Here is a 72,089-nt window from a genome sequence, read left to right on the forward strand (position 1 = left end):
CGGGGGGAAGGGACCCAGGATATCGAGCCCCCAGACCGAGAATGGATAAGATAGAGGGATCGTATGGAGGGCTTGTGCTGGCTGATAGATGTTCTTGGCATGGAACTGGCAGGCTTCACATTTGGTGACCAGCTGAGTCGCATCTTGGAGGGCCGTGGGCCAATAGAAACCCTCGCGGAAAACATTCCCGGCAAGGGCCCTTTATCCTATGTGCGACCCACACATGCCTCCATGAAAGTCTGCCAACAGCTTTAGTCCTTCTTCCCGGCAGAAGCACCTTAATTTCACACCATTGGGTCTTCTTCTGTACAAAATGTCGTCAACAAACTGGTACATACTAGATCGGTGGGCTACTCTTTCGGCCTCTTCTTGTTCTTCGGGAAGTTCTCCTGTATGAAGGAATTGGACGATGTGTTGCATCCAATCCGGAGCCTGTGGCTCGACGGCAAGGACTAAAGGCATTTCCGCGTTCGTGGGATCACCTGCCTCTACCCGGAGAACCTGGGGTTCCGTGGGAGGGAGCAGCTCACCAGGCGAAATGGAACTGCCTCCGGCAACTTCTTTACCCGGGGCTTCAAGAAGCTCTGCCCGGAAATGTTTGTCGGAGTTCAGTTTTCTTCTCTTATTAGTCATTATCGAGTTGTACACAAAGGGTTGAGTGAGGTGAAGGACAATAACCCCTGCTTCCACAGGGAGCTTCTACGCGGCACACTTTGACACGTGATTGGCAATGTTGTTTTATGTGGCACGTATTCTGCCTGCAGCCTGTCAAAGCGTTCTTCCAACTTCCTCACTTCCTCTATGTATGCCTCCATCAACGGACTCTCATAACCCTTATTGACCTGCTTCACCACAAGTTGGGAGTTCCCTTTGATGATCAGCTTCTTGATCCCCAACTCCATCGTGATTCTGAGTCCCGCAAGGAGCCCTTCATATTTAGCGATGTTGTTATTAGCTTCTTCTCGGGGAAATGCATTTGGACCACATACTTGAGGTGCTCTTCGGTGGGGGTGATGAGGAACACACCTGCCCCGGCATCCTGGAGTGAGAAGGCACCATCAAAGTACATGACCCATTCCTTGGGTGTTTCCCTGCCGGGGAGAATGGTTTCCTAGGCTTCTTCATCTGGTGTAAGCGTCCATTCGGTAATGAACTCTACTAGTGCTCTGCTCTGGATGGTGGAAGTGTTTTCGTACTTCAGCCCAAAACTTAGCGCCCACTCGACTATCCTGTCTGTGGCTTCGGGATTCCTCAAGATGCGCTGTAGTGGGAAATGGGTGAAAACCGTGATCTCAACAGCTTCCTCGAGGCCATAATGAGGCCGAAGACCATCTTTTCTACTCTAGAGTACCTTGATCTATCCCCCTGTAATAGGGAGCTGACAAAGTACACCGACCGCTGCACCACCTTCTTCTTCGCCAACTCCTTTGAGCCCTCATTGCTATCCTGTGGGGTCTCTTCTGAGCCCATGTTGGGCATTGCCATGGATATTTTGGCTTCATCCCTGATAGCATCTGTCATGGCGGCTGCATCCTCATTTACCTCCCATTGTGCCACCAAGGCCGCGCTAACCACTTGATTCGTTGCCGCCAGGTAGAGCAGCAATGGCTCTTGTGGCTTGGGAGCGACCAAGGTGGGAGCGGAAGAGAGGTACGTTTTCAGATCTTGTAACGTGGCATCTGCTTCTAGGGTCCACTTCATCAGGCCATCCTTCTTCAGGATTTTGAACAACGACAAGGCCCGTTCGGTGGATTTGGAAATGTATCTGCTCAACGTGGCAATGCATCCGGTCAGGCGTCTCACATGCTTTACTGTCTTGAGGGCTTGTATCTGCTCGATAGCTTCGATCTTGTTGGGGTTGTCTTCAATCCGTTGCTGAGACATAAAGAACCCAAGTAGCTTGCTGGACAGGACACCAAACACACACTTCTCAGGGTTGACCTTTAGGTTGATCTTGCGCAGGTTTGCAAAGGTCTCTTCTAGGTCTTGCACAAGGGTAGCTTCGTCTCTGGACTTGACCACTATGTCATCCATATAAGGTTCCACATTTTTGTGCAGCTGGGGTCTGAATTAAATTCGCAGGCTCTGGCAAAGGTAGAAACAGCGCTCTTTAACCCGAAGGGCATTCCTACAAAATAGTACGTGTTGCGTGGAGTTATGAACGAGGTCTTTTCCTCATCCTCTTTGGCCATGAAAATCTAATGGTATCCAGAATACGCGTCCAAGAAGGAAACCCGATCACATCCTTAAGTGACTTCAACTATCTTATCAATGCGCGGCAAGGGAAATGGGTCCTTCGGGCATGCCTTGTTTAAATCTGTGAAATCAATGCAAAGACCCCATTTCCCATTATCCTTGAGTACCACTACCGGGTTAGCTAACCATGTTGGATGCAATACTCCACGGACCAAACCAGCTGCTTCCAGCTTATTGATTTCTTCGACGATAAATTGTTGCATCTCCAAGGCCTGCTTTCTAACCTTCTGCTTGATGGGTCTGGCGTGATGGCAGACAGCAAGGTGGTGCTCAATTACCTCTTTGGGAACACTGTTGATGTCGGAAGTTTGCCACACAAACACATCGACATTCGCCCGTAGAAAGGCAACGGGCGCGCTTTCCTATTTGTGAGTAAGGGTGGCGTTGATGGTGAATGTACCATCAGAGCCGTCCTCCCTTGCCAATACCTTCTTTGTTGCAGGGTAGGAGACCTTGGACTTCCTCCTAGTAGAACTCTCGGAAGGTTGTCGACAGGTGCAGCGCACTCCGTGGAGGAGCGCTTCCTGGAGTTCTTGCCGATGTTTCTGCTAGCCTTCTTCTCCTTCTTCTGGCTTATGGCAGGAGCGGATTCTTCTGCGGCTTCAGCTGCCACCGCGTCTCGATACATCAGATCTACGCAAATGACGGCATCCTTCTTATCAGACGGGATGGAGATTACTCCCATGGGGCCTGGCATCTTCAGAACATTGCAAGCATAGTGAGATGCTGCCATGAATTTTGCCAAGGCTGGGCGACCAAGGATTCCATTATACGGCAAGGAGAGCTCGACCACATCGAATACGACCTTTTTGGTCCGGTAGTTCATCTCTCCACCGAATGTAACCAGTAAGGTTATCTTTCCCTTTGGCTGGCCTCTGTCGGGGTTGATCCCTTGGAATGAACCCATGGCTTGAGCTTGCCGTTAGGGATCTACAGCCTCTTGACCACCTCGGGGGAAATCAGATTCATCCCTGCCCCGCCATCAACTAACATCTTGCTTACCTTGAGGTTGTGAACTGTCGGGGAAACAAATAGTGGAAGACACCTGACCACGGTAATGCGGTCAGGGTGATCCCCTATGTCAAAGATGATAGGCGTGCGGACCATTCGAGTGGTCTTCAACACCCTGACACTGGCTCCATGGCGTTAACTTCGCGCACCCACTGCTTGAGCTGGCGGCGAGAGGAGTGCAAGGATGCACCCCCGTCAACACACATGGCATCAGTTGCCTTCTGGAACTCCATGTCGTTGGAATCGTCTCCATCTTCTTTGTCGCCACTTCCGTCGACATCTTATTTCCTCTTGTGGCCTCTCGCAGTCTTTTCCTTTTGTTGTGGGGCCTTGCAGCGGCAGCCTCCTCTGCCACCATGGCCCTTCCCGACAGCATTATCTTAGCCCTTCTCCTTGTCGCGCTTCTCGTATTCAGCCTTCTACTTCTCAGCAAGCTTCTTGACTTGGCGGCATTCATGGAGATCGTGGCCCTTGGTGTGATGGATCTTGCAGTATGGGCCGTCAGAATTTCCGGGTTTCTCTGTTGTAGCGGCCTCCCGGCAATCAGTGCACGAAGTAGCTCCCTTGACGGGGTCTTGGCTTTTGCCTTCTTGCCAGCGGTGAGACTGCCACAGCCTTCGACAGCTCACACTGCTTTGCCCTTGCGCTTCTAGTTCCTCCCCTTTGGTCCAAGGGCATTGTTGTTCTCATCGGAGTCGACTTCGATACCTACTTCCTCTCCGAGGAGTCGCCTTCCTTATTCAGCGCGTGCACACTTGTCCACCAATGTGTATAGATCGTTGACGGTCTTCGGGAGTTTGACGTTCATCTTGGCCTGCATTCTCCCGTTGCACACGTTTGAGTGGAACGCGACAATCACGACTGCGGGGTGTATCTCCGGAATGTTGTGGTGCATGTTGGGGAACGTCGCATGGGAAACAAAAATTTTCCTACGCACACGAAGACCTATCATGGTGATGTCCATCTACGAGAGGGGATGAGTGATCTACATACCCTTGTAGACCGTACAGCAGAAACGTTAGAGAACGCGGTTGATGTAGTGGAACGTCCTCACGTCCCTCGATCCGCCCCGCGAACAATCCCGCGATCAGTCCCACGATCTAGTACCGAACGGACGGCACCTCCGCGTTCAGCACACGTATAGCTCGACGATGATCTCGGCCTTCTTGATCCAGCAAGAGAGATGGAGAGGTAGAAGAGTTCTCCGGCAGCGTGACAACGCTCCGGAGGTTGGTGATGACCTTGTCTTAGCAGGGCTCCGCCCGAGCTCCGTAGAAACGCGATCTAGAGGAAAAACCGTGGAGGTATGTGGTCGGGCTGCCGTGGAAAAGTCGTCTCAAATCAGCCCTAAAACCTCCGTATATATAGGTGGGAGGGAGGGGGCCTTGCCTTGGGGTCCAAGGACCCTCAAGGGGGTCGGCCGAGCCAAGGGGGAGGACTCTCCCCCCCCAAACCGAGTTGGACTAGGTTTGGTGGGAGGGAGTCCTCCTCCCTTCCCACCTCCTCCCTTTTTTTTCATCTTGATTTTTCTTCTCTTGGCGCATAGACCACTTGTGGGCTGTCCCACCAGCCCACTAAGGGCTGGTGTGTCTCCCCAAAGGCCTATGGGCTTCCCCGGGGTGGGTTGCCCCCCCCCCCCCCGGTGAACTCCCGGAACCCATTCGTCATTCCCGGTACATTCCCGGTAACTCCGAAAACCTTCCGGTAATCAAATGAGGTCATCCTATATATCAATATTCGTTTCCGGACTATTCCGGAAACCCTCGTGACGTCCGTGATCTCATCCGGGACTCCGAACAACATTCGGTAACCAACCATATAACTCAAATACGCATAAAACAACGTCGAACCTTAAGTGTGCAGACCCTGCGGGTTCGAGAACTATGTAGACATGACCCGAGAGACTCCTCGGTCAACATCCAATAGCGGGACCTGGATGCCCATATTGGATCCTACATATTCTACGAAGATCTTATCGTTTGAACCTCAGTGCCAAGGATTCGTATAATCCCGTATGTCATTCCCTTTGTCCTTCGGTATGTTACTTGCCCGAGGTTCGATCGTCAGTATCCGCATACCTATTTCAATCTCGTTTTACCGGCAAGTCTCTTTACTCGTTCCGTAATACAAGATCCCGCAACTTACACTAAGTTACATTGCTTGCAAGGCTTGTGTGTGATGTTGTATTACCGAGTGGGCCCCGAGATACCTCTCCGTCACACGGAGTGACAAATCCCAGTCTTGATCCATACTAACTCAACTAACACCTTCGGAGATACCTGTAGAGCATCTTTATAGTCACCCAGTTACGTTGCGATGTTTGATACACACAAAGCATTCCTCCGGTGTCAGTGAGTTATATGATCTCATGGTCATAGGAATAAATACTTGACACGCAGAAAACAGTAGCAACAAAATGACACGATCAACATGCTACGTCTATTAGTTTGGGTCTAGTCCATCACGTGATTCTCCCAATGACGTGATCTAGTTATCAAACAACAACACCTTGTTCATAATCAGAAGACACTGACTATCATTGATCAACTGGCTAGCCAACTAGAGGCATGCTAGGGACGGTGTTTTGTCTATGTATCCACACATGTAAATGAGTCTTCATTCAATACAATTATAGCATGGACAATAAACTATTATCTTGATACAGGAATTATAATAATAACTATATATTTATTATTGCCTCTAGGGCATAATTCCAACAGTCTCCCACTTGCACTAGAGTCAATAATCTAGCCCTCACATCACCATGTGAATTACATTGTAATAAATCTAACACCCATACAGTTCTGGTGTCGATCATGTTTTGGCCGTGGAAGAGGTTTAGTCAGCGGGTCTGCTACATTCAGATCCATGTGCACTTTGCATATATTTACGTCCTCTTCCTCGACGTAGTCGCGGATGAGGTTGAAGCGTCGTTTGATGTGTCTGGTCTTCTTGTGAAACCGTGGTTCCTTTGCTAAGGCAATGGCACCCGTGTTGTCACAGAACAAGGTTATTGGATCCAGTGCACTTGGCACCACTCCAAGATCCGTCATGAACTGCTTCATCCAGACACCCTCCTTAGCCGCCTCCGAGGCAGCCATGTACTCCGCTTCACATGTAGAATCTGCTACGACGCTTTGCTTGGAACTGCACCAGCTTACTGCACCCCCATTAAGAATAAATACGTATCCTGTTTGCGACTTAGAGTCGTCCGGATCTGTGTCAAAGCTTGCATCGACGTAACCTTTTACGGCGAGCTCTTCGTCACCTCCATACACGAGAAACATCTCCTTAGTCCTTTTCAGGTACTTCAGGATATTCTTGACCGCTGTCCAGTGATCCACTCCTGGATTACTCTGGAACCTACCTGCCATACTTATGGCCAGGCTAACATCCGGTCTAGTGCACAGCATCGCATACATGATAGAACCTATGGCTGAAGCATAGGGGACGGAGCGCATATGCTCTATATCTTCATCAGTTGCTGGGCACTGAGTCTTACTCAATCTCGTACCTTGTAAAACTGGCAAGAACCCTTTCTTGGACTGTTCCATTTTGAACCTCTTCAAAACTTTATCAAGGTATGTGCTTTGTGAAAGTCCTATCAGGCGTTTTGATCTATCCCTATAGATCTTAATGCCTAGAATGTAAGCAGCTTCTCCTAGGTCCTTCATAGAGAAACTTTTATTCAAGTAACCTTTTATGCTCTCCAAAAGCTCTACGTTGTTTCCAGTCAGTAATATGTCATCCACATATAATATTAGAAACGCCACAGAGCTCCCACTCACTTTCTTGTAAATACAAGATTCTCCAACCACTTGTATAAACCCAAAAACTTTGATCACCTCATCAAAGCGTTTGTTCCAACTCCGAGATGCTTGCACCAGTCCATAAATGGATCGTTGGAGCTTGCACACCTTGTTAGCATTTTTAGGATCGACAAAACCTTCGGGTTGCATCATATACAACTCTTCCTAAGGAAACCGTTAAGGAACGCCGTTTTGACATCCATCTGCCAGATTTCATAATCGAAAAATGCAGCTATTGCTAACATGATTCTGACGGACTTAAGCATCGCTACGGGTGACAAAGTCTCATCGTAGTCAACTCCTGGAACTTGTGAAAAACCCTTTGCCACAAGTCGAGCTTTATAAACGGTCACATTACCGTCAGCGTCCGTCTTCTTCTTAAAGATCCATTTGTTCTGAATAGCCTTGCGGCCCTCGGGTAGTATCTCCAAAGTCCACACTTTGTTCTCATACATGGATCCTATCTCGGATTTCATGGCTTCTAGCCATTTGTTGGAATCTGGGCCCACCATTGCTTCTTCATAATTTGCAGGTTCATTGTTGTCTAACAACATGATTGATAAGACGGGATTACCGTACCACTCTGGAGCAGCGCGTGATCTCGTCGACCTGCGTGGTTCAACAGAAACTTGAACTGGAGTTTCATGATCATCATCATTAACTTCCTCCTCAACCGGCGTCGCAATGACAGAGGTTTCCCCTTGCCCTGCGCCACCATCCAGAGGGATGAGAGGTTCGACAACCTCGTCAAGTTCTATCTTCCTCCCACTCAATTCTCTCGAGAGAAACTCCTTCTCGAGAAAAGTTCCGTTCTTAGCAACAAACACTTTGCCCTCGGATTTGAGATAGAAGGTGTACCCAACTGTCTCTTTTGGGTAACCTATGAAGACGCATTTTTCCGCTTTGGGTTCCAACTTTTCAGGCTGAAGCTTTTTGACATAAGCATCACATCCCCAAACTTTAAGAAACGACAACTTTGGCCTTTTGCCATACCACAGTTCGTATGGTGTCGTCTCAACGGATTTTGATGGTGCCCTATTTAAAGTGAATGCAGTTGTTTCTAATGCATAACCCCAAAATGATAACGGCAAATCAGTAAGAGACATCATAGATCGCACCATCTCTAACAAAGTACGATTACGACGTTCGGACACACCATTACGCTGTGGTGTTCCAGGCGGTGTTAACTGTGAAACAATTCCACATTGTCTTAAGTGAGCACTAAACTCGAAACTCAGATATTCACCCCCACGATCAGACCGTAGGAACTTGATCTTCTTGTTACGATGATTTTCCACTTCACTCTGAAATTGTTGAACTTTTCAAATGTTTCAGACTTGTGCTTCATCAAGTAGACATAACCATATCTACTTAAATCGTCAGTGAAGGTGAGAAAATAACGATATCCGCCGCGTGCCTCTACGCTCATTGGACCACACACATCGGTATGTACGATTTCCAATAAGTCACTTGCACGCTCCATTGTTCCGGAGAACGGAGTCTTAGTCATCTTGCCCATGAGGCATGGTTCGCACGTGTCAAGTGAATCAAATTCAAGTGACTCCAAAAGTCCATCAGCATGGAGTTTCTTCATGCGCTTTACACCAATATGACCCAAGCGGCAGTGCCACAAAAATATGGCGCTATCATTGTTTACTCTAACTCTTTTGGTCTCAATGTTATGTATATGCGTATCGCTATCAAGATTCAATATGAACAATCCTCTCACATTCGGTGCATGACCATAAAAGATGTTACTCATAGAAATAGAACAACCATTATTCTCAGACTTAAAAGAGTAACCGTCTCGCAATAAACAAGATCCAGATATAATGTTCATGCTCAACGCAGGCACTAAATAACAATGATTTAAGTTCATCACTAATCCCGATGGTAGCTGAAGTGACACTGTGCCGACGGCGATTGCATCAACCTTGGAACCATTTCCTACGCGCATCGTCACTTCGTCTTTCGCCAGCCTTCGTCTATTCCGCAGTTCCTGTTTCGAGTTGCAAATGTGAGCAACAGAACTGGTATCGAATACCCAGGCACTACTACGAGAGCCGGTTAAGTACACATCAATAACATGTATATCAAATATACCTGATTTTTCTTTGCCCGCCTTCTTATCTGCCAGATACTTGGGGCAATTGCGCTTCCAGTGACCCATACCCTTGCAATAGAAACACTCTGTTTCAGGCTTAGGTCCAGCCTTGGGTTTCTTCGGTGGATTGGCAACAGGCTTGCCGCTCTTCTTCGAATTGCCCTTCTTGCCTTTGCCGTTTCTCTTGAAACTAGTGGTCTTGCTCACCATGAACACTTGATGCTCTTTACGGAGTTCAGACTCTGCGACTTTCAGCATCGCAAACAACTCGCCGGGAGACTTGTTCATCCCTTGCATGTTGTAGTTCAACACAAAGCCTTTATAGCTTGGCGGCAGTGATTGAAGGATTCTGTCAGTGATAGCTTCTTGCGGGAGTTCAATCCCCAGCCCAGCTAGACGGTTTGAGTACCCAGACATTTTGAGCACATGTTCACTGACAGACGAGTTTTCCTCCATCTTGCAAGCATAGAATTTATCGGAGGTCTCATACCTCTCGATCCGGGCGTTCTTCTGAAAGATAAACTCCAACTCCTGGAACATCTCAAATGCTCCATGACGCTCAAAGCGACGTTGAAGTCCCGGCTCTAAGCCATACAAGACTGCACATTGAACTATTGAGTAGTCCTCCTTACGTGCTAACCAAGCGTTCTTAACATCCTGATCAGCCGTAGCGGGTGGTTCATCTCCTAGCGCAGCATTAAGGACATAATCCTTCTTCCCAGCTTGTAAGATTAGCTTAAGATTACGAGCCCAGTCTACAAAGTTGCTTCCATCATCTTTCAACTTAGCTTTCTCTAGGAACGTATTAAAATTCAGGATGACTGTCGCGTGAGCCATGATCTACAACACAAATATTCAAAGCGGACTTAGACTATGTTCAAGATAATTAGAGTTCAACTTAATCAAATTATATGCTAAACTCCCACTCAAAAAGTACATCCCTCTAGTCATTTGAGTGGTTCATGATCCACTTACACTATCCCAAGTCCGATCATCACGTGAGTCGAGTATAGTTTCAGTGGTAAGCATCCCTATGCTAATCATATCAACTATATGATTCATGATCGACCTTTCGGTCTCATGTGTTCCGAGGCCATGTCTGCACATGCTAGGCTCGTCAAGCTTAACCCGAGTGTTCCGCGTGCGCAACTGTTTTGCACCCGTTGTATGTGAACATTGAGTCTATCACACCCGATCATCACGTGGTGTCTCGAAACGACGAACTGTAGCAACGGTGCACAGTCGGGGCGAACACAATTTCGTCTTGAAATTTTAGTGAGAGATCACCTCATAATGCTACCGTCGTTCTAAGCAAAATAAGGTGCATAAAAGGATTAACATCACATGCAATTCATAAGTGACATGATATGGCCATCATCACGTGCTTCTTGATCTCCATCACCAAAGCACCGGCACGATCTTCTTGTCACCGGCGCCACACCATGATCATCCATCAACGTGTTGCCATCGGGGTTGTCGTGCTACTTATGCTATTACTACTAAAACTACATCCTAGCAAAATAGTAAACGCATCTGCAAGCACAAACGTTAGTATAAAGACAACCCTATGGCTCCTGCCGGTTGTCGTACCATCGACGTGCAAGTCGATATTTCTATTACACCATGATCATCTCATACATCCAATATATCATATCACATCGTTGGCCATATCACATCACAATCATACCCTGCAAAAACAAGTTAGACGTCCTCTAATTTTGTTGTTGCATGTTTTACGTGGTGACCAGGGGTATCTAGTAGGATCGCATCTTACTTACGCAAACACCACAACAGAGATATATGAGTTGCTATTTAACCTCATCCAAGGACCTCCTCGGTCAAATCCGATTCAACTAAAGTTGGAGAAACCAACACTTGCCAGTCATCTTTGAGCAAAGGGGGTTACTCGTAACGATGAAACCAGTCTCTCGTAAGCGTACGAGTAATGTCGGTCCAAGCCGCTTCAATCCAACAATACCGCGGAATCGAGAAAAGACTAAGGAGGGCAGCAAAACGCACATCACCACCCACAAAAACTTTTGTGTTCTACTCGAGAAGACATCTACGCATGAACCTAGCTCATGATGCCACTGTTGGGGAACGTCGCATGGGAAACAAAAAATTTCCTACACACACGAAGACCTATCATGGTGATGTCCATCTACGAGAGTGATCTACATACCCTTGTAGACCGTACAGTAGAAGCGTTAGAGAACGCGGTTGATGTAGTGGAACATCCTCACGTCCCTCGATCCGCCCCGCGAACAATCCCGCGATCAGTCCCACGATCTAGTACCGAACGGACGGCACCTCCGCGTTCAGCACACGTACAGCTCGACGATGATCTCGGCCTTCTTGATCCAGCAAGAGAGACGGAGAGGTAGAAGAGTTCTCCGGCAGCGTGACGGCGCTCCGGAGGTTGGTGATGACCTTGTCTTAGCAGGGCTCCGCCCGAGCTCCGCAGAAACGCGATCTAGAGGAAAAACCGTGGAGGTATGTGGTCGGGCTGCCGTGGAAAAGTCGTCTCAAATCAGCCCTAAAACCTCCGTATATATAGGTGGGAGGGAGGGGGCCTTGCCTTGGGGTCCAAGGACCCTCAAGGGGGTCGGCCGAGCCAAGGGGGAGGACTCTCCCCCCCCAAACCGAGTTGGACTAGGTTTGGTGGGAGGGAGTCCTCCTCCCTTCCCACCTCCTCCCTTTTTTTTCTTTTCATCTTGATTTTTCTTCTCTTGGCGCATAGACCACTTGTGGGCTGTCCCACCAGCCCACTAAGGGCTGGTGTGTCTCCCCAAAGGCCTATGGGCTTCCCCGGGGTGGGTTGCCCCCCCCCCCCCCCGGTGAACTCCCGAAACCCATTCGTCATTCCCGGTACATTCCCGGTAACTCCGAAAACCTTCCGGTAATCAAATGAGGTCATCCTATATATCAATCTTCGTTTCCAGACTATTCCGGAAACCCTCGTGACGTCCGTGATTTCATCCGGGACTCCGAACAACATTCGGTAACCAACCATATAACTCAAATACGCATAAAACAACGTCGAACCTTAAGTGTGCAGACCCTGCGGGTTCGAGAACTATGTAGACATGACCCGAGAGACTCCTCGGTCAATATCCAATAGCGGGACCTGGATGCCCATATTGGATCCTACATATTCTACGAAGATCTTATCGTTTGAACCTCAGTGCCAAGGATTCGTATAATCCCGTATGTCATTCCCTTTGTCCTTCGGTATGTTACTTGCCCGAGATTCGATCGTCAGTATCCGCATACCTATTTCAATCTCGTTTTACCGGCAAGTCTCTTTACTCGTTCCGTAATACAAGATCCCGCAACTTACACTAAGTTACATTGCTTGCAAGGCTTGTGTGTGATGTTGTATTACCGAGTGGGCCTCGAGATACCGCTCCGTCACACGGAGTGACAAATCCCAGTCTTGATCCATACTAACTCAACTAACACCTTCGGAGATACCTGTAGAGCATCTTTATAGTCACCCAGTTACGTTGCGACGTTTGATACACACAAAGCATTCCTCCGGTGTCAGTGAGTTATATGATCTCATGGTCATAGGAATAAATACTTGACACGCAGAAAACAGTAGCAACAAAATGACACGATCAACATGCTACGTCTATTAGTTTGGGTCTAGTCCATCACGTGATTCTCCCAATGACGTGATCCAGTTATCAAACAACAACACCTTGTTCATAATCAGAAGACACTGACTATCATTGATCAACTGGCTAGCCAACTAGAGGCATGCTAGGGACGGTGTTTTGTCTATGTATCCACACATGTAAATGAGTCTTCATTCAATACAATTATAGCATGGACAATAAACTATTATCTTGATACAGGAATTATAATAATAACTATATATTTATTATTGCCTCTAGGGCATAATTCCAACAGTGCACTCTGCTGAACCTCTGGATGTATTTCCGTAGCGTCTTGTCCTCCTTCTGCGGAGGACCTACAAATCAATGGGCTGTCTCGGCTCCTGGTGGCAACCCGTGAAAGCGCCAACCAACTCGTTGCACGGGTCAGCCCATGACGCAATGGAATTCTGCAGAGGTGCATCCGCCACGGTCTCACATTTGGCTTGAGAGCCAAAGAGAAATAGTTGGTGACCACCTTCTCATCCCTTCCTCCGACGGCTTGGACGACAATTGTATAGATGCCCAAAAACTCTATCAGGTTGAGCTTTCCATCATATTTTTCTGTCAGTCCAGGTTTGAAAGCCGGGCTCGACGGCCAGCGGACCTGTCACAGCTTGCGAGTGAAGGAGGGACACCCGACTTCGTAAGGTAGGTTTCCGCCAACACTGGGCGCGTGTCCGCCAGCGTTTATGTCATCGCGTTTTTCGGATTGATGGTGTGCTTGTCGACATCGTTCGATGGTGGTACATGCGTCCTCTTTTCGCCGGTCTTCCAGGACATGTCGCTGGTCTTGCTGGTCGCGCGGGCCGGTCGAGGACATAGATGCCTCGTCGGGCCCATCAGTGCACGGAGCTTGTTGCGACTGTCCTTGAGCATGTTGTCGAGGAGGGGATTGAACCATCAGTGTGGCCCCCTCAACATGACCATCTGTTCGGGCCGCCGTTGCCGTCCGAGGACGACAGGACGGCCGTGCTTGCGGTGATTTGTTGGCTTCGGCAAAACCAATCAAACTTTGGATGGTGGCTCTCCACTCGCCCATCTCTTCATCCGCTGGTGGGAAGTTTAAGAGGAGCTCAGCCCGCACCATTGCCTACGCGGTCGTGTCCGGCATGGCAAAGAGGCAGACTGCGACGTTGCTCGACTCCTGGTGGAACCAGGAGGAGCCTCGTTGTCTCCTTGTGAAAGCACAGTTGCTCCCTAGGGTAGTTTTGATAATTGATTACAACATATGCATCATTGGACTAATATGTTTTCCAAGTATAATTCAGAAAAGTTCAAAAGATGCTATGACTAAACCCTTATGTGGAGATGCCCCTTGATGCAAGAAAGGAATAAGATTGGCTCAAGCTTCAAGCTGACTCTTCATTTTATATTTTTGAGAAATCACTTTTGAGTCCATAGGAAAGCTGAAAGGACGTGGATGTCGCCTAGAGGGGGTGAATAGGCGCTTTAAAATGATTACGGTTTAGGCTTGAACAAATGCGGAATAAAACTAACGTTTAATTTGTCAAGCACAAAACCTAAAACAACTAGGCTCACCTATGTGCACCAACAACTTATGCTAAGCAAGATAAACAACTAAGTGATAGCAAGATATATGACAAGAAACAATATGGCTATCACAAAGTAAAGTGCATAAGTAAAAGGGTTCGGGTAAGAGATAACCGAGGCACGCGGAGACGACGATGTATCTCGAAGTTCACACCCTTGCGGATGCTAATCTCCGTTTGGAGCGGTGTGGAGGTACAATGCTCCCCAAGATACCACTAAGGCCACCGTAATCTCCTCACGCCCTCGCACAATGCAAGATGTCGTGATTCCACTAAGGGACCCTTGAGGGCGGTCACCGAACCCGTACAAGCAAGATCTCTGCAACTTAATTGAAGGCTCCCAACAACACCATGAAGCTTCACCACAATGGCATATGGCTTCGAGGTGACGACAAATGCTCGGTGCAATCTCCACAACTTAATTGGAGACCCCGACGCTTGCCCGGAGCTTTACACCACAATGATTGAGCTTCGAGGCACCACCAAGCTTCTAGGGGTACCAAGTACCCAAGGGTAATAAGCTTCTCAACTTCTCACTTCCACGTATCACCATGGAAAACTCAAACCGATGCAACTAATGCAATGGCAAGAACACACGAAGTGGTCAAGTCCCTCATACTCAAATCCCTCCACAACAACAAAACCTATGAAGAAATATGAGGGGAAGAACAAGGAGCTCACAAGGAACTCCAAGATCAAGATCCAAGGGGTTCCCCTCACATAGAGGAGAAAGTGATTGGTGGAGATGTGGATCTAGATCTCCTCTCTCTTTTCCCTCAAGAACTAGCAAGAATCATTGGAGGGATTGAGAGTTAGCAATATCTAAGAAGGTCAACAATGGGGGAAGAACACAAGCTCAACAAATAGATAAGGTCCAATGGGGAATAAGACCTCCTTTATATAGTGGGGGAACGAATCCAACCGTTACCCCCACTCACAGCCCTACTGGAGCGGTACTACCGCTCCCAGAATGTCTGAGGGAGTGGTACTACCGCCCGGGAGCGGTAGTAAAAAACTACTATCGCTCCGGGGCGGTACTACCTCTCCAGAAGCGGTACTACTGCTCTAGGAGCAGTACTACCACTCGCACCAGGAGCGGTACTACCGCTGGATACTGAAACTGCTATAACTTTCGCATACGAACTCCGGATCGAGCAAACTCAAGCTTGTTGAATTCACAACGACAAGAGCTATCCAACAGCGACATAAAATCTTAAGAACATGCAGTTAGAAAATAACAATGATATAGATAAGTGAGACCTCTATGAATGAAGAACCAGCAAAAACTTCCAACATCGAAAACATCATAGAAGATGCATATGGACTCCGTTTTCGATGAACTCGAGCTTGTCATGAAGATGACCATAAGCTCCAAAACTCACAAAGAGAAACACCAAACAAGAACCAAGAAATATGATGCAAGGATGCAAATGGTTTGAGCTCTCAACGAACGATATGATCAAGCTACTCACTTGAGATCCCCCCTTGACAGTACGACAATCTATCCTAAAATAGAAAACCTATCAAGGGCAAACCTATACCTTGCACCTAGTCCTCTTTAGATAGATGATGATGATCTTGGCTTCCTCAAGATGGACCACCTTTCTTGATTGCCTTGGTTTGACGAAGAGTAGTTGATTGCTCACCCATACTCACTATGAGTGAGCCACTCTTCAGCACATCTTCACAAGTCCATTGCCACCACAATGGGCGGCAAGCTTCAAGCATGATATATTTGTGATGCTCCACTTGAACTTGCACACGCAATCTTGATGATGATCCACACTTGATGTCATCCTTCATAGGTTGAATGAGATCTTCCTCTTGATGCAAACCCATGGAGACACACCTAACCCCACATAGAACTCTCACAAGGACCATGGTTAGTACACAAAAGCATTATGGACAATGCTTACCATACCATGGGATCACTTGATCCCTCTCGGTACATCTTGTACACTTTGTGTGTTGATCATCTTGATTTACTTTTTGCTTAGTCTTGATCAACCTTGTGTATTTATGACCAGTCTTTGGATAATACCTTGAATACCACCTTGGTCATCATATAAACTCCTTGACACCAACAGATGGACTTCAAGAAGTGCCTATGGACAAATCCTTCGAATATAACTTAAGGCAACCATTAGTCCATAGGGATTGTCATCAATTACCAAAACCACATATGGAGAAATATGCTCTAACAATCTCCCCCATTTTGGTAAATGATGACAAACAGTACAAGAGAGTTTATATAAAGAAATAAGCATAACCAAGCGCACACATACAAATCTATAATGCATGCGTACAAGATGTAAATGCTTAAGCAATAAAAGCAAAACCCTCTATACATCACCAAACTAAACTCTCTAAACTTCTCCCCCATTGGCATCGATTGCCAAAATGGACAAAAAGTTTAGAAAGCCAATATAGTAGGTGGTCCTCCAAAAAGTGTGTACTTCTCAACAATAGTGCAAAGAAATACACAGATACAATGATAAACGTTGGAGGAAAACGAACTATATCGAGGACCCAAAGATTGCAAGAAGGATCATATGTCACAAAGACATACAAACGAGAGAAGCACACAATCAAAAGATACCAATAGGAACAAGCAATCATATGGTCCTTCAAACCACATGAATAAATGATATTATGATAAGGACGATAGTGTGTTTTATCAAAACTAGAGAAGCTCCCAATGATTTGTGCACTAATAAGATTTTTTTTGTATTTGATACAAGTGCACAAAATAGGATCGTTGCTCCCCCAAAATTAATAAAAGCACACAACAAGTGAAAGAAAATAGATGATACAATAAGTATATAACTTTCACAAAACATATGGTTGAGAAACATGTAAAAGAGGCATCTTAAGAGTAGGCTCAACCAAAATGATGTATGTGAGTCATGGCAAGGCACTTGAGAAGACTAAGGTGAGGATGAGCATTGCTCATCAATATAGTCTTGAAGAAATAAGAACAAAGTTCAAGACATATCCTTCCCACACACACACTACTAGCAAATAGGTTCATAAGCTTACTAATAAACAAATTGAGAACCAACGCTTGTGACAACCCATGGTGAAGAAAGGAAATAATAACCTTGTCAAGAGAAGGGATACCAACCAATGTCAACACCCTTGTCAAGACAACTATGAGGAAAAATAATCTTCACCACCAACGAGTGCATCAAGATGCAAGGATAAAAGATCCGCACTCAAGACAAATCGTTTCACGAAGCCACCAAAAACTGAAAAAGGAAATGCAACGGTGGACATGAAAGAAAAGAGGATATCAACTAGAGATGTAACTTCTCTCATGTGTAAAAGAGGATATCCCTATCGAGGCCCTCGCGCCAAAATAAGGATAGGACTGCAGCTTGGGCGTTACACAGCAGAAGCTGAGGCTGCTAGAAATGGGCCAACACCAGTTCCACAGCTCAGAACTCAAGCTGGGCAAATGGCATTTCTAGTTAGCTCTGTCCAAGGTATGGAGAAGAAAATCCAGGAGATACTGCAAAGTCAGAAAAGCCTTGAGAGAGTCATCGAAACAAAGTTTCATGACATGGATGTGAAGGTAACGGAGTTGACCACTATAGTCAAACAGCTTCAACATGAAGTTGACTCAGTGGAAATCCCACGCTCAGATGACGATGATGAAGAGTCACCTCCTCTCACTACCACACGGTTCAACATCCAGCCTAGATCAACTGTTGCACCTGCTCAGGAGACAAGAAAGACTTCATTAGCTCAAGCATCAGCACCTTCGGCACCAGCTCCAGCTCAAGCACCTCCAGTATCCACTCCTCCATCTACAGGACACTCAACAGATGCCTTCGTGGACGCTCTTCTGTCAACTCCGTCATCAGCTGCCCAGAGAGACGAGTAGTTCTATACCTTTTGAACTTTTTGGTAACTTGTTGCCAAAGGGGGAGAAATGTATAGATCATAGACTTCGAGAGAGATGAGAGCTTTTGACTTTATTTGCTCTCATTTGCTTTCAAAAACTTTAGTCTTTTGGATGAATTTATCCTGTTATCTGTGATTGATCATGCGCTTTGCTTGGTTGATGCTACGTTATTATCCTTTTAGCTATCTATGTGAAGATCATTCACTTATCTTGTTGGTGTCATGTGCATTACTATTTATTTTTATCTTGCATGCGCACCACCAAGATGTATGTGACATGGAAGAGTGGCCGATGATCCTAATCGATTGTGCATTTGCATTCAAATGCAAATTTTAAATAATGCACAAATTTACGGGGAGCTCTTGCTTTTCACATACTTCTCAAAGTGTTGATGCTAATCATTGATTATATCTTTTGTCGAAGCTTTGATCTATATGTTGTCATCAATTACCAAAAAGGGGGAGATTGAAAGCACAACTTCTCCCTAGGGTGGTTTTGATAATTGATCACAACATATGCTTCACTGGACTAATATATTTTCCAAGTATATTTCAGAAAAGTTCAAAACATGTTATGGCTAAAGGCTTATGTGGAGATGCCCCTTGATGCAAGAAAGGAATAAGATTGGCTCAAGCTTCAAGCTAGAAGACTCTTCATTTTATATTTGTGAGAAGTCACTTTTGAGTCATAGGAAAGCCAATACTATTAAAAGGAGGTGAGGTAGTAAAATGAACTGATTGCTCAAGTGCTCAAAGTTAGACACCAAAATACTCAGTCATTTTTCCCACATAACCATTCTGTCCAATTCCACATACTCAAATTTGGTGTCACCAACTTTGACATTTCATACCCACCGAGTTTGACCTCAAACAGAAACCCTAGCCATTCCCACCAAATCGGTGCAACCAAATCCATATAGGTGCTACCGAGTTTGGGTGACCAACATTATGTTGCCTCGATACACAAAATTGGAATTTGCGAGTTTGAGTATTGGTGCCACCGAGTTTGGCCATCTCTCCGTTAGCCACCTTTTCGGTGCCATCGAGTTGTGTATATCGGTCCCGCCGAGATTCAAAAGTTACTGCCTTTGTGTGAATCAGTACCACCAAGTTTATGACCACCGAGTTTGCCATTTTAGGTGTAACGGTTGGATTTTGTGTGCTGCCTATATATACCCCTTCACCCACCTCTCACTCGTGGGAGAAGCACTCAGAACACACACTTCATTGCCAAATTCATTTTCTGAGAGATAACCGCCTACTCATGTGTCGAGACGAAGATATTCCAATCCAACCATTTGAAACTTGATCTCTAGCCTCCCCAAATTGCTTTCACCAAATCAATCTCTCATGTGTGAGATAGTGATTTTGTGTTGAGGAGACTACCTTTAGAAGCACAAGAGCAAGGAGTTCATTGATCTACCACATCTATTACCTTTTGGAGGGTGGTGCCTCCTAGATTGGTTAAGTGTTGCTTGGGAGCCTCCTAATTCATGTTCTCGAGTTGAACCAAGATGTTTGTAAGGCCAAGGAGATCACCTACTTTCTGAAGATCTACCGTGAGTAAGGCTAGTCCTTCATGGGCGGAAGTTGTGGTGGAATAGATAAGGCCGCTTCTTCATGGACACCTTGTGGGTGGAGCCCTCCATGGACTCTCGCAGTCGTTATCCTCCATGGGTTGAAGTCTCCACTAACATGGACGTACGATAGCGCCACCTATCAGAACCATGCCAAAAATTATCGTATCAACCTCATGCGTTTGATCTCCCTACCTTACTCCTTTACTTTACACTTGCATGTTTTTACATTCCGCTGCTACACTCTTAGAACTGCATGTGTAGGGTGTACTTGACTTGCTATAACTGCCAAAGCTGCCTCTCAACTAAAATTGGGAAAAGGCTAAATTTTTATCTTGTCAAGTAGTCTAATCACCCACCCCTCTAGACATACTTTTGATCCTACACCTTGTCGCCGCACGCCGGTCGCCGCGGTGGTCTCACGTGAGGGAGGCTGGGCTCGGATCCGTATCTCCGCTCAGCACTCCATCTTGTTCTGGACGAGGCACGCGTACAACAGCCATGCTTGTGGCCGGCATAGCTGGTGGACCACGGTTTTCCTTGGACTGGGCGTGATTGTTGCGAGCGCGATCACTGATGTGGCGGATGTGTGGGGCGTGGGTATCTATTTCTCCTGCGGCACCAGGGGCAAGCTTGCTAGGACATCGTTGTTGCTCGCCTTCGGTGCCCCTCTTTCCGGCTTCAACCGCACGGGGCACGATGGCGGCAACTCATGCACTGATCGCGTCGCCCGCGGTGCCCGCGTCACCCGATGTCGCCGTGTCGTCGACGGCGTTCGCAACTGCAAGTGTCGTGGCCTTCGAAGTAGAAGGATGAGCGTCTGGGTCGGTCTTCTTCTTGGGAACCATCGTAAAAAAGGAAAGCGGCGATGAAGATTAGCATGCTGCTTGTATCCTCAGGTTTGCGCGAACGAATCCCCCTGTGTGGCGCGCCAAAGATGTCGGTGCAAGTGTGCACATGGTCACCTATGGGAATTTCGGTCCCCTTTGTGGTTCAGCGGCGAGGTCATATCGCACAAAGAGCAGAGAGTACGAAGCAACACGATGATGAGACTCAGGGGGGTTTACCCAGGTTCGGGCCACTGTGAAGCGTAAAACCCTACTCCTGCCTTGGTGGATTGATTGGGGAAGACGAAGTTTGCATGGAGCTATACCCCGGCAAGGGTTGCCAGGGAGATCTAACATGTGTGTACACTTACACTTGACTCTAATCCCTCGGGGACCTAATCTACCAAATGTCGAATCTCTAAGTGTTTGAATGCCCAAAGATATGAATCCTTTGCTAGGTTACCTCGGGCCTCCTTTTATAGCTCAATGGGCGTCCACAGTGGCAACTGACATGATCAGATAGCTAACAGTCCTATCATACCTAACTCCAGTACTTAATATAGAGCACCATAAATGCGGCCTTACGTGGCGAGCGGGGGTTTGTTCCTGGCAGGCTTCTGCCACCTATGAGCTGGCCATGGCTTGGGCCTTGACACGCCTCTAGACAGGTGTCGACAGGTCGTAACCTGCCTTCCGATGTGGTGCCACGTAGCTAGCGAGAGCCACCTAGCCACCTGGGTGCTCGACACCTCATCAACAAGTGACTCGTGTAGCGATGAGGTGGAGTTCTGGGAAGTTGGCCCGCACTTGCCGGGAAGGCGCCTTGCCGGGTCTTGACAAGGATGGTTGCACCTTCGACCCCGGCAGGTGCCAGGGGTCCTTGGCACGTCTTGGGTTGTTGGTGTTGGTGGTTTCTCTTGAGAGGTGATGCTCTCAACGCCTGTGCACAAGTCAGGGTCACTAGGTACCCCATTATTAGTGCACCGACAGTAGTAAAAAACGTGAGTTGACATGTCACTATATTTTAATTTCCATTGCAGCATATCACTTTACAAAACAAATGACATGTTACCAAACCAAAATTCTATAGAAATGCCATTATACTCCAAGCAATAATTCTACAAAATTGCCATGGACAGGAATGTAGACTTATTGTCATGGAAGATTACAGGTTCTTAGATTACTTGAACTATGCACTTTACCATGGATGGTGTATCTGGTGCACCGAGAGAATTGGTGGTACCGGTGCAACGATTCCACATTTTAGAATGTTTGAAACATACAAGAGAGAAAATAGTGCATTGACACAACATCATTCCACATTATTAGAAAGTTTCGTATCAAAATTGAAAACATTGCATGGGATGCAAAAATGACAAATTTGAATTCAATGTGAACCTAATATAAGTCGCGGCACAATTTTGTCCATCTATGTTCTTTTGGGTCAAAACGGACAAATGGCACAGTCCAACGTAGGACCGCAAGACCAAAAACGGTTTGTCTCATGTCCAGTTCAACCTAAATCCGACGCAAATTTGGGTCGAATTTGTGTCCAGGCGGACACTGGACGCACGCGCATGTGGCGTCTTATCGTCCACCCATGGGCCCACATGGTGGCCACGCAACAGCTTCCCACTGGCTTCATTTAATTCACACATGTGGGAGGGCCTGCATGTCAGCCACCCAGCCGCCCTCGTTGCGTCCTTATTAAAGGCAAGTTGTGGACTAGTCTACTTTCATCTCCCTTATGTGATCTTTCACACTCTTTTGCCCCCCCCCCACTCGCCCGACACCCACCAGCCCTACGCCACCTTCGCTCTACCGGCCACCGTCCAGCCATGGGTATGTGGAATTGGATTCGTGGCAAGCCGAGGAAGCATGACTAGGGGGCGGTGTCGTCTTCACCGCTAACAACCGTCGGTGGCTTCTTCATTGCTCCCTGCACCATCGTACCTTGGATCCAACCCTATGTTAAAGTCGAGGTGTGCCAACGCTAATCGGACACCTCCACCCTGTTGTCGTGGTCGAACGTGCATCTCTCGAATGGTTGGCTCTCAACCCAGATCGGGTGCCAGTGTCATCAATTCCAGAGAGTAGCCCCGTGCAGCTACTCGAGATCAACTGCCACTGGGTTGTGTTGCCTTCGGACCTCGTCGATGATCCCAAGTATGTTGTGGACTCGTCGCTTTGGGACACATGGTTCCTTGATGAGCATGACCTGCGGCGGTGGACTTCTGTTGTCGGTTGTTCTCACAACCCGGCATTGCTGCTCTATAGGGCACTGTTTGACCATCCTCCCAGTCATCCCCATGCATGCGGGCATGCAAAAGTTGGCACATGTATGCCCTTGCCACGCGTGCCACTACCACATCTGCATCAGCCCATGACGATCGAAGAGGAGGATGAGTTGGTAAGGAAGGTCCTAGAGGACGCGAAGGTCGAGTTCCAGCATGCCCAATGGGACGGCCTCGAAGTGCAGATGGCACTATCGACCGTCAGCGGGGTCGCCATGCCCGAGCTCTAGGAGATGAAGAAGCTAGACGACGTGGAGTCGCGGTGGGACCGGGCATTGGTGGGCCAATCCTGGTTGTGGACTACGACGATGGCCATCATGCCGGACTTGGTGTCGGGGTCGGCTATGTGGGTTGGGGTTGAGACATGACCACCGCCTAACATGTAGGTGTCTCCACCCCCCCTACAGTGCAACCACCGCAGCCGCCGCATGCACCACCGGCTCACGTGTGGTAGCCATCACCCCGGATCAACATCAACGCTGATGAGCTACACGACAGCAACAACATGTAGTGAAGATGGCTAGGACGGCAGCGACGACTTAACTAAGGTTTCCTTTTGAGTCTAAGTCGTGTGTTAGTTGTTGTTCCGGATTGTTTTCTTCTCTATAGAGTTCCAAAACACTTCGGAGTGTGAGGATTCGTTCGACTACGTTGGTTTGTCTGCTTCATGGATTCGTTGTTCTTTCAAGCGAGATCACATGCAAGATGACCAATTCCCTAGATACCATTACTATCATTGCCATGCTATTTGTCTTGTTTCTTTCGCTATGTCTCGCTGCCTACCACTTAAATTTCAGCCTCCCAACATTGCCATGAAAACCTCTATTCTTTCCACAACCCAGCAAACCACTGTTTCGCTATGTTACCACTTGCTCAGCCTTCTTATATCATTGTTAGTTTCCTGTGCAGTTGCTTCCATGTGAAAATGTTTTAAATTTGAGTTCAAGTTTAATGCATGTTGGACAGTGTGGCCATGACTTTTGCATGTAATGTAATATATAGTTATCATTTAAATTGCCTTCTCTCGCATTTTTAGATTCAAATTTAAGTTTAAATTTGGATACTTTTGCAAATGCGTCACCCATTGGGCGCACCCACGTGTCGACGACCTCAAACGGATACTCGTGTCTGCTTTGGCGATCCAAATGGATAAAATCCGGACAAAAGGGCGTCCATTTGGGATCGTGTTGGAATTGGCCTTAGAGCAACTCCAGCATGACGACGCAAACGGACGCAGATTTTGCCTGTTTTTTGACTGTTTGAGTCGGCTTTTTGTGCGGTGTATGTCCTTGTCCGTGTTTTGCTGGTCAGCACACCCAGCGTGTCATCCTATTTTTGTTAGCGTGGTCCGTATGGCCATATTTTTGCATACATACCAACTTTTCCCAAAGTTTATACATCTCAATCACAACCAAATAAAATATCATAGGTTAAAACCAAATAAAAATCTTATAGTTTACAAATTTAAAATTTTCACAAATACATTCAAAATAACAATGGTTGGTACATTTATTAGTTTCTAAGGTGAGCCCACATATGCTCAACCAAATCATCTTTGAGTTGAATGTGAGTTGTCCAATCACGCATTTCATGATGAAATCAGGTGAAGTATGCAAACGTTACCGCTCATTCATGTTTAGGCATAATATTTTCACCCTGAAACTGAAACTCTTGGTTAATGATTTCATCCTCATGCTAATCCTCTACGATCATGTTGTGCACGATCACACTAGTCATCACCTGATACAACTTCTTGGAGTTCCAATTTCTAGCAGGATACCGAACAATGTCCCCCATCGATAGTTAAGCACATCAAAAACACGCTCCACATCCTTCCTAGCTCTCTCCCTCCCTCCCTCCCTCTCTCTCTGTGTGTGTGACACACACACACACTCCCTCCCTCCCTCCCTCCATCTCTCTCTCCTTCCCTCCCTCACTCAATCCATCTCTCTCTCCCTCCCTCCATCCATCCATCTCTCTCCCTCCCTCCCTCCCTCCCTCTCTCTCTTTATCTATCTATCTACCTATCTCTATCTCTATCTCTCTCTCGATTGGGCAAATCTATGTGTCTTCTATCCTACTAGATTGGATATTGTCTTCACAAGAGTTGTTCACTAAGGATAGATACCATCCGCTAGACAGTATCACTTGTTGTAGTGGTGGCCATTCATCTCAACATTGACCTCTGAAAAACTACCTTCTGCAAGACATTCGATCACCGGAGAAAGCTGAAGCACGTTGAAGTCATTGTGTGAGTCGGCCATGCTAAAAAAGAGTGCCCAATCTAGATAGCTTGTGACACCACGGCCTCAAGTATAATAGTGCACCCTTTGACATGCCCCCTATACTTCCCATGCCAAGAAGTGATAGTTCTTCCACTTCCAGTGCATACAATCTATACTACCAAGCATCCCTAGAAATCCCCTAGCTGCACTGATCGCCAACAATTGGGTTGTATATGCAACATTTGGCTCTCTCAAATTCTCCAGCCAAACACTGCTACCACGGCTTTGCAGAACATGTACATGGATTCTAGGCATGTGGACTCACTCATATGAACATACTCTTCAACAAGAACATCGGTTATTCTGTATGCAAGCATTTGAATACCTTACATATGAAATAAACATCATACAATGTCACCCCCTCCTAAATAAGATTGAACACATGTCAAGCCATGCGGAAGCGCCACCGGAAGAGCTTGGGTTTGAAGAGTGGGGACGTGCACTAAAAGTATTCTTCCTGGAGTAGGCAATGGTTGCTCCCTCTGTTGTGATTCAACACCAGAGTATGGCCTGTGATCTCCCCTAAACCTCGGTCGTTGCCTAGCTATGTGGTCATTAGCAATCAAAGTAGAAACCACAAACTCCCCACCGTTCGATGATGAATCGTTCGAATCACAAATGAAGTGGTTGAAAAAGAACTCATCTCCGCTATCCATTTGTACCTTACGTGTGAAACGTCAAACACCTTGCCGGCGTGGTGGAAGAAGCCGTCCGATGAAGATCCTCTTGTGTCGTCTAGTCCAGGCACTCCAAAATTGCCATTTGGAGGCAACCATGGAGCAAGGACACGGGGCTTGGAGCTGACAGCGGGAGTGGAGGCGAGCAGTGTGGCTTGGACATGGAGGTGCTACGACGACTAAACAGGGCACCAATGCCGGCAACATCGACCATAAGTTTTGCCATGCGGTCGGGGTGGTATTTCGGGTGCATGCGGCCTCTTGAGCATCCAACTGGTCGGCGATGGTCGGCGGCGGTGAGGAAGGGGTGGCGACTATGGATGGGAACGAAGAAAAATGGTTGATGTGGCACTAAAAGGCGGACCAGGGGGAGGACTAAGGTGGGCACCGCGCGCATCTATGCCGACGCAAACCCGACCAAAATTTGGGCCGGGAATGAGTCGCGCACGCACAAAAAGTGGACGCTCATCTATTTGTGTCATCATGTTGGGTCGCGATTTGTGTTTGTTTCAACCCAAAGAGATGCACACCCACAGAATGTGTCAGTGCGTTGGTGTTGCTCTTAGACCATCAGAGAGAAGGGCATCAAACCACGGCAGGGTCGGAGCCAGATCCGTGCCATCAATAGTGCCCCTCTATTGTTGTTGCACCGCACCACTGGGAAAGGAGGGCATCAACCACGACACGCCAAAGACGCAGCGTGCGTGCATCGGGACCGAACGTCGCCGCCCCTAACATGGATGGTCGCGGCAAGCTTTGTGTCACCGCTCGCTGCTCCTCCATGTGAAGTACCTGCCCAAGGCCGATATTCGGCAGGCCCCGCGACAACGATGGGTCGGTGTCACAGCTGCTGCTCGCAACGCCCATCTCACGACAGGCCAAATGTGGAGTGGCGCTGCCTTTGCCACCGCCAACCTCCTCCATATCTAGTGCTTCGGCATCCTCCTCTGCCTGCTAACCATCCGCACCTCTCGCCCTAGGCAAGGGCAGAGCCTTGTCGCGGGTGCTTCCACTACTCTCCATGTTCATCGATCAAGCAATTGCAAATTAGAGAGAGGGAGGGAGAGAGAGACGAGTGGGTGAGGAGAAGACACGCGCATGAGGATAAGAACATCTCTAGCAAATCCCGCAAAACCTTGTAGGCCTATGAAATTCCGGTCATTTTATCGAATATGGCCTTTTTTGCTCTAATAGGTCCGCTAAACTTAGCTCGGCATGTAAATTTTTTACAGGCGGCCCGCAAATCACCCGCTCGGGTGCTATATCTATGGCTTGGGTTCCCTTTTACAGGATGCAAACCCTACCCTTCCACCACGATCCCCTCCGTTGCCGCTACAACGCCCCAACTCCGGCACCAAATTCCGCCTCGAATTTCGCTGCTCGCCGACGTGGGGGCGTGGTCGGTCACCGCCATGCAAGCTTGCCCGGCATGACGGGAAGGTCGGCAACTCCAACCAGGTCGTCGTCGAGCCATGATGGTCCAAACAGGCGTGCTTCGATGAGCTCCACGACAACCTTTCCCTCACATAAAGTGGTGCGGGAACGGCGCCACGGAGCGCGCACTGGCGATCGGAGAAGAAGGCGACACCGCAAAGGACGAGCACGCCTTTGCCAATGCGTGTCGAGAGTCCACGAAGAAGTTCTACCTCGACATCGATGATGAGTTAGCAGATCGATCTAGGTTTATGTAGCATGAACTTTGTATTTGTTATGTACAAACTATGCTGGTGTATGATCTATTTGTAGCGTTAACTGGATTCTAAATTTGCAATACAAAATAAACTTTCGCGTTCCGTTTTAGTGGGAGGCCCTAAAACGATTTTTGCGGTACCAGATTTTGTCGGATCAACTAGAGATTCTCTAAGGGAGCAGGTGAGGGAGGATTTTTGCCGGATCTGCTAGGGATGTTGTAACGGAGCGAGTGAGGGAACATGAAATATTTTCTCACAAACAATCCCAAAACCATGACATGCTCTCTTTGTACAAACCAGTTCATATCATTTGATCAGACGGTATGCAAAGCGTTCCGTCGGATCCCCCACACCTACGAACATTCGCCCAACCCCCACACCTACGAACATTCGCCAAATACTCTTTGGGCGTCTTTTCTTTACAAAAATGTAAATGGATCCATGCGCCTACTTTAACTTCCAACCTCTATGTGTCTACACAAGTACTGTACTCGCAAAATAAAAGGCTCACAAGTACTGTAATTTTATACGTAAAACATAAATTTTCCTCCCTTAACTGAATTCGATTTATCAAAAAATTGATCCAATTTGTTCTTGGATTAAGCAAAAGAAATTAATTACCTAAGTATCAAACCCTAATTTTTATAAACAATTAGTTTGATCTTTTTTCCCACCTTCAGAAGAATGAAGCATAGATAGATATAGAGCTTTCGTTAAAATTTTCTGAAAGGTAACGCTCCCAGTTTCATATATGAAATCTCTATAGAATCCTTGAAAAATACCTTTTTTCCATAAGAAAGAAAAAAGAACTTAAGTACTGTATAACTTTATAAAACAAACATTTTTTGACACAAACATTGTCAAGAAACGTCTCATATTTTGAAATCACGGGAGTAACTTCCACGTATGTATTCCCCAAAGTACTGTTTAGGCTTAATACGCCTTGTTACAGGACATCACCACCACCGTCATGTATAAGACATCAGAACGGAGCAAAAAAATAAAAGTTTGCTCAGGGAAACTACTGACCATTAACAAATACAAATACAAATACAAATACACCGTGTCGTTCAACAAAGAGCATTCTTCCAGGTACAAAAACCAAACCTCTGGACACAAGTGAACATATAACATACAGGGAGTGTTTATGTTCATGGCTGGACCAACACCGACGAGTGTACACCCAAAATGTCTACAGACTTTTTATAACACAAGCTATACAAATGGTACCAGTCTTCCACCTCTCATTCTTCAGCTGAAACCTAATCTCATTCTCATCCTACCCGATCACAATATATAGAAACCAGTAAATTAACTCGTACCTCGGCTAGAGATATTGCTCGCCAAAATTGTCCTGGTACCAAAAGAATATTAACTGAAACAACCAATAGCCCAAATCAATCTACAACTTAAAAGATACCTTGGGATCCCCATGCTCCCTGTGTGTAAAAAAACTGAAACAATCGACTTCATCTATGTTCTTCAAAAGCCAACTCAGTAATTTCCCATCGGAGGCATCCCATATGCCGGCATCGGACCAGGACCCATCGGAGGCATACCCATCCCACCCATCGGAGGCATACCCATCCCACCCATAGGAGGCATACCCATCCCACCAATCGGGGGTGGACCACCCATACCAGGTGGAGCAGGCAAGGCCAGAGGGAGCAATTGAGCGTACATGTTCTGTATAACAAAACACAACTTGTCATGCTGACTGCTTAAACATGAATAACAGGACACTGCTTAAACACAACTTGTCACTGTATAACCCATAGGAGGATTACCTGTTGAGCAACGACGTCCTTCTCCTCCTGCTCTTTAGCTTTTTCTTCTTTCTGCGATTCAATCCTGTCCTTCACCAGGTCATCTACCTTGCTTGTGTACTCACGGATGAACTGCATACATAGCAAGGATGCTATTATAACAAAACTGTACGTAATTGAACATTTCCAAACATGCAAACGGACTTTAGATACCTGTAGCAGGTAGGGGAAAGCAAAGTCCAGCATATTGTTTGTCCATGCAAGCTCGAGAGCAACATCCGCACGAATCAAGTCGTAACAAATGAAGAGGCAAGAAGCAAAACATTCTTTCTTTCCCTGTCATAGTCACAGATGCTTACTGATTAGAAATGCAATACTACACAGATAACACTGGTCTGCCAAAACAATAAAGCTCGGATTAGTTCTTAATTTGCATGTTTCTTGGATTTATCTACTCTTAGCTTAGTTGATATGCACAGGATGCAACACTCAGAATTGGGAATCTTAGAAAGGTGATTCACGGCACTAAAACCAGAACGAGAATAAGTATTTGATGCAATTACCTAAGGCAATAATATTAGCACAGTTTGCGTACTCATGACTCATTCTGAAAAAGAAATCCAAGCAGAACAAGTTTTTACACACCAACCTGCTCGATAAAATAGACAAGTAAATCCTCCGACAGCTCACGGTCACCAGACTGTGAGCATGTTTCCATGCAATCCTTGTACATGTTGTCTTTCTTCGATAGGGCAATAGATTGCTTCCATCTACCAGCTTTCTTGTAAATGTATGCAGCAATCCTCCTCATCTCAAGCAATTCATGTTTCTCAAGCTGATCAAGAGTTAAGCAACTGATTATAAAAACAATAACACCATTAACAAGCATTACATCTTCGTCTATTTATTTACTGTACCTTCTGGGCAAGACCTATCTGATCAAAGTTATCATGCATGTCAACTGACTCACGGAGCTTCTCATAGTCCTCCTCCTCAACATAAAGCTCATTCAATGCTTCATTGACAGCAGAGACATTGTTGCTCTGAACAGCAACCATGTATGGTTTCACAAGATGCAACTGACCAGCCTGTAAAAGGAGTATAAATAGTTCAGACTTCTAGATAAGAATATAAAACTGATACACCAATGGATACCCTTCCCATAATCCCATATCAGGGCAAACCTTGCGCATTATGTCTATGACTCTTGTGTGATCCAAGCGAAGCGCAAGAACATTGAGAAGATCATTGATGAGATCAGGGTGTTCTTGCAAATAGAAGTGCACAGCCTTGTAATATATCTCAACATTTGCAACCTTAACAGCAACATCCTTAAATTGCATATGATCCCATGCATCTGGAGAATGGTTCATAATAGTGGTGGCAGCATTGTCAAATTCATCATATTGTATGTATAGATAAGTAAGCTCTTTCCAGTGTTGTTGTTCATCACAAGCACGGATAAGCTTAGGAATATTGAGACGGGTGGAGAAAAGCTTGATGTGTTCCATGAGCTTCTCAGGGCGGTATCTAGCATAAAGGACTCCAAGTTCTGTAAAGATGCCCATGTGTGCACGTTCAAGTCCAAGACCACTCTCCATGAGAGAAATAAGTTCATTGAAGCATCCTCTATTCTGATAGTATTCGCTCACTTCTTCCAAGTCATCAACCTAAACAAAACAAATCATATCAGAAATAAACTATATAAAAGTGCCTCGGGACCCTGAAGATTTTTTATATAACTAGAAACATGTGTTTGAAGCATAATTTTTTTTTGCCCTGCAGGAATTTTCCAGCTTATATATACCTGAATGATGATATTGAGCCCGCATATTTGTGCTAGACGGAACTCCTCAGCATCAACACAAGCAAAGCAGACCTCCTTCCATGTTTTAGCGCTGTTAGCCTTGCGAGCAGCATCTACAGCTCCTTGGAACTGCTTCAGCTTGACCAGGGTGACAGCCAACTTAGCCCAGTTAGAGATGAAGGCATAGATGATCTTTGCAGCTTCATAAAGTTCATCATCGTACAGCCGGTCACCAACATTTTGAAGATTAGCAACATTTGGCATAAGAATAAACTCTTCAATGTCACTGAGCCTATCAATCTTCGCATATGCAAAGATGAGTTCTCCATCGACTTTGGGCTCTCTAGCCTTCTGTCTTACCATCAGCAAGTACTTGACAAGATCATGGTATACATCGGCTTCCTCAGCAGCACGGATGACATCAAGGAAATGTGTGGCATCATCTGCGCGGATGAATGACTCAATTGCTTCACTAACTAGACCTTCACGCAACTGAGCCTTGGCAACCTGACTCCAAACAGCATCTTCTTCGACACGGAATGCAAACTCTTCAGCTCTTTCTATGCTTCGGATGTTATCTAACAGAACATCGACAGCCTGAACATTTAAGTTGAACTTCTTAAATATGGCAAAAGCCTCCTCATACAGTTGTGCCTCGACAGCTACTTCTCCAACAGCAGGACCATCAAAGTTGTCTAGTCTGTTAACATAGTCCATGACCCTGGATGGGTCCGCCTTAATGGCGGTCAAGATGAGCAGGTTCTGAAGATTGAAGTTTCCACTGAATGCAGAATTCTGGAGAACAATCTTTTCAAGAAGTTCAATCAGCTCATGCGGGAGGTCAGCTTCCATGAAAGCCTTAACAGCAGCAGAAACTTGCTCAGGGCTCTTGCTTTCAGGCAATGCAGTAGAAACAACTTGGTCAATGAACTGCCTTCTGTATTCATTTTCAGGCAGTAGAACTTTATCCCAAAGATCACCATCCATTCTTTCAACCACATACCTGACAACTCAAAACGTTAGACTGAACATGTAAGCAATGATCCAACAGATATAATGATTCAGAAAAATAACATATTGACATGGCATCAAAAGGACAATAAACCATAAATATACCTAGCTTGCAGCTTGAAAAGTGAGTTCTTGTTGGTAACGTTAATAAGTTCATCATCACATTGTCCACGCCTGTAAGCAACAACAGCAAGTGTAGGATCCCGCTTTTCACAGTATTTACCAACCACACGAGAGTCATAAAATGGATTGGTAGTAAGGAAATGCTCTGGGTTGTTGTTGCTATCAATGATAATTTTCCCAAGAGCATTATGGACATGCACATCTTGGCTACCCTCGCTCACTAAGTGCTCCAAGAATTGTGTAAGCAGACGTAAGCGGTTCCTGATTAAAAGATCAAAGAAATGAGACCAGATAAAAGGGCGGACATGTGCAAAATGTACACAGGCAATGACAAGAATGAAACCTCTTCTCACACTCGTCAACTAATGGCTCAACAGGAAGGAGAGAGCGGACAGATAGAATCAAACCCTTAATGAAATCTTCAGGACACTCATCATCAAGTAGCTGCCCCACTACCAATGGAGCATTCCCAGGGTTAACCTACAAAGCAGATAAAGGGAAATAGCCATTAATATACTCAGTATATCAGAATTAGTACTAAGATAAACTATGTTTGAAGGGTTACATACCTTCTGTACATAGCCTTCAATATACCTGAGCATGTTATTTGTGTACAGATAATGAGTCAGATCTGGAACAAAACCAAAGCGGTCACAAACATTAATCAGTGGGCGGGCATCAGGTAGTTTTGCTTCCATCAGAAAGTTCTTCGTCTTCTCAGCATCATAGAAATTAGACTCTCTGGTTACACGCTCAACTTCTTTGATCTGTCCAGTCCTTGCAGCTGATTCTATGTACTTGAAGTGGATATCTGGATCTTCACTGTGGATGTAAAGAAATATAATGTTTAAGTGTGCTACATTAAGAAAACAACGGTTGAAAGATAGCATCAACTGGGGTAAATACCTGGAGCTCAAATAGGATCCCAAGAAAAAGTACAAGCCCTCATAAGATTTAAATTGCTCAAATAGTTTTATGCAACCATCGACACCTAGCTGCTCAGAGTATTCTTTGGCGGCCTTCAGATGTGTTGCGGGATTGGAGATGATTAGAATCAATCAGAAAAAAGAACAAAACCACAAGAACGGAAGTTAAAAGGGAACGGAAAAGATTACCTGCACAACTATTTGAAGGTTTCCTCTCAGATTGACCAGTAGAAGGTCTTTCATGCACTCTAGTGCCCATTCTTTTGAAAGTGTTCCAAAGAACTCAACGAGTGCCTATGAAAGGAAGTTGTTAAAAGGCCAGGTAATAATAGGTATACAGTCAAACATAACTGAAGAGAACAAACCTGTGGCTCAATGGCGTGGGTATTTACAATGACGCGTTTGATATCAGGCAACTCCGCATAGTGCTGTATCATAATATAAGACTTGTTAAACTGAAAGACAATGAGGATAGATCACAAACCAGAACAATGCAAAGATACAGACCTGGAGGGCTCGCAAGTACAAACCAGCCTTTTCACACAGTTGAGCAATGCGGGGGCGGTCGTAATGACTGAACATACCGTTAGCAAGGATGGCATCAGCAACATTAGGGTAAGTCACCAAGTTGATCTCCAAAACCTAAAATAAATTCAAACAGAAGCTACTGAGTAACAGAGGTCTATATAGTAACGATTCACAATTAAATCTTTACTCCTTTAAAAGAGCCAGTTGGTGTTGATGGTCCGTCTGCCCACTTCGGTGAGATGATAAGAAAAAATACATGGAGTGACAAGAGTTGAATCGCTACCCTGCCTATCCTTTGCGTGAAAGACTCCTGAAGCGCTGCTAGCACCGGCCATTCTCCCCAATCTATGCGTCTCGTCTCTCCCCCTCGTACTCTCACAGCCTCCCCCAATCCCGTCTCTCTTGCCGCCTCTGTACTCCAATCCCAGTCGCCGGCCTTGAGATCCAACCCCTCCCTTCAAAATTTAAACTGCGATGCCGAACCGCCCGATTACTCCCGAGGTTCCCATCCCTTTCACCAGATTCAGTTTTTGCCGCCCTATTCGCTCCTCGTCGCAAGTACTGCGTGAAGTTCATACGCACTGCCAAGTCGCTCGCTCACCCGCACGGGAACGAGGAAGCCGCAAACCCGTGCTCGCTCGCCGTGCCAGGATTGCGTGGAGGACGCTATCCTGCCCGTACGCTCGCTCGCCGTCGTTGAGCCTCTTGGAGCTCGCATCCCCTGCTGGCGAGCTCGGCCAGGGACTGTAGCGCCGTCTCACCTTCTCAGCGCGGCGCTCCGTCCACGAGCAAGCAGACAGTTCGTCTTGGTCTAAGCTGCCTTTTCCCCTTCCATCCGAGCATATCGGCCTCTTCGGACACTCACTTCCTGTACGTCTCCACAAGGTACATCATGTTTATTCTGAATCAGTTGGTGTATAGCTTAGTATTAGTAAAGTTTAGTTTCTGAAAGAGGGTGGGCCGGAATATGACATGGACGGTGCCCGCGCGGTGCCGGAGGTCCGTGAACTGGCGTAAACCCGTGCACCCTTGACGCAGCTGCAGGTGGATTGACAACTGATATACTACTGCAGTTTTTTGTCTGTTTGACATTGCCCAGGATTTTTGGTTTGTTAGGAAATACGCTTAGTTCTGAAGAGTTTGAGAGAAGAACAGTAGTGCAGTTTCAGAGGTAGACCCGTCGAGAATTGCTATTACTTTGAATGGGTTTAGAAGCACCTGCCAAGCAACCCTGTCTATTGATCGAGCTGCTTTCTTTTTCAAATTAATGAATGCGAGTATCATTGGATGGAAAATGAGCAGAAAACCTCATCCGGATTGCCCTACATTGTAGGGAAAAACCTGCATTCTATATGCATGGGTTTACATAAGCAGTTCAGAGACAACGGAAAACAACAAAAGAGGAGTAACAAATCATGGAATGTAGGCAAAGAGAACGAACAAAATACAGTCCGAGTAAACTTATAAAAAATACTGACAGAAAACAATATAATCCTTGTGGTTACCAATCAAATTATTTTGGTTACACTTGTCGTGCTTTCCATGGTAATTTATAAACAGAACATGTGTGTAGCCATTTGGAGTAGGACCACGAATATTCATATTGTTGAACAGCTCTAGAGCACGGGCTCAGATGCTCTCGCTCACGAAAAAAATAAAAAGAAATACTAGAAAAAATAAAAAAAATCAATTTTTTTGTGTGGTAGATAATTTCATGCGTGAGGTCCGCTCCAAATTTCATCTTCTTTGAACATCTGAGCTGCTCTCAGCAAAAAAGACAAATCGGCTCAGAAAATTCGTGAACAATCAACCTTTTTCACAGACCCAGATTTTGTCTTTTTTTCTGAGAGTTGCTCATATGTCCAAATGAGATGCAATTTGGAGCGAAGCTCACGCATCAAATTGTCTACCACCCAAAAAACATTTGGAGTTTTTTGAATTTTTCTAATATTTGTTTCGTTTTTTTTGTGAGGAGGGGTGGAGCTGAGCCCAGGTGCTGAAACGCCCTACTCCTTTTACATTGCTAACTTTATAACTTCTCGTAGACGAAGATTCATTTGCAAAATGCCTCAATGTCCAAGCCAACGGTCTACTAAAGGAAAAGAAGGTTATTACGTTTGTCTTTAGTATTAAACCTAAACATTGATAGCTCACATTGCAGTATTTGTAACAGTGGTGGAGAAACATAACAATAGAAAGAGGTCTCGTCGTAATATTGCAGCGAGCGCTCCAACACAATTGGTAATACATGAGCCGTCCAACTCAAGAACATCGAGTGGAACATCCTCTGATGGTGAAGATGTTCAGAACGAGTTAGCTGCAAGTTTTCCTACTCGCAGCAACCTCACATCAATCAAAGGCTTTGAACAAGGAGAGAGCTCGAAGGGTAATGTGCTCTTAGTGCATATTTTTACATGTCCTGCATGCATGAGTTTATTGCAATATCTTATGGGATTATTTATGTAGGACGGAAGCGTTCCCGTGAATCTACTCGCTATGCTAACCTTACACCAGAACAAAAGCAAGCAAGGCGTGATCGTGAGAGAGTGCGCCGTCAATGTTTAGCGCCTGAGGTTAGGGAAGAGATCAATGCTCGCAGGAGAGCGCGTAGGAAGAGTTTAACACATGAAGAAAGGAATGCACGCCAACAAGCACGTAGGCAAAGTTTGACAGCAGAGCAGAGGGAAGTGATGAATGCACGTACAAGAAAACATAGGCAAAGCATAACACCTGAAGAGAGGCAGGCACTGCTTACTAAACGCAGGATGAGCTATGCAGCTAGGCGGGACACACCATGTGATGAATCCATTGCAGTGCGATGCCCTGAGGCACGTGGTGCTTCACGAGCGGAAAACCCATCCTCATACACTCCCACACTCACCATTGGAACCAAGGGTAAGGTTCTCACCCCTACTCACTTTTGTTGCCTCGAGGGGTGTTTCATTAGCTACTGTCTAATGCCAAAATGATAGGTGATCTACAATCATTCGTGAGTAACTTCATGGACGAGGATACCATCCTTGACGAGATTATGGATGAGGAGTACTACATTTTTTCGGGTGAAGGTAGTTATACCAAAAAAATCTGAATTATCTTTTTATAGTATTGATGCTTTAATGCACTTGATATTGACACGTGCAGCCAAGCAAGTTGGTGAGGATGTAAATTTTGATGAAGCACAAGATGCCTCGGTCGTAGGCTCAAGTGTATTTGATCCATATGAGATAGTATACTCAAACATCCCTAATAGCACGCACACACTTAAGCATGTTGCAAACTGCAAGCACTGTGACGCCAAGAAATTCGAGTATGAGACAAAGTCCTTCTGCTGTCAGAATGGTAAAATCAAGCTAGCAAACCCAGAGCCCATTCCAGAACTAATGAGGCTCTGGTCAAGTGCAGATGCAGATGCGAGCTATTTTCGTGATAACATTAGGTTCTTTAACTCACACTTCTCCTTCACCACCCTTGGTGTCAATCTTGACAACAACTACACAAATATGCGATCAGGCGTGTACACATTTCGTGCGCATGGCCAGATTTACCACAATATCCATTCATTTGGGTTGAGGGATTCAGGCCCAGACCATCTGCAATTGTATTTCTACGATGATGATCCCAGTCTACAACATCGCTTTCGGCACTCCCCAGGACTCGACCAGGACATCATTAGAAAGTTGGTCAACATCCTTAGGGACAACCCCTATTCTCAGACATTCAGGAGTCTTGGACAGGTTGAGGAACTTGAGGAGTACCGAATATCCTTAAACACTGACCAGAGGTTGGACCAACGGACGTATAATGTGCCAGTGTCATCGGAGGTGGCTGCAGTGTGGGTTGAGGGCAATGACCTGATTAGGAAGTTTGATCGCAGCATTATCTTATATGGGAACAACAACAGCAAGTAAGCTATACAACCATATTATGGTTGCTACGACCCCCTCTCATACCCTCTTTTCTTTCCTAGAGGGGAACTTGGTTGGCATCCAAAGATCCCAAAGGTTGGTGTATCCTTGGATGCGGTATTACAGTCTAATGAAAATGAAGATGATGAATCAGGTTAGTCTTTTGCTATAATTTTGTGTTCTCCCTTAGATCTATACTTGTGATAGCCTAACTTTTCCTCTTCGCTTTTATGTAGAAATGAGTGCTCGATTGTGCGTCTCTGTTAGACAGTACTACTGTTATAGGTTACAAACACGCCCTGCGATATTCAACCCAATATTACATGGCAAGCGCCTATTTCAGCAGTTTGCAGTCGATATGTATATCAAGGTCGAGGGCACTAGACTAGACTGGGTTAGGAATCACCAGAAAGAGATACGTGCAGACTTGTACAAAGGTGTTGTGGATAGCATCATTGCAGGGGAGAGCCGTGCGGATGCTGTTGGAAAAAGGACAATACTCCCAGGAACATTTCGAGGGGGCGGTAGAGATATGAAACGGAGGCATATGGACGCAATGGCCCTTGTGCAGAAGTACGGCAAGCCGGACATCTTTCTAACAATGACTTGCAACCCCAACTGGGATGAGATAGTGGAGGAGCTCTTGCCTGGCCAAACCCCACAAGACCGCCCTGATCTTATTGTGCGGGTGTTTAGAGCCAAGCTAGAGGACCTAAAGAAGCAACTATTCAAAAAAGCACATCCTTGGCAAGGTGATTGCGTATGTCTATGTAGTTGAATTTCAAAAGAGAGGCCTTCCGCATGCTCACTTTCTACTAATCATGGAGTCCGGATACAAGCTCACGGATCCGGAGCAGTTCGACCGCGTCATCTCAGCTGAGCTACCAGACAAGCATAAGTACCCTGAGTTATATGCCATGGTCGTTAAGCATATGATGCATGGCCCTTGTGGTGTCCTAAACCCCAAGAACGTGTGCATGCAGGGTGGTTCCTGCAAAAACCACTACCCACGCCCATTCAACATGAGCACTATCCAAGGAAAGGACTCATACCCCATTTATCGGAGACGAGATGATGGTCGTCGCGCCCAGGTCCGACGAAGAACTCTGGACAATAGGTGGGTTGTTCCGTATAACCCTTACCTCCTACGAAGGTACAACTGCCACATAAACGTGGAAGTGTGCTCTAGCATCAAGGCTGTCAAGTATTTGTATAAGTACATATACAAGGGCCATGATCGGGCTTCATTCTCTCTGGACGAGCCTGACAATAATGGAAACATCGATGAGATCAAGAGATACCTGGATGCTAGGTGGGTTACCCCACCTGAGGCGCTTTGGAGGATATTTGGTTTCAACCTTAGTGAGATCTCGCCATCAGTGATGCAATTACAGCTTCATCTCCCAAACATGCACATGGTCTCATTTGCTACAAATCAGGACTTAAATGATGTTATATCCCGAGAGGGAATATCTAGAACAATGCTCACTGCATATTTTGAAGCTAATAGAACTGTCCCAGATGCCCGAGGATTGTTGTACAAGGATTTCCCAGAAAAGTTCAGATGGAACCCAGGCACAAAGAAGTGGACAAAAAGAAAGCAACGGTTTCAAGTTGGCAGAATTGTGTCAGCACATCCAGCTGAGGGGGAACGATACTATCTAAGGGTGCTGCTAAACCATGTGGCGGATGCGACATCCTTTGAAGATCTAAGGACGGTGAATGGTGTTGTTTTTTCGAGCTTTCGGGAAGCAGCCGAAAGAAGGGGTCTTATCGAGGCTGACAACACACTCGAGGAGTGTCTTACAGAGGCCGAGCTATTCCAGATGCCATCCTCCCTCCGAAGGCTTTTTGCAACTATCTTGGTCTTCTGTGAGCCAAGCGGCGTGCGTGAGCTATGGGGCAGTCACTTAGAGGCAATGTCAGATGACTATCGACGTTCTCACGCGTGCCCGCACATGGTGGAACAAATGGTGTTGTTGGATATCAGGAACATGTTGCATTCGATGGGGAAAGACATATCATCATTCCCTCTTCCCAACATTCAGGAGTCTCATGACATCTTCGGGGGTGAGGCTATAGAGGTCATTGAGGAGTCCACGGTCGAGGTTGACCCTGAGCATTTGTCTATGGTATCCTCTCTCAACCACGAGCAAAGGTCCGCCTACGATGAGATATTGTCCTCTGTTGACAGTGGCAATGGAGGCGTCTTTTTCGTTGACGGCCCAGGAGGAACCGGGAAGACTTTCCTCTACAAAGCGCTCCTCGCAAAGGTTCGCAGTGAGGGAAAGATAGCCGTAGCAACCGCGACTTCAAGGGTTGCTGCATCCATCATGCCCGGAGGTAGGACCGCCCATTCGAGATTCAAGATCCCGCTGAGCATCGAAGATGGTGCAACATGCAGCTTCTCAAAGCAAAGTGGGACAGCCAAGCTCCTTCGGATGGCATCCCTCATTATATGGGATGAGGCCTCTATGACAAAACGACAAGCAATTGAGGCGCTAGACAATAGTATGAGAGACATAATGGGTCGACATGACATGCCATTTGGGGGGAAGACTGTTGTGTTTGGAGGGGACTTCAGACAGGTCTTGCCAATTGTCCGAAAGGGGACTAGGCCACAGATAACCGATGCGACTCTACGGAGGTCCTACCTATGGGAAAGCATGCGGCAACTAAGACTGGTCCATAATATGAGGGCTCAAAGTGATCAATGGTTCGCTGATTTTCTATTACGAGTTGGGAATGGAATCGAAGAGGTTGATGAGAATGGTAACATACATCTTCCAGATGAAATTTGTGTACCATCTACTGGAAACGACACTGACCTTGATAGGTTGACAGAGCATGTCTTCCCCGGTCTAGGTGAGAACCTCACCGACCCAAATTACATCACGTCTCGGGCCATCCTGTCGACCAAGAATGATAATGTTGACATGATAAACATGAGGATGATAGAACGTTTCCGAGGTCAGGAGATGATATATTATAGCTTTGATCGTGCTGAGGACGACCCCCACAACTACTATCCTCCCGAATTTCTCAACTCACTTACTCCCAACGGGCTTCCTCCGCATGTCTTGAAGCTAAAGATTAATTGCCCTGTTATATTGCTGCGAAATATCGACCCTGCTAACGGACTATGTAATGGAACGAGACTTGTGGTTCGGGGGTTCCAAAGAAATGCTATTGACGCCGAGATTGTTCTTGGACAGCACGCCGGAAAGAGAGTCTTCTTGCCTCGGATACCCCTATGCCCCTCGGATGATGAAATGTTCCCTTTTCGCTTTAAAAGGAAGCAATTCCCAATCAGACTTAGTTTTGCCATGACAATCAACAAGGCACAAGGGCAAACCATTCCTAATGTTGGTGTGTATCTACCTGATCCGGTTTTCTCGCATGGTCAACTATACGTGGCATTATCTAGAGCAACTGCAAAGAGCAACATCAAAATTCTTGCTGTCGCGGGTAATGACGAGAATGGGAGGTCCAAATCTTCCAAACAACAAGGGACAACCACACGGAACATTTGTCTACAAGGAAGTCCTCAGCATGTAGAAATTTGAGTTGATGGTAAAAGCTCAGCATGTAGAAGCGAACATGCAATGCTTGCTAAATAATTACTACCGTGTACCAAGGGACATAGTTGAAATTGATCAAGCTATGTATTATTTGTTCTAGATGGAGCAACTATTTGTCTGGTTAAGTGGTTTGGGGATGCAAAGATATGCCAATTTGTTTCTTCTCTCTCGCATAGTATTCTGATGTGAATTAGTCTATGAATTTGGTACATATAATATTTTCATATATATGGGTGCAAAATCACTTAATGTCATTTCCTTCCATGAATCGTACCTACCCGCTATGTTACATTTTATAAGACATTTTTAGAGTCATTTATCCGAGAATATAAACTAATATATGACATTTTAGATCACTAACTGTACGTTCTCTACAGACTAATATAAGATTCTTAAGAGCTTAAGCTATACGTTCTCTACAGACTATTTCTTTCAGCTCTCACTAATTTTGTTTCGGACAGTTTTTCTCGCGTTTCGCTCCATTTGTTTTAAGTGCTATGGAATTTATGCTGCAATCAATCAACCTATCACTAAAGCAGACCCCACTGCACCACGACATGGACTATAATTTACTACCTGAAATGAGCCCCCTACATGCAGGATTTATTTAATAACTTTGTCCTTCCCCTTCCCGATGCAATGGTATGCACAGACCCTTGACTTGTCTTGGTACTCTTCCCCTCACATGCCTGTAATGCACCCTTCGAATATTTTAATAATACTTACCTTTTCCCTTCCCAGTGAATGGAGTACTGCGCAGCCCATCATTGCCTCTTCTCTCTCACTTGGCTATTATATTGTGCCATCTCTCCGAGCAGCTAACTCCGGATTCCAAGGGCAAGTAATCGATTCAAGCCTCTGAATCGATGAGACAATACCAAAGGATTGAGCAGATCTCCTCCCAGACCAGGAACTATCCGGATGGATCTCTCTCTCCCTCCTTCTCTCTCCCCCTCTCCCTCTCCCTCTCCCCCTCTCTCTCTCTCTCTCTCTCTCTCTGACATGTGCTCCTTCCCAATCCAATCGCAGATGGATTTTCAGACCAGAGGCTTGCTTTGTGTGGGAGTGGATCGAATCCTGACCCGTGCAACTCCATATCGGCACCCCTGCTTACTCCTCTCTATATATAGGTGTTGGTGTGTTGTTTGGCACGCCATTCTCAAGCAAGCCAGCTGAAGATTGCTTCGAGAAATTTGGTATGTTCTACCACTTAATTATTTTGCCTATTTGTTCTTTGCTATGATTTGTGAATATGCTGCTATAATCATATGCATGCAATCCTTGTTGAATTGTGAGTGCTAAGTTAAAACCGTTGGTTGTTCTTTTGCTAAGTTAAAACTGCTTAATCCTATGGTTCTGTGGTACCTTTATTCACAGTTCTTCTTCCAGGACAAGATGAGGCCACTGAAGCGTAAGAGAGTTGAAGCGCCACGCATCCCAACACTCGAAGATGTGCATCCGTACACTAGGTGGAATCTGTGTGTCCGAGTGTACCACAAGTTCCATGTGGAGAGGTCGTCTCCTGGTAGAAAGCGGCTTAACATGGTATTATTGGATGAGAAGGTAGTCCTCATGTGCACATTTAGTTTCAATTGTAATAAATAATATTAGTCTGAAAACATTGGATTGTCAAAATCTATTTATGTATTTATTAATAGGGCAAGAAAATGGCTGCTGTCGTATATGATGAAGATGTCGATCGATTTGATCCTTTACTCGTAGAGGGGCGGGTATATTATGTGTGGCAGATGCTCGCAGAACCAATTGTCAGAGATGGGGACTATTTGTTTGCAGATAGTCACTTTGTGTGTCGTTTCAGCTCAGTGACAATAATCAATGAGATAAGAAATGTCAATGAGCAGCTGATCCCATTGTTCCCTCCATTTATGCCTTTTGACAAAGTTTGGGAGTTCACCCTTGATAATAATACATATGTTGGTAAGTTAATTAGTTTCCTTTTATACATTCTAAATGTTCTCTTGTAACACACCATCAACTATAATGTTTTTCCATTCAAATGCTAGATGTCATTGGCATGGTTTTGTTTGTAAGTTCTATGGGACACGAGGACAGTTTCTACAACCGAAGGATCCCAGTGAGAAATATCGTTCTGCTAGATGACACGTATATCTATCTTATGGTTTAGAATTATTTGAATAATTCAAAGATTTTATGTTTTTCTTCTAATATTACTTGATTTTGTAGCTACAATATTGTCAAGTTAGTTGTATGGGACAAGTTAGTGACTGATAATCTAAGTACATGGGAAAAACTGGCCGAGGAGCGTGCTATTGTCGTGGCAACAATGTTACGTGCAAACCGCATTGGTAAGTTAAGTTCATGCATTGTTCTATGCACATAGTACCAACAAAAAAAATTGCTAATAGATTTATGATTTGTCTTTAATTAACTAGACCGTGGCCTGCATACTACGGACTATAGTAGCATGCACTTTGACCCGAACATCATAGCCGCACATAAACTGAGGCAAAGGTAATTGTAAATTTAGTTGAAGTTATTTTTTTATATGGTATACTAAAAAATCAGAATTATTTTTGTGTAGGATCAATAATGATGTGTCTGGACCAGCATCTCCATGAATCAAAAGAAGATGGAGAATGGAGTCATGAAGCAAAATTGGAGAATAGGAGAATGTGTTGCATAAGCTAGACTGAGCTGCTTTTGGATTGTGTTAATCAGCTTTTGCTTAAATTTGGGTGTATGAGTCGTTAAAAATCTGTTCGGTGCTTTTGTAATTGTTGATGTAACTGAAACTGAGTTTCACCTACAACGTGAAATCTTATGATGGTGTAATGCCAAGACAACTTCATCTGAGAAATCAAGTTGTTGTGTTTTCTAGGCAAATGAGAAATGTAACCTTCAATGCATGACGCATTTGAAAATAGTTGCGCACATGCATATAACTGCTATTTTTTATGTGGCTAAAGCCTAACCATATCTTAACAAAAATGCAGTACTACATTGATTTATACTTTTGTTGTTCCATTTCATTTTATGTGATTCCGTAGCGTAGCACGGGCATCTTACTAGTAAAAACTAAATGCTGACCTTGGTTTGCAGAAAAGCATGCTCTTCCAAGTTTGGTTTCAGAACATCCAGCAGAAAAGCTGTTGCCTCTCGTATCATATTTCTCTGTTAACAAAAGACGCATAAGGCAAGATGTACAACCAAATTTCACAGTAAAAAGGAAAATTACAAAATTACAAAACCTACCTGAAGGAAGAGATCGGTTATTGTATTATAATCTAATGGACAACCGCCCTCCATTTGTGACATCATGAGAGCAAAATTTACAGCTCCCTGGTAAAGAATATATAGGCCATACAGTTAGGAAAGTCATATAAAGATCAAACCCCACAACCAGGTACCAAATGTTTCACCACAACCAAGTATGGCTTTAAGGCCTTAAATAATCTTATTACCTGTGGATCTGTACGTAGGATGGTCTGGAGGAGGAAGAGGTAATCGGGAGTGTATCCAACCTGGAAGAGATAAAAAAAATAGACAACAGAGTCAATGTTCAAGCTGAACTGGGGACTACCTACCAAAAACAAGAATTCAGCAGTACCAACGCAATATACCTGCTTTGAATATATAAGGATCTTGTCGAATTCCCTTCTTTCGGCAAAAGCAGCAACGACTTTAGGGGTTGCCCTAGCCTTTATATATATTTTCAACGCAAGGTCATTGTCTACAGTCTACACCGAAGTAGCAATTGGATTAGTAAACAATCCAGACACAGGCAGAGAATGAAATTTACTGACACACAATGAGATCTGTGCGATCAACAAACACAGCAGAGCACCCATATTACCTTAACAAGATCTCCTAGCTCTTCACTGCATTCCAACTTGTCTTCTGCCAACCAATTTTCTAGAAGATTCTTTTTGTTCTGATTGACAACAAGTCGAGATAATTCAAGGGACTCATAAGCATTGAGCTTCCCTCGAGTTAGCAATGTGCCGAAGTACTGCAACAGTGGAGGTGTTTGCCCAGCTTGAACAGGAACACTCTACATTTGATGAACACAAACCGCATGTCAGACAAGCAGAAGAACCTACACTTTCCAGCAAGGAAAAAGTAACTATGAAACATTTCTATTACGTGGTGAGCAGAACCCATTGGCTTAAATTAAAGAAAAAACAGCCCTAAGCATTTTAGCACAGCAGTCACTTCGCTGGAAATTTAGCAAGAGCAGGATGATTTCTAGGGTCAGATATCAAGCACACTTGTAATTCTGACAGTTGGGGCTATGAAGAATGACTGGCCCATTGAGAAAGTATAAATGTAGGAAATGAGCTGTGAGAAGGCAGTGAATTCACATTAACAGCTCATGGGGAACAAGACCAGGAAGGCACCTGAAATTTTGCGACAGTCTCAGGGGTTCGCAGAAGACCCTGAGGAGATTCTGCAGCCAACTCCGCCGCTTCCTTGTATTTTGTTTGCGAAAACAGTTCCTGAAATCTTTGCACAACCTGCAATTCAGAATAACAAAAGGTAGTGATTAGTCTCTCCACACGTCAAATGAGATACACAAGTGCAAAAATGAAATATTCCTTGAATTTTAAATCCAATATGAAGAATTAACATTAACATGACTGCAAGGGCAACGGTGCATGTGGTATTTGTGAGACACTAAAATACCCACAGTGCAAGCATTCAAAAGTGATTAGTACATTCAGAACTGCATAAACATTCCACTTACAGAAAATGGTTACTGCAACAAGATACAGGCAAAAAATGTTCAGTGACATTAAGAAGTGCTTACTAGGCAGGAACAGGTGTAAATAGAGAAAATTGCATAAGCATGTCGGCACATGCTCTGATGGAACATAATGATACTAGCACATTGTTCAATGATCTAGCAAGGAAAGACTGTACGAGAGACATATGCAAAATTAGAAGCATAGGTAACAATCAAGCAAATTCTGCAAATGTAAACATCATTCAAAAAAACATACTAGTTATGGAGCTTACCAAGTTCTCCGCCCCAGGAAGATTAGCTCTTTTGGCAAGATTCACAGCTAGCTCAAGGTTATTTAACTGCATGACAAAATTTATTAGAAATTTAAAACGAATATCTACGGTCTGGATCAGCAGAAGAATTTATGAAATGCCAGAAATCATACTTGGCCGCTGACAAAAGGCACAACAGTGGCATCATTAACTGTGGCATGTAAGACCTGCCCTCTTCTGTTGATGGCATAAAATCCACCAGTTGTAGAAGACTCTGCTGTCAAGAATATAGGATCTGGACTGATTCTATTTCTATAAACTGCTGCGGCAGTTTCCAAGTCATACACAAACAAAAGGCCAAGCTTCGTAATTACATAGACAAGTCCATACTTTTGAGAGATCTGTAATCGAGAAGATAAAAACAAGTTAGATATATGTGATATCTAACACGGCATACTACATGTGGGACCTAAAATATATACACCTGCATGGCTACAGGAAAATCATCCTGAAAATCTGGTGGGAAGAAGAGATCGGCTTGCTTCTTGGAAAACCCAGGTTTCCCTGCAATAAATGATTTGGAAAGGTAAAAAAACGAGAATGACATAAATAGAAGAAAAAAAACACTTGGAAAGGGTAGCCTGTAAGGAAAAACATCGGTGGATAGATGTACTGGAATAAAGAAATGATGATGATCAAAAATATAACATGGAGGTTCTTAATGCAAACCTGGCTGGGCCCCCAGTTCAATAACATGTAACTTAGAAGTAATTTGTCCAGCATTAGTTGCTTTCGAGGCAAAACAGATGAGCGTTGACGGATTCTCGTTGCCAGGAACCTGGACAGGAAAAGTCAAACAAGGTTAACAAATAATGGAAGAGAATTCATAATTATAACCTCCACAAAATAATTGAATAATACCTTAAAAGTTGCAAAAGATGCTGCATGGGCTTCAAGTGCCTGGCTACGTTGCTGATCAACAGAGAAAAGTTGCATATTTCCCTTCACCAACTGCGGCCTCTGCTAGGTGAAGTAGAAAGCCCATGAATATAAGAAGTATGCACAAAAAAGTACTATTTACTTAGTGCATATATCAGCTGCATCCTTAGCTCAACATAGTACAGTATACGCTTAGAAATTTGTGAAATCGTAGTTTATAGCCTTTAACACCAAGAATAGTCAAACAACCAGCGAGGCAGAACAGACCATAACAGGAAGGGACACAAATAAAATTTTAATCTTCATATCACATTCAATCACAAACAACGGTGCATCAGGTTATGATGATGCTTATTATTATTAAGAATGATCTTTGCGAGCATACCTCAGGGGCACCAGGTGCAATTCCAATAAGCACGAGCCACTTCTCTGCCGGATCACAACGGTAGTTAATAATCTGATTATTAGCCAAATTAGCTGTCCTATCAAACATCTTGGTGGGTTCAGAATCTCCTGTGTTCCAACATCAAAAAGCAATAATTATTTTAGTTTCCATACATAGCAGTGAAATCATGCAAAGCTGGAAATGGTGCTTCAGCAGAGAACAGCTGTGATTTATCAGAGGGGTAAACCTTCAATTGACCAGTGATAAACAGATGTCTGTGTTACCAAACCCAACAACTTGGGGGTGATCCATTTCCAGAACACAACCTGTGATTGTAGACAAGAAGACAAGTAAGATAATATGTCAAACAAAATTGCAGATAATCAATTAAATAAAATGACCAAATATACTAGATAACTAGAAAAGACTTAGAAACTTTACCTGCTCAGGCATCTGGTGCGACTTTACTTTTGTTTTAGCTTCGATATTGAAGATCTGCAGGTGATCCTGCGTCGTTCCAGCTATTTGGGCTGCAAAATTTTGCGAAATTTGTTACTGCTATTTGGAAACTCCATAATATTCAGACTGAGGTGAACAGATGGTAAAGGTTGACTCTGAAATATAGAACAGTTCTTATAGATTATTTTCCTATCAAACATATAGCGGCGGTACAATATGCTCTCAATGTAACTTAATCAACTGAAGTAAGACTGATTATGAGAGAACAGTTTCTTGCTGCTATCATTTTACACAGAAAATCATCATAACCATATATCGCATCAAATGAGTAGATTAGTGTATGCTCCCGAACAAATTACTTCAGTTTTATATTCAAGCTCGGGCATTTCTTTAACAAAAATATACAGTAGATAGTAATCGACTACCGTGGGTCCAATTTGTGGAGAAAGCATCAATTCAATGAAAACAGCGGCAAAAAAATACTCTCACGAGTAGATATTAACTCTTACAGACCCCATCCTAGGACCAAACTATTCTCAATCGAAGGGATTCAATATTTTGACTGTGGTAACATTATCAACATAATAGATACCATCTTTGAATCCTAATCACTTGCAAGCACATGTAAACTATGATCACATTAGCCAACCGATAAGCAGATATCATTCACTTTCAAAGAAACTTTGGGTGTGTGATCTTTCATTAGAGGATGTAATGTATTCTCAAAAATATAAAACCCATCTAATCATCAAGATTCATAATTGAATTACATAGAGTAGATGACCAACATATTATTGTGTGTTCTGCGTACTATCAGAATGTAAGTATGGATATCAACATTTAGGCTCACAACTTCGCAAGATCATCCAAACAGTAAATGTGTTACTAAAACACACACAAAATGCAACTGACACGCAAAACTACCAGAACCTGAGCTAAAACTTGATCTCAGTTAAGCAAATAAGTAGCCCCCATCCCAAGACATGTGTACTGAGTTGAGATGGAAGCTGAAATCATTGCCCAACTATTCCAGATCCCACGATGCCGTGACTGGACTATGATGGCAGCAGTGGTAACAAGGGCGGGTCATGAGAATGAGATCCCGTAGAGCTCGGAGAGATCTAGTGAGGGGCATACCTTTGAGCGCGAGGATCCTGGTGTTGGGGTTCATGAGCGCGGAATCGGCCGTGATAGGCCTGCGGAGGGGCTGGCTGGGCATGGCCATGTCGATGATAACAACGCTGTTCTGCGGCGAGGTCTCCCGGACGCAGATGTACCTGTCCGACTCCATGGTGACATGGGTGAAGGTGACGAACTGTGGCGCAATCCCCAGGCTCGTCAGCTGCAACAAGCAACAAAGCCACCACCATGGCGGCCGTACCAGTCAGTCAGTCGCAAGGCCTAGCTAGCCCCTCCTCAGAGATCTGATCTGACTTCCGAGAGAGAGAAAGGGAGGGAGAGAGAAGAATGAAGGACGAGTATATGCGATAGTGATGTAGTTACTGTGAGCGCCTCGCGCATGGCGATGGGGGCGTTGGCCGCCGCCATGGCGGCAGGCGGCGGTGGCGAGAGCTCCCTGGAGCGAGACGGCGGAGGAGGGCTGGTGGTGTGTGCCCGTGTGTTGGAGAGATCGGATCTGAAGAGGGAGGGGGGAGGGGGGTTGGAACCAACGGGGCAGAGACGATGCAGTGTTTGGGAATTTTAATTAGTCGTGGAGGTGGAAGGTGTGCGTTAGATATGTTTCCCCGATTAGTCCTCCAACATCTCTCGAATAAGTGCTAACGCCATTTTAAGTCATAAAGCACCTACTCGGCTACTCATATACTCCACATAATAAAGCATCTTCACATAATAAAGTTCTTTTTTTTGGGGTAGATAATGAAGTTCTTCATTGTGAAGTATCTTTTATTTCTTTTTTATTAATACAGTTTTCTATGGAGAAGTAATTTTATTTAGTTACCTAATAGCCACTGCTCTGCGCCAGCGCGCCTGCCGAAACTTTCAGCCCGTCGCGCGCGGGCCGCACGATCCGCTAACCGCCGCGCGTCTGCGCCGTTAGATCTATCCATGCAACATTTTTTTCTCGATGCAGCAAATTTCGACGCGATGCAGCAATTTTCATCAACGGTTGCAACAAAAAAGTAATTGTAGCAAAAAAAAATCTATGTGATCGTAGCAAAAAAACGAAGCTGATGATGCGTGGTAGCAAAAGTCAAACGCCGGTTGTAGCAAAATCTACGTGAACGTGTATGCAACTTTTTTAGTGAACCGTTGCAGCAAAAAATGATGCTGGTTGTAGCAAAAATTAACACGGTTGTAACAAAAGTCAAACGTCGGTTGTAGCAAAAATTCAACGAACTCGAGTTGCAACCAAACGTGGATGTAGCTTTTTGAATAGACAGATTGTAGCAAAATGAAAAACGTTTGTATCAAATTCACACATGGTTGCAGCAAATCTGACGAAAAAATGTTGCATGCACCTGGCCAGCGAGGTGAGCGGCCCACGCGTGACCGGAAGAACGATTCGGCCGGCGCGCCGGGTGGAAGCGTTTCCCTACCTAATAATGTTGAGAGAGATTCTTCACTCAGCGGTGAATGGTAACAACTTAGAGCCTAATTGGATTGGCGTATGGGAGAGTCATATACCCTTGTAAAATATACATAACTTCATTGGCCGTTTTTGTTTCTGGTTAAAAATCAAGTAGGATCGGTATTATACACCTGTAAAATAAATATAGGTGTATAAAAATACACATGAACCAAGCAAGCCCTTAAGTGCAATATCATTTGTTGTCAAAGAAAACTTAAAATATCAGTAGAATGTTCATGCATTGTTATAGACTTCTAAAATATTTTACTAAGATTACATAAAGATAATGCATGTTAAATTTTATAAATAAAGACAATATAATATGATCACAATTGCATAATAAGTAAAATGCACTTCACTTGTAATGTTAACTAATAACAAAATAGCAAATTGACAATGTATACATTTAGAATGGTAAAACTGAGCCTAACCCCTGCCCTTTCAACGATTTGCATTTTGAGACGTCCGTTTTCGTGACCTAAACGTCTTTGATCGTTTGATTTCGCATAAACAGTCATGTGTCCCGCATGTGTTAAGTAGTGGCCCAACTGCCCTAGTGGGGTGCTGCTACACGCGACGAAAGGAAGGCCTCTGGTTAACTCGGCCGTCGGCCAGCCATTCCAACCCATTCATCAGAGCATGTGTGCTTAGCTCAAGGGTTCCAATGTTATCGTTCGATGTAGGGGGTCCATCGACTAGGGATACAAAGGAGAGACCGGTGTGCCTTCCATGTTCCATCCAATCCAGATGCGGCGGGCGCTCGATGCAGGAGATGCAGGCGACACGGGCAGCCTGCGGCGGAATCCAACCGAGCTGCGAATGGAGAGGGATCCAGCGGAAGCGTAGGATGCAGGTGAATCGGGGGCCGATCGATCCAGTTGGCGCCTGATCTGCGTGCAATGTAGAAAGGTGGGGAGGCGCGGGCTAATGGTGCCTCAGTGTAACGCCCAAGATGCGATCCTATCCTTACTTTGGCACGAGGGCCTTGAAAGGGATAGAAGCGCATCTCGTCGTTTCGCAATAATGGATATCGTTACAAGTACATGTACTGAATAGAAGAGTATATATAGAATTGGCTTACACTCGCCACAAGCTACATCAGAGTTACATCAGTACAATACATAAAACATCACGAAGAAGAGCAGGGTCCGACTACGGACGGAAACAAACGAGAAAAGAGAACGACGTCCATCCTTGCTATCCCAGGCTGCCGTCCTGGAACCTATCCTAGATCGATAAAGAAGAAGAAGAAGAAGGAACTCCAAATGAACAATCAACGCGCTCGCGTCAAGTAACCTTTACATGTACCTGCAACTGGTGTTGTAGTAATCTCTGAGCCACAGGGGACTCAGCTATCTCATTTGCAAAGGTATCAAGACTAACAAAGCTTAATAGGTGAGGTAGGGTGAAGTGGTGAGGCTGTGGCAAGCGACTAAGAAATATATGAGGTGGCTAACTTACGGGTACAATAATAAAGAGGGGGAAGATCTACACATAACTGAAAAGGCCTCGATGACGCCTAGAGGAGGGTGAATAGGCTATTTAAAAACTTCTTCGGATTTGGCTTAAACCTAATGCGGAAATAAACTAAGAGGATACTTTTTAAGCACAAATCCTAAATGCAATAGGCACCACAACGTGTATCAACAACACGATCTACCAAGATGGACACAATACAGTTACTAACAAGCACAAGCAAGTTACACAAACTTACTTGAGCTATATCACCTGACAAGTAGGTGAACGACACAAGATACTAGATCACACTATAGCACACGATATATCAAAAGCTGCAAGTGTGAACGTGTGGATATAGAGGGTATGCTTGAACGATTAATCTTGTACAAAGAAATAGCCAACACAATATAATGAGCACAAACAATATGCAATGTATGTATGCTCAAGTAACACAAGTAAACCACAAGTAAGGAGTTAGGGTTAAGGATAACCAAGGTCATTGAGACAAAGATGTATCCCGATGTTCACTTCCTTGGAGGGAAGCTAGTCACCGTTAGAGAGGTGGATGTTACCACGAAGGCACACCAACGCCACGAAGACTCACCCTATTCTCCCTTTGAGATAACACCACGAAGGCGTTTCTCAACCACTAGTGGTAAGCCTTTGAGGTGGCTTCCAAACCCTCACAAACTTTTTCGGGGGTAATCACACGGATTGATTCCTCTCCGAAGAACTCCTACCACCTAGGAGTCTCCAACCTCCAAGAGTAACAAGATAACGGGGAATGCTCAAAACTTGCTCAAATCTCAAATATATTGGGTTGAGAGAGGGAGACGATCTATCTTTTGATTGGAACAACTCTCAAAGGGGCTCACAAATGCTCTTGGGATCTAAGATTTGGTGTGAGCAAATGTGTGTGGGATAGAAATGTGTTCTTATGAGGATATGGCTGTGTTGGGCACCCTCTCACGAAGTGGGAGGGGGGTATATATAGTGGGGAGAGTAAAACAGTCGTTGGAGACACTTTAAGTCACACAGGGGTCGAACATCCGGCACTTCACGGATGTCCGGGCGTCCACAAGGAGTCGGACGTCCGACAGGGGTCGGTCGTCCGAGGGATGTAAATATATCTGGAACCACTGGGTAGTTGAACAGGGACCGGACGTCCGGAGAAAGCCGGAAGTCTGAGATATTCGACTCAAACTTCTTTGGTGCAAGATTCCGGATTTCCGAAAGTGCACGGATGTCTGGCCCTCGGACGTCCGGAGGGAGCCAGAAGTCCGAGTTATATGGCTCAAGTTTCTCTGGTGCAAAGCTCCGGATTTACGAAGCTAGTCGGACGTCCGGAGGGAGCCGGAAGTCCGAGTTATATGGCTCTGATTTCTCTGGTATAGGATTCCGGATTTCCGAAGTGGTCGGGTGTCCGTCCCTCGGACGTCCGGAGGAAGCCGGATGTCCGAGGCATTGGTTCTGTTTTCAGATAACAGCAGAGCAGTGGAGATGTGGTATGAGCAGAAAATTAGAGATGTAGTTTTGAGCAAGTTCATCGCAAAACCTGTGATCCCCTCTTAATAGTGCGGGATCCCTAAAGACTCAAGAATCATAAAAGGGTACTGATGATCCATACTTGAGTGTATACTTTTATTCGCTGATCATCACTCCGCACCACTAACGTCAAAGGAACTGATACCTTTGAGTTAGCCCTTTCACTTGAGCTTGATGTTGTTGTTCCTTCTTGGCTCAAGTTGAAAGCAAGACATGATGAAGTCCTCAAGTAGCTCTTCCATACACAATGTGGAAAGCCTAGCTTATGTATTCATATTCATCTGTCCACCATGTGAACATCCACAAGAATCAAGCATGATGGGAATACCAATTGTCAAGGAAACACAAAATCACAAAATCCAATGTAAAGACGATTAGCAATTCCTATCACATGATGGGAATACCAATTGTCAAGGACAAGAAGTATTTTGAAAATGATATTCATTGGTAGATCGCAAATATATCCAAGATCATCTTTACCCATAAAACGCAAACAAATGACACTTGTAGAGCTAACATGCCGCCTAGGAACAAGATAATTTACAATATCAACACTAAGTGGCAACACCTCAAATGTACACGTTTTCTAGGTTTGTAATATGCACATAGCATATTACTCCCCCATAATGTGATAAACCAACAATATTAACAACTGGCAAATTAAAACCAACAAGAGATACTTAATGGACCATATAGAATTTGAATTTCTCATGAGTAAGACACACCACATAGAAATTAGATAATCTTGAAATATCAAAACTAAGTGGTATTCCCCATGTATACACATTTATATGATTGTGAGGTGTGAAAAGCACATCACTCCCCCACAATGGGATAATCCATTAATCTCTCACAAGAGCCAACAAAAATACAAACAAGATGCAAAAAGGCTCAACACAAGACTCACATGTACATGATATGCAAACCAACATACACATACTCGATTACTCAAGATAGGCAAGTTGGAAGCACAACATATACAAACGCATGCAAGGTACAAAACCACAACATGCAAAGGGGAAAGCACCTAACAATGTAAACAGTTTAAGTATAAGTTACCGTAAGGAGGCACATTGGATATAAGATAGAAACTCGATAATCCAAATGACTTGGCTTGAGATAATATGAATGATGAAGACCCCTTAATTCTTCATTATGCATCCAAGTCTCTAATGTCCTCCATAGTCACCTATTGATCAAGTTTGAGCTTGTTGGTCCCCAACTACGTTGGGTCCTAAGAGGTTAATCACAATAGGCTTGGCAACCCAAATGGGTCTTTTCTTGACACCATTTTGAGTACCAACAAACTTGGCAAACACATTCCCAACCTTATCCTTCCCAAGGGAATAGATATCATCAATGGTGATTGGGTTGGATAAGTTACCTCTTGTGCAAGACGAAGCGACGTGACCCTTCTCACGACATAAGTAGCAACATCTACCCTTTGCTTTCTTCCCAGTTGATTTCTCACCTCGGGGAGTGTTGGCTTGGGTATTATTGGGAAGAGGCCTTCCTTCAACTTGTAGCTGAATATGTGATTGAGTTTGTGGCCGCTTCCCTTGTTGCTTGTGACTTTGAGACTTCGTCTTCAAAGGGCAAGATCTAACATGGTGCCCTTTAACTTTGCACTTGAAGCAAATGATTTTGGCCAAATTCTTGACTTGTTCTAGGCCCCTCTTGTTCTTGTTTGAGTTTACTCCAACATCATTTTTGTCATTCGGAGATGTTTGCTCACACAGGACGTTGTTGAGTGTGGACACCCCTTCATGACACTGTTCCAAGTCTTTCTTCAAAGAAGTGACTTGGGCCTTGAGCTCTTCGATTTCCTCTGCACGGTTAGTATCAATGCAAGTACTAGAGGAAGTGTAAGCTTCAATGTTAGAGCAACAAGGCAAGGAAAGTAATTCATCACACGAGGTAGCAACATTATGAGTAGACGAATTACGAGGACTAGCACATGGAAATATAGTACTTTGACTAGAAGTAGTGCCATTGTCCACATGAGGCTCACTTGATGTTACCTTGGTGATGATAGCCTCATGAGCTAACTTTTGCACATTATAGGATGTTAGAAGATCGGCATGAGAGCTTGTGAGCATTACATGGTTTTCTTCCAACTTCCCATAATTGCTAGTTAGTAAATCAAGTTGAGCACGTAGCTCAATATTCTCCTTCAATGTTGATACTTCAAATGAGGTAGAGTTAGATGTACAAGTATCATCAACAATATGAGAGGAGTAAGTAGCAAATAGAGACTTCTCATGAGTAGATTGAAGCTCCTCATAGATCTTAGAGGTTTTGATGAGCTCTCCCTTGACATTATTGCATTCAAGGAGAAGGACCTCAAAATAATTTTTAAGTTTATCATGAGCAACTTCAATCTCTCCCTTTGAAGATCTTAAGTCTCTACATGCTTGATGACTCTTCTCAAGTTCATGTTCAAGTTGTTCACTTTTAGCTTGTTCATGATTAAGTGAATCATTACAATTTTCAAAGTAAGCAAGAACATCTTGGAATCTTTGAAGAGCGTTTTTTTAGCTTTATGAAGAATTTTACTGATCACATAGATATTTTCAGTCAAGTCATCATCATCATCCTCATCGCAAATATCGTCGTTATTGCACACGAAAGATGATACCTCATTATTACCTCTTGCCATGAGGCACATGTGAACTGGGGGAGTTGATGATGATTCTTTTGGTGAATCAGATTCTTCATTAGTCAAAAGTACTTCATATTTCTTGATTTCCCCTAAATGATTAGTCATAGAGCAACTAGGGAGAAACAAGATATTTTGATCAAGAGGACACGGGAAAGCAGGCATATCACCACAAACATTTGTCGAGGGATCTTTAGGTGAAATGCATGACCTATCAGCACAATAATTTACACTATGTGTGGTGCTAGATATGCTCGTGTCCATAGAGGCTATGACATTTTCATCAACATATATTTCTTCACTCACCATGTCATTACCTTGTGAGATTGAATATGCTGAGGTGTGCAAGCAATCGGATATGGAAGTAGCGGTGGACTCTTTATGATCGAAAAGAGTGAAGAGCTCATGCAGCAACTCCTTCATCATAATATCGTCTTCATCAAGATTGGACCCACCATATATATCTTCAAGTTTAGTCCAAACTTCATGAGCTGACTTGCAAGTCGAGATAGACTTAAACACTTCAGGACTTATGGTTCGATGAATGGCAAGAAAAGCCTCACAATCAAGATACATTTCATTAGTAGATGAAGATGCATCATCCTTTTTGTCGGCAATCCCTACAAGAACAATTCGTAAAGTATTTGGGTCCATGGACCGAAAGTGATGAAGCATACAAATTCTCCATAGGGTGTAATTTGTGCCATCAAAGTCAAAGGTGTCATTGTGCACTAATCCAATATTCGACAGCGATACTCTCTAGGTCGTGAAACCTAATTAAAGAGAGACCTTGCTCTGATACGAATTGAAAAGGCCTCGATGACGCCTAGAGGGGGGGTGAATAGGCTATTTAAAAAATTCTTCGGATTTGGCTTAAACCTAATGCGGAAATAAACTAAGAGGATACTTTTTAAGTACAAATCCTAAATGCAATAGGCACCGCAACGTGTATCAACAACACGATCTACCAAGATGGACACAATAAAGTTACTAACAAGCACAAGCAAGTTACACAAACTTACTTGAGATATATCACCCGACAAGTAGGTGAACGACACAAGATACTAGATCACACTATAGCACACGATATATCAAAAGCTGCAAGTGTGAACGTGTGGATATAGAGGGTATGCTTGAACGATTAATCTTGTACAAAGAAATAGCCAACACAATATAATGAGCACAAACAATATGCAATGTATGTATGCTCAAGTAACACAAGTAAACCACAAGTAAGGAGTTAGGGTTAAGGATAACCAAGGTCACAAAGACAAAGATGTATCCCGATGTTCACTTCCTTGGAGGGAAGCTAGTCACCGTTAGAGAGGTGGATGTTACCACGAAGGCACACCAACGCCACGAAGGCTCACCCTATTATCCCTTTGAGATAACACCACGAAGGCGTTTCTCAACCATTAGTGGTAAGCCTTTGAGGTGGCTTCCAGACCCTCACAAACTTTTCCGGGGGGTAATCACATGGATTGATTCCTCTCCGAAGAACTCCTACCGCCTAGGAGTCTCCAACCTCCAAGAGTAACAAGATCACGGGGAATGCTCAAAACTTGCTAAAATCTCAAATAGCTTGGGTTGAGAGAAGGAGAGGGAGACGATCTATCTTTTGATTGGAACAACTCTCAAAGGGGCTCACAAATGCTCTTGGGATCTAAGATTTGGTGTGAGCAAATGTGTGTGGGATAGAAATGTGTTCTTATGAGGATATGGCTGTGTTGGGCACCCTCTCACGAAGTGGGTGGGGGGGTATATATAGTGGGGAGAGTAAAACAGCCGTTGGAGACACTTTAAGTCACACAGGGGTCGGACATCCGGTAGTTCACGAATGTCCGGGCGTCCACAAGGAGTCGGACGTCCGACAGGGGTCGGTCGTCCGAGGGATGTAAATATATCTGGAACCACTGGGTAGTTGAACAGGGACCGGACGTCCGGAGAAAGCCGGAAGTCCGAGATATTCGACTCAAACTTCTCTGGTGCAAGATTCCGGATTTCCAAAAGTGGACGGACGTCCGCCCCTCGGACGTCCGGAGGGAGCCGGAAGTCCGAGTTATATGGCTCAAGTTTCTCTGGTGCAAAGCTCCGGATTTCCGAAGCTCGCCGGACGTCCGGCCCTCGGACGCCCGGAGGGAGCCAAAAGTCCGAGTTATATGGCTCTGATTTCTCTGGTATAGGATTTCGGATTTCCGAAGTGGTCGGGCGTCCGTCCCTCGGACGTCCGGAGGAAGCCGGATGTCCGAGGCATTGGTTCTGTTTTCAGATAACAGCAGAGCAGTGGAGATGTGGTATGAGCAGAATAGTAGAGATGTAGTTTTGAGCAAGTTCATCGCAAAACTTGTGATCCCCTCTTAGTAGTGAGGGATCCCTAAAGACTCAAGAATCATAAAAGGGTACCGATGATCCATACTTGAGTGTATACTTTTATTCGCTGATCATCTCTCCGCACCACTAACGTCAAAGGAACTGATACCTTTGAGTTAGCCCTTTCACTTGAGCTTGATGTTGTTGTTCCTTCTTGGCTCAAGTTGAAAGCAAGACATGATGAAGTCTTCAAGTAGCTCTCCCATACACAATGTGGAAAGCCTAGCTTATGTATTCATCTTCATTTGTCCACCATGCGGACATCCACAAGAATCAATCATGTAGTGCTCAGGAATGCTTATCTTGATCTTGTCCTTGTTAGCACACGAGCTTGTCCTTATCAACACATGATCATTAACAATAGTTTCAATGATATATTCGTGCTGATCCACTTGAACTTGCACACCACAATCTTGATGACGATCACCACTTGACGTCATCCTTCATGGGTTGTATGAGATCTTCCTTTTGACGCAAGCCCATGGAAGCACACCTAACCCCCACATAGGACTCTCACAAAGACCATGGGTTAGTACACAAACACGTAATGGACAATGCTTACCATACCATGGGATCACTTGATCCCTCTCGGTACATCTTATACGCTTTGTGTGTTGATCATCTTGATATACTCTTTGTCGGAGATCACTTGATCCCTCTTGGTACATCTTATACGCTTTGTGTGTTGATCATCTATATTTACTCTTTGTCTGAGATCTTGATGAACCTAGTGTCTCTATGACCATTCTTTGGATAATACCTTGAATACCATCTTGGTCATCATATAAACTCCTTGAACCCAAGAGATGGACTTCAAGAAGTGCCTATGGACAAATCCTATAAATATAACTTAAGGCAACCATTAGTCCATAGGAATTGTCATCAATTACCAAAACCACATATGGAGATATATGCTCTAACAATAACGGACGTGAACTACTGACGATCAAGTGAATGATCCTGAACATCTACTTACGTCAAACATAACCCCACCGTGTCCTCGATCGGAGAAGGAACTCGTGAAAGAAACAGTCACGGTTACGCACTTAGTTGGCAAGTTTTAATTAAGTTAACTTCAAGTTATCTAGAACCAGTGTTAAACAAAGTTTTCACGTTGCCACATAACCGCGGGCACGGCTTTCCGAAAGATTTAACCCTACAGGGGGTGCTCCAACTAGTCCATCACAAATTACCGCAAGCCGCGTAGAAATCCTCGATCATGAAGCTTGCGATCTCGTCGGACTCCTTGGTGGAAAACCTCAACTCTGAGATTACCCAAAGCAGCAGCGGAATCCCGATGCACAAGACATTCATCAAAGGTAAAACTAATCCAGGAAGGCCGCCCGACATGTCGACGATCCCGATAGGTGCCGCGTATCTCGTTCTTAGGACACAACGGATGAGCGACGCGTACGGTGGCCTGATAGAAATCACCCAAGCTGCCCTGGGTTGGCCCCGCACATTGCTTTGTTTTGGACCAGCACTGGCCCTACCTGTATTATGTAGAATTACTCCTCGGGTTCATGACGCCCTATGCTTTCAGTATTAACAATATTATTATGTTGGGCAAATGTAGTACCAATGTTGGGCCTTGGCAGACCAGCTTTAATCTAAAACGAATTATCAAGGGGGTCCCCATAACAACCCCGATCGTGTTAGGAGCACTTAATTATGGAACATAACACCGGTAGCCGAAACTAAGGGGGCAAAGGTGGAACAAAACACCAGGCTAGAAAGGCCAAGCCTTCCACCTTTTACCAATTACATAGGTGCATTAAGTTAAATAACATTTAATAGGGTGATATAACAAGGAACCCATGTTATCACATGGAAGCAACTGCACCTGCAACTAGCAACGCTAACACATGGTTAAGCAAGCGGTAACATAGCCAATCAGTGATTTGCTAGGTTGTGAACAGGTTGAAGGTTTTCATGGCAATGTTGGGAGGCTGATATTTAACAGGTGGTAGGCAACGAGACATAACGATAGAATGGTAAAACTAGCAGGGCAATGATAGTAATGGTATCTGGGGAAATGGTCATCTTGCCTGAGATCCCACTTGGAAGAAGAATGACTCCGTGAAGCAGACGATCCGACGTAGTCAAATGGGTCCTCACTTTCTGACACGCTTGCGGAACTCTATCGAGACGAAAGAAACCGGAAACAAGCATCAACACAGGTATTCACCACACGATGCATAACACATATGATGCATGAACGGTTGGATATATGCAAGACATAGCGGGTCAATTCACAACAATCAACTACTATGCATTAAGTGAAGTTCAATATGCAACGAGTTGCATATTGACGAAATTCCACATACGAATTATTTAGTACTATCCCGATTAGGTACACGGCAATATTAAATGTTGGTTAACATGGCAAGAGGTGAAGCGTAACTGAACTATCTATCTAGGCATTTTAAATGAGGTCGGAAATGTCATATAGCATCTCCGAAATGACCTCATACGTCAATTTAAAATTCTGTCCAGATCTGAACTAACATGTTTAAATATTTGTTAAACATTAAAATAAATAGGTTCACGTGATTCTACGCGTCATTACAATCAATTTACACATAGAGAACATCTCCAACGGAGCTACGGTTCAAAAGATACAAACACCGCAAGATATGATGACATGAATGCAATGTGTGTGCAACGATAGTCACAAGCCTTTTAAAACATACAACCAGCAAGATAATATGAAACTACATGAGATTCTAAGCAAGTTTAATGTAGGACACGAGCAAAACGGAGCAACGATTCAACAACTACGAGTTAAACAAGAAATAGACATAATCTGCCAAAATCAGCCACATAGCATTTTCTATGCCCTCGAACAACTAGCTACGCAAATCCAAAATGCTCAAACAAGGGATGATGCAATAGAGGTTAAGATGCACTACAACATACAACTAATAACACCTAGCATGGTGTTGGAGCATATATCTCCATATGTGGTTTTGGTACTTGATGACAATTCCTATGGACTAATGGTTGCCTTAAGTTACATTTATAGGATTTGTCCATAGGCACTTCTTGAAGTCCATCTGTTGGGTTCAAGGAGTTTATATGATGACCAAGATGGTATTCAAGGTATTATCCAAAGAATGGTCATAGAGACACATGGTTGATCAAGATCTCAGACAAAGAGTAAATCAAGATGATCAACACACAAAGCGTACAAGATGTACCGAGAGGGATCAAGTGATCCCATGGTATGGTAAGCATTGTCCATTACGTGTTTGTGTACTAACCCATGGTCTTCGTGAGAGTTCTATGTGGGGGTTAGGTGCGTTTACATGGGCTTGCGTCAAAGGGAAGATCTCATACAACCCATGGAGTATGACGTCAAGATGTGATCATCATCAATGGTTGATCAAGATCTCAGACAAAGAGTAAATCAAGATGATCAACACACAAAGCGTACAAGATGTACCGAGAGGGATCAAGTGATCCCATGGTATGGTAAGCATTGTCCATTACGTGTTTGTGTACTAACCCATGGTCTTCGTGAGAGTTCTATGTGGGGGTTAGGTGTGTTTCCATGGGCTTGCGTCAAAGGGAAGATCTCATACAACCCATGGAGTATGACGTCAAGTTGTGATCGTCATCAAGATTGCGGTGTGCAAGTTCAAGTGGATCAGCACGAAGATAGCATGCTTGAAGCTTGCCGTCCATTATGGTGGCAATGGACTTGTGAAGATATGCTGAAGAGTGGCTCACCCATAGTGAGTATGGGGGAGCAATCAACTAGTCTTCATCAAGCCAACACAATCAAGAAAGGTGGTCCATCTTGAGGAAGCCAAGATCATCATCATCTAGCTCAAGAGGATGAGGTGCAAGGTATAGGTTTGCCCTTGATAGGTTTTCTGGTTAGGATAGATTGTTGTTCTATCAAGGGGGGCTCTCAAGTGAGTAGCTTGATCGTATCGTTCGTTGAGAGCTCAAACCATTTGCATCCTTGCATCATACTTCTTGGTTCTTAGTTGGTGTTTCTCTTTGTGAGTTTTAGAGCTTATGGTCATCTTCATGACAAGCTCGAGTTCATCGAAAACGGAGTCCATATGCATCTACTATGATGTTTTCGATGTTGGAGTTTTTGCCGGTTCTTCATTCATAGAGATCTCACATCTCTATATCTTTGGCATATTCATAACCGCATGGTCTTAAGATTTCTAGTCGCTGTTTGGATAGCCCTTGTCGTCCTGAATCCAACAAGCTTGGGTTTGCTCGATTCGGAGCTCGTATGCGAAAGTTATGGCTGTTTCAGTGGCGAGGGGTAGTACCGCTCGACCTAGCGGTAGTACCGCTCGACCTAGCGGTAGTACCGCTGGACCTAGCGGTAGTACCGCTAGAGTTGGCGGTAGTACCGCTGGCCCTAGCGGTAGTACCGCTGGCTGGCGGTAGTACCGCCCGTGGTCAGCGGTAGTACCGCTCCAGGAGCTTAGTACCGCCTGCCTAGCGGTTGTTCGTGGACGGACCTTTTTGCGAAGACTTTCTTGGCGGTGGTAGTACCGTTGCACTACCAGGGGCCCAGTGGTAGTACCGCTGGAGTGCCAGCGGTAGTACCGCTAGCTGGCGGTAGTACCGCTGGAGTGCCAGCGGTAGTACCGCTGCAGCCAGCGGTAGTACCGCTGGAGTGCCAGCGGTAGTACCGCTGCAGCCAGCGGTAGTACGCTGGAGCTCGGGCAGAAAGTGGGGTAACGGTCTGATTCCTTCCCCCACTATATAAAGGGGGTCTTCTTCCCCCTTGGACTTATCCATCCGTTGAGCTCCTGTTCTACCTCCATTGTTGACATTCTTAGAGCTTGATTACTCTCTATTCCTCCAATGATTCTTGCTTGTTCTTGAGGGAAAAGAGAGAGGAGATCTAGATCCACATCTCCACCAATCACTTTCTCCTCTATGTGAGGGGAACCCCTTGGATCTTGATCTTGGAGTTCTTTGTGAGCTCCTTGTTCTTCCTCTCATATTTCTCCATAGCTTTTGTTGTTGTGGAGGGATTTGAGTGTGAGGGACTTGACCACTTCGTGTGTTCTTGCTATTGCATTAGTTGCATCGGTTTGAGTTCTCCACGGTGATACGTGGAAGTGAGAAGTTGAGAAGCTTACTACCTTTGGTACTTAGTACCCTTGATATTGTTCTTCGTGGATGCTTTGGCGTCCTAGAAGCTTGGTGGTGTCTCGGAGCTCAATCATTGTGGTGTGAAGCTCCGGGAAGCGTCGGGGTCTCCAATTAGGTTGTGGAGATTGCCCCGAGCAATTTGTACGGGTACCGGTAACCGCCCCCAAGGGTTGCCACGTGTACGGGTTCGGTGACCGCCCCCAAGGGTTGCCATTTGTACGGGTTCGGTGACCTCCCTCAAGGGTCCCTTAGTGGAATCACGGCATCTTGCATTGTGCGAGGGCGTGAGGAGATTACGGTGGCCTTAGTGGCATCTTGGGGAGCATTGTGCCTCCACACCGCTCTAACGGAGATTAGCATCCGCAAGGGTGTGAACTTCGGGATACATCATCGTCTCCCCGTGCCTCGGTTATCTCTTACCCGAACCCTTTACTTATGCACTTTACTTTGTGATAGACATATTGTTTATTGTAATATATCTTGCTATCACTTAGTTGTTTATCTTGCTTAGCATAAGTTGTTGGTGCACATAGGTGAGCCTAGTTGTTTGTAGGTTTTGTGCTTGACATATTAAACGTTAGTTTTATTCCGCATTTGTTCAAGCCTAAACCTTAACTATTTTAAAGCGCCTATTCACCCCCCCTCTAGGCGACATCCATGTCCTTTTCAGATGGAAGCATGGATCACTAGGAAAAGAACTCACAAAATGGCATCTCGCACACAGTTTCAAACTTAGTGAAAATATCAGTTTATGACAGTGCAGTTTTCGATCTGAAGGCATATTAACAACATCAAAACTATATTTTACAGGACTCCAAATGGCATGAAAATTGACAGCATGGTAGAGAATCTTAAGGACTACAACTAACTCCATTACACGAACCTCAAAAGAGCTATAGATCACCAGATAAACTCATGGAAAGACAACAACAAATTATAACAGATTTCAGACTTAGAAATATTTCAGCATCTCCAAATCAGCAGTATTTTCTAGCATGTTGAGAACAAGCAAATAACACCTAACACATGGATTTATATTGCAACCAAAATTACCAGAGACTAGCCTACACATCCAAGGGCATACATCTAGTTGACAACTTATTCATATCATGCATGGATTAAATCCCACAAAATAAACAAAAGGGCAATATGGCAAAATATAACGCGGTCTAACTTGCTCAAAAGCTAAAACTAAATGCACAGTTAAATTCTATGGATTTTTCTACCTTGGAAATATATATAACATGTGGGGTTGCAAAATAAAAATATCACCACACGTGTATGCGAGGATGTGTCCTAAACGCGATAAAACAAACTAGCGATGGAACCTACATGCAAAAATACAAACAGCTACTCTAAAATACATGGAAAAAGGACCGTAAAAACATGAGCATTTCATCTACGGGGTTTGAGCAATCCGGACATGCACAAAAATTAATACGGGATAATCCCCTATTAGGACAACACGCAAAACTAGGCATATGACAAATCAAATCACTTGAAACATGCATGCAAGTTGCAAAATACTAATCTACGTGGAAAACTAATCAAGTTTCATATACAATACGTCGTGATCCGATACACGGTTTAAAATCTACGGGCATTTTAATATCTAGCATTTTTTCTGATATAAATAAATAAATCCAAAAAATCCTAAATACACTAATGGGCCGAAACGAGGCAGCGCTGAATAGCTATGTAACGCACGCACGCAAAATAGGGGGAAACAGGGCGGCCTCACCTTGGGCTCGGCCTGGTGGAGAGGAGGCAGGCCAAGGTGGTGGAGCTGGGCCGGCTAGGAAGGTCCTCCGGCGAGGCAGGCGAGGAACTCGGGGAGATGAGGAGGCGTGCGGGAGGCAGGGCGCATGGGCGAGCGGCGGCTCGGCCTGCGGTGGTGCACCGGCCAGGGGCAGGCGGCGGCGGTTGCCTCGAGCCCAGATGGGCTCAGGCGGGCCTGCCTCGGGCTCGAGCGGGCCTGGCGGCTCGGAGAGAGAGGAGGGAGAGAGTGCTAGTGCGGCTAGGGTTTGGTGGCGCGGATTCCAAGGCACATGTTAGGGAGAGGCTAAAAATGTAAGGGGAGGCTGTCTATTTATAGACACGGGGCTAGGGTTACCTGAATCCGGCCCCGTTTTCGACCACGTGATCATGATCAAACGCCCATGGACGCGGGAATGACTAGGTGGCTGTGTAGAGTGGCTAGGCGGAGGTGAGAGGCAAATAGCACGACGCGGCAACACGATTTTTAAACACCGAAAAACGTTCGACAATAGACCGAATACGGTGCCGCTACGGTCGAGTGTTCGGGTACCACACGGACTCCGATTGCGACGAAATTTGGCAGGCGACCTACCTATATTAAAATAAGACCAGACGCCAAGTTTCAACCCAACCAGAGAAGGTTTTATACACACTTTTAAAAACAAATATTTTAACGATGTCGCGGGCGCGTGCGTGTGTGGTCGGGCTCTACATGGTGAACGACGAACACGGAGAGAACCGGCAACTAATAACGGATGCAAGTTTGAAAACTGGCGGCAACGGGATGCCGATGCAATGCAGACGATGCGCATGATGCGATGATGATGCGACAATTAAAATAATCACATGACGAAAACAGAATAAAAGGGGAATCTTCTGGAGCGTCGGTCTCGGGCTGTCACACTCAGCTCCTGGAAACGGCTCCAACACACAATCACACACATTCATGGTGAGGGTTCATGTCTCATCTGCTGAACACTTCAGTTTCCAATTGGTACGTGTATATATGCTTGTTACCCTTGCACTCTTCGCTCATCCTACTCCAGCAACACAACACCTTTAGCATCGCCCTCTCGAGCCGTAGAAGCATGTGCGCAAGTGGCCCAACTAGCATCAGCGTCGAATGTCGTCCTCTTCGACAGCCACTACCGGCAGCGGCAACGTTGATACGTCCATTTGGCATCATGTTTTCATGTTGATATCTATCGCTTCTTGGGTTGTTATTTCACTTCACGGTACAATTCTTATGCCTTTTTATCTCTTATTTTGCAAGGTTTACATGAAGAGGGAGAATACCGACAGCTGGAATTGTGGCCTGAAAGTGGAGCAAAGTTGAGATACCTATCCTACGCAACTCCAAACGCCGTAAAAATCAACGAGGATTTTTTTACGGATTTATAAAAAATACTGGGCCGAAGAAGCACTAGAGGGGCACCAGGGGGTGGCCACAAGCCTGCACGGCGCGGCCACCCCCCAGGCCACGCCATGAGGGCTTGTGGGCACCCTGCTGGCCCACTTGCCCCTCTTCTGCTATATGAAGGGTTTCGTCTAGAAAAAAATCAAGGAGGAGCTTTTTCGTGGTTTCGCCGCCGCCATGAGGCAGACTTGAGCAGAACCAATCTAGAGCTCCGGCAGGACGATCCTACCGGGGAAAGTTCCCTCCCGGAGGGGGAAATCGTCGCCATCGTCATCACAAACACTCCTCTCATCGGAGGGGACTTGTCACCATCAACATCTTCATCAGCACCATCTCATCTCCAAACCCTAGTTCATCACTTGTAACCAATCTCCGTCTCGCGACTCCTATTGGTACTTGTAAGGTTGCTAGTAGTGTTGATTACTCTTTGTAGTTGATGCTAGTTGGATAATTTGGTGGAAGAGTTTATGTTCAGATCCTTGATGCTACTCATTACCTCTCTGGTCATGAATATGATTATGTTTTGTGAGTAGTTACTTTTGTTTCTGAGGACATGGGACAAGATAGCTTTTGTCCCATCATATTTGGCAGACCTTTTCTCAATACCGTCAATGTTCATATTGAGTGTGAGAAGCAAACTGGCACCGTTGGCTTTGAAGGTGTGTTACATGAGTTCAATTTCTCCAAGTTTGGTAGAAAACCTCATGAAAAGGAGTTGCCTAGTAAGGATGAAACTATTGCATTAGCTTCTATTGTCGTGCCTCCTACTGATCCCTTAGAGCAATACTTGCTTGAGCATGAAAATGATATGCACATGGATGAAAGGGATGAAATAGATAGAGTTGTCTTAGAACAATATCCTATCCTTAAGAATAATCTGCCTGTTGAACTGCTTGGGGATCCACCCCCACCAAAGGGTGATCCTGTGTTCGAGCTTAAACAGTTGCCTGATACTCTTAAGTATGCCTATCTTGATGAAAAAGAGATATATCCTGTCATTTTAGTGCTAGCCTCTCAGAGCATCAAGAAAAGAAGTTACTAAAAACTCTGAGGAAGCACCGTGCTGCTATTGGATATACTCTTGATGATCTTAAGGGCATTAGTCCCACTCTATGCCAGCACAAGATCAAAACTGATCCTGATTTCAAACGAGTTGCTGATCATCAAAGGAGATTGAATCCTAAGATGAAAGAAGTAGTAAGAAAATAAATACTAAAGCTCCTGGAAGCGGTTATTATCTATCCTGTTGCTCATAGCGATTGGGTGAGTCTGGTGCACTGCGTCCCTAAGAAGGGAGGCATTACTGTTGTCCCTAATGATAAGGATGAATTGATCCCACAAAGGATTATTACTGGCTATATGATGGTGATCGATTTTAGGAAATTGAATAAAGCCACTAGGAAAGATCATTACCCTTTGCCTTTTATCGACCAAATGCTAGAAAGGTTGTCTAAACACACACACGTATGCTTTCTAGACGGTTATTCTGGTTTCTCCCAAATACCAGTTGCACAATCTGATCAGGAGAAAACCAGTTTCACCTGCCCTTTCGGTACCTTTTCTTATAGACGTATGCCTTTTGGCTTATGTAATGCACCTGTCACCTTTCAAAGATGTATGATGGGTATATTCTCTGACTTTTGTGAAAAGATTGTTGAGGTTTTCCTGGATGACTTCTCCATTTACGGGTCTTCTTTTGATGATTGCCTCAGCAACCTTGATCGAGTCTTACAGAGATGTAAAGACACCAATCTTGTCTTGAATTGGGAGAAGTGCCACTTTATGGTTAATGAAGGCATCGTCTTAGGACATAAAGTTTCTGAAAGAGGTATTGAAGTCGATAAGGCTAAGGTTGATGTAATCGAGAAAAATGCCGTATCCCACAGATATCAAAGGTATAAGAACTTTCCTTGGTCATGCTGATTTCTATAGAAGGTTCATTAAAGACTTCTCTAAGATTTCTAGGCCTCTTACCAATCTCTTGCAAAAGGATATTCCTTTTGTTTTTGACGATGATTGTGAGGAAGCGTTCGAAATACTTAAGAGGGCTTTGATAACTGCACCTATTGTTCAACCACCTGATTGGAACTTACCTTTGAAACCATGTGTGATGCTAGTGATTATGTTGTTGGTGTTGTTCTAGGGCAAAGAGTCGATAAGAAGTTGAATGTTATTCACTACGCTAGTAAAACTCTAGATAGTGCCCAGAGAAACTATGCTACTACGGAGAAGGAATTTTTAGCAGTCGTGTTTGCATGTGAAAAGTTCAGGTCTTACATAGTTGATTCCAAAGTTACTATTCACACTGATCATGCTGCTACTAATTACCTCATGGAGAAGAAGGATGCTAAACCTAGACTTATCAGATGGGTTCTCTTGCTACATGAATTCGATTTGCACGTTGTCGACAGAAAGGGTGCTGATAACCCAGTAGCAGATAACTTGTCTAGGTTGGAGAACGTTCTTGATGACCCACAACCTATTGATGATAGCTTTCCCAGTGAGCAATTAAATGTCATCAATGCTTCACGTAGTGCACCGTGGTATGCTGATTATGCAAACTATATCGTTGCCAAATACATACCACCTAGTTTCACGTACCAGCAAAAGAAGAAATTCTTCTTTGACTTGAGACACTACTTTTGGGATGATCCTCACCTTTATAAGGAAGGAGTAAATGGTGTTATTAGACGTTGTGTACCTCAACATGAATAGGGATAGATCCTACAGAAGTGTCACTCTGAGGCCTACGGAGGACACCATGCGGGAGATAGAACTGCACACAAGGTATTGCAACCAGGTTTCTATTGGCCCACTCTCTTCAAGGATGCCCGTAAGTTTGTCTTGTCTTGTGACGAATGTCAAAGAATAGGTAATATTAGCAAACGTGAGGAAATGCCTATGAATTATTCACTTGTCATTGAACCATTTGATGTCTGGGGCTTTGATTATATGGGACCTTTTCCAAAACCCAACGGGTATACTCATATCCTAGTCGCTGTTGATTACCTCACTAAGTGGGTAGAAGTTATCCCCACTAGTAGTGCTGATCACAACACTTCTATCAGGATGCTTAAAGAGGTTATTTTCCCTAGATTTGGAGTCCCTAGATATCTAATGATTGACGGTGGTTCACATTTCATTCATGGTGCTTTCCGTAAAACGCTTGCTAAGTATGATGTCAACCATAGAATTGCGTCTCCCTATCATCCTCAGTCCAGTGGTCAAGTAGAGCTAAGCAATAGAGAGATTAAACTAATTATGCAAAAGACTATCAACGGGTCTAGAAAGAATTGGTCTAAGAAGCTCGATGATGCACTGTGGGCTTATAGAACTGCCTATAAGAATCCCATGGGCATGTCTCCGTACAAAATGGTGTACGGTAAATGATGGCCCTCAAGTATAGGGGATCAATCATAGTCCTTTCGATAAGTAAGAGTGTCGAACCCAACGAGGAGCAGAAGGCTCTGATAAACGGATTTCAGCAAGGTAATAACTGCAAGCACTGAAAGTAGCGGTGACAAGTGATTGTGTAGCGAGGTGAAACGTAGCGAGCAAAAAGTAACAAGTAACAAGTAGTAGCAACGGTGTAGCAAGTGGCCCAATCCCTTTTGTAGCAAGGGACAAGCCTGAACAAAGTCTTATAGGAGGAAAATCGCTCCCGAGGACACATGGGAATTTCTGTCATGCTAGTTTCATCATGTTCATATGATTCGCGTTCGTTACTTTGATAGTTTGATATGTGGGTGGACCGGGGCTTGGGTACTGCCCTTAATTGGACAAGCATCCCACTTATGATTAACCTCTCTCGCAAGCATCCGCAACTACAAAAGAAGAATTAAGACAAAGTCTAACCATAGCATTAAACTAGTGGATCCAAATCAGCCCCTCACGAAGCAACGCATAGACCGGGGTTTATGCTTCTGTCACTCCAGCAACCCATCATCTACTTACTACTTCCCAATGCCTTCCTCTAGGCCCAAATATGGTGAAGTGTTATGTAGTCGACGTTTACATAACACCACTAGAGGAAAAACAACATACAACATATCAAAATACCGAACGAATATCAAATTCACATGCTATTATTAACATGACTTATCCCATGTCCTCAGGAACAAAAGTAACTAGTCACAAGACATAATCATAATCATGAGCAGAGGTGTAATGAATAACATCAAGGATCTGAACATAAACTCTTCCACCAAGTAATCCAACAAGCATCAACTACAAAGAGTAATCAACACTACTAGCAACCTTACAAGTACCAATCGGAGTCGTGAGACGGAGATTGATTACAAGAGATGAACTAGGGATTGGAGAGGAGATGGTGCTGATGAAGATGTTGATGAAGACGCCTCCCCTCCGACGAGAGGAGTGTTGGTGATGACGATGGCGATGATTCCCCCCTCCGGGAGGGAAATTTCCCCGGCAGGATCGTCCTGCCGGAGCTCTAGATTGGATCTGCTCAAGTTCCGCCTCGTGGCGGCGGAGAAACCACGAAAAAGCTCCCTATTAATTTTTTCCAGACCAGGACACTTCATATAGCAAAAGAGGGGGGCTAGTGGACCTTCAGGCAGCTCACAAGCCTGCCCCGCGCCACCAGGGGGGTGGAGGCGGTGGGCAAGCTTGTGGGGCCCTGGTAGCCCCCCTCCGGTAGTTCTTTCGCCCGGTATTTTTAATATATTCCAGACAAAATCCACGTAAATTTTTAGGGCATTTGGAGATGTGCAGAATAGTGGACTAGGATTTGCTCCTTTTCTAGTCCAGAATTCCAGCTGCCTGAATTCTCCCTCTTCAAATAATCCTTGCAAAATAAGAGAGAAAAGGCATAAATATGGTACCACAAGTAATATAACAGCCCAAGAAGCAATAAATATCAACATGAAAGCATGATGCAAAATGGACGTATCAGTAAAGCATGTCATTTACCTCTTGAGCTAGACCATAAATCTTATTGGGCAATCAAAGAGCTCAACTTCGATTTCAAACTTGCCGGTGAGAAGAGGTTATTTGACATTAGCTCGCTTGATGAGTGGTGAACTGAGGCATATGAGAATGCCAAGCTGTTCAAAGGAAAGGTTAAGAGGTGGCATGATAAGA

General features: G+C 44.7%; 2 protein-coding genes across 6 annotated transcripts; one reads left to right on the top strand and one right to left on the bottom strand.

Moving 5' to 3' along the window:
• Positions 1–28,661: 28,661 nt before the first annotated feature.
• Positions 28,662–49,719, bottom strand: LOC123448143 (clathrin heavy chain 1). Of its 2 annotated transcripts, XM_045124927.1 has the most exons (30): positions 49,560–49,719; positions 49,194–49,398; positions 48,039–48,127; positions 47,845–47,923; positions 47,598–47,725; positions 47,195–47,293; positions 47,003–47,111; positions 46,758–46,837; positions 46,447–46,674; positions 46,295–46,360; positions 45,676–45,792; positions 45,132–45,329; positions 44,899–45,015; positions 44,740–44,799; positions 44,531–44,617; positions 44,366–44,449; positions 33,790–33,924; positions 33,648–33,710; positions 33,472–33,576; positions 33,263–33,375; positions 32,926–33,178; positions 32,700–32,836; positions 32,339–32,617; positions 31,223–32,225; positions 30,600–31,085; positions 30,333–30,503; positions 30,065–30,250; positions 29,629–29,751; positions 29,437–29,547; positions 28,662–29,335 (listed from the first exon to the last, which is right to left on the bottom strand). In XM_045124927.1, exons 1-30 carry the CDS (start codon positions 49,602–49,604, stop codon positions 29,144–29,146), a joined length of 5,148 nt encoding a protein of 1,715 aa, XP_044980862.1. In that variant the 5' UTR covers positions 49,605–49,719; the 3' UTR covers positions 28,662–29,143. The 2 variants fall into 2 exon arrangements, with proteins under 2 accessions (XP_044980862.1, XP_044980861.1); XM_045124926.1 differs by having other exon boundaries at positions 44,740–45,015.
• On the top strand, positions 38,310–44,161 carry LOC123448144. 4 transcript variants are annotated; one of them, XM_045124930.1, is made up of 4 exons: positions 38,310–42,859; positions 42,955–43,420; positions 43,502–43,789; positions 43,860–44,161. In XM_045124930.1, exon 1 carries the CDS (start codon positions 38,537–38,539, stop codon positions 41,279–41,281), a length of 2,745 nt encoding a protein of 914 aa, XP_044980865.1. In that variant the 5' UTR covers positions 38,310–38,536; the 3' UTR covers positions 41,282–42,859; positions 42,955–43,420; positions 43,502–43,789; positions 43,860–44,161. The 4 variants fall into 4 exon arrangements, with proteins under 4 accessions (XP_044980865.1, XP_044980866.1, XP_044980864.1 ...); XM_045124931.1 differs by having other exon boundaries at positions 38,310–42,492; positions 42,674–42,859; positions 42,955–43,789; XM_045124929.1 differs by having other exon boundaries at positions 38,310–42,492; positions 42,686–42,859; positions 42,955–43,789.
• Positions 49,720–72,089: the final 22,370 nt, after the last annotated feature.

This window comes from Hordeum vulgare, chromosome 4H (assembly GCF_904849725.1).
Source record: "Hordeum vulgare subsp. vulgare chromosome 4H, MorexV3_pseudomolecules_assembly, whole genome shotgun sequence".
NCBI lineage: Eukaryota > Viridiplantae > Streptophyta > Magnoliopsida > Poales > Poaceae > Hordeum > Hordeum vulgare.

What these genes read in the sequence shown, in the direction of transcription:
- LOC123448144 (XM_045124928.1), top strand. Translation starts at nt 38,537, where the DNA reads ATGGAGTCCGGATACAAGCTCACGGATCCGGAGCAGTTCGACCGCGTC.
- LOC123448143 (XM_045124926.1), bottom strand. Translation starts at nt 49,604, where the DNA reads ATGGCGGCGGCCAACGCCCCCATCGCCATGCGCGAGGCGCTCACA. An exon ending in CAGGATCCTCGCGCTCAAAG is followed by an intron (nt 48,128 to 49,193) that starts GTATGCCCCTCA and finishes AAAATTTTGCAG; the next exon opens with CCCAAATAGCTGGAACGACG. An exon ending in CATCTTTTGCAACTTTTAAG is followed by an intron (nt 47,112 to 47,194) that starts GTATTATTCAAT and finishes TTTCCTGTCCAG; the next exon opens with GTTCCTGGCAACGAGAATCC.